General features: G+C 58.4%; 5 protein-coding genes across 7 annotated transcripts in view; all 5 read left to right on the top strand.

Moving 5' to 3' along the window:
* CBLC (Cbl proto-oncogene C) overlaps window positions 1-1,915 on the top strand; it is an 11,715-nt gene extending 9,800 nt beyond the window's left edge. The window contains exons 10-12 of the mRNA XM_015539523.2: window positions 1,424-1,539; window positions 1,661-1,734; window positions 1,843-1,915. Coding sequence (XP_015395009.2) covers window positions 1,424-1,539; window positions 1,661-1,670 — 126 coding nt within the window. The 3' untranslated portion in view covers window positions 1,671-1,734; window positions 1,843-1,915. The remainder of the gene's footprint in view (window positions 1-1,423; window positions 1,540-1,660; window positions 1,735-1,842) is intronic.
* A 5,619-nt stretch (window positions 1,916-7,534) lies between these two features.
* On the top strand, window positions 7,535-16,766 carry BCAM (basal cell adhesion molecule (Lutheran blood group)). The gene is made up of 15 exons (XM_042969727.1): window positions 7,535-7,676; window positions 9,471-9,592; window positions 10,195-10,423; window positions 10,516-10,586; window positions 10,781-10,877; window positions 10,982-11,164; window positions 11,635-11,771; window positions 12,140-12,296; window positions 14,301-14,416; window positions 14,526-14,667; window positions 14,859-14,995; window positions 15,183-15,327; window positions 15,434-15,578; window positions 16,054-16,171; window positions 16,289-16,766. The coding sequence occupies exons 1-15, from the start codon at window positions 7,595-7,597 to the stop codon at window positions 16,292-16,294; spliced, it is 1,887 nt and encodes a 628-aa protein (XP_042825661.1). The 5' UTR covers window positions 7,535-7,594; the 3' UTR covers window positions 16,295-16,766.
* A 6,182-nt stretch (window positions 16,767-22,948) lies between these two features.
* NECTIN2 (nectin cell adhesion molecule 2) lies at window positions 22,949-52,966 on the top strand. 2 transcript variants are annotated; one of them, XM_042969249.1, is made up of 9 exons: window positions 22,949-23,327; window positions 35,008-35,403; window positions 38,932-39,228; window positions 40,363-40,480; window positions 41,351-41,499; window positions 48,772-48,925; window positions 51,101-51,164; window positions 51,312-51,398; window positions 51,958-52,966. In XM_042969249.1, exons 1-9 carry the CDS (start codon window positions 23,234-23,236, stop codon window positions 52,222-52,224), a joined length of 1,626 nt encoding a protein of 541 aa, XP_042825183.1. In that variant the 5' UTR covers window positions 22,949-23,233; the 3' UTR covers window positions 52,225-52,966. The 2 variants fall into 2 exon arrangements, with proteins under 2 accessions (XP_042825183.1, XP_042825184.1); XM_042969250.1 differs by lacking the exons at window positions 48,772-48,925; window positions 51,101-51,164; window positions 51,312-51,398; window positions 51,958-52,966 and adding an exon at window positions 45,920-46,640.
* A 1,413-nt stretch (window positions 52,967-54,379) lies between these two features.
* TOMM40 (translocase of outer mitochondrial membrane 40) lies at window positions 54,380-64,930 on the top strand. Of its 2 annotated transcripts, none has more exons than XM_042969550.1 (10): window positions 54,380-54,397; window positions 54,686-54,965; window positions 55,721-55,788; window positions 56,255-56,347; window positions 57,409-57,510; window positions 57,591-57,696; window positions 62,724-62,846; window positions 62,988-63,064; window positions 63,187-63,289; window positions 64,266-64,930. In XM_042969550.1, the coding sequence occupies exons 2-10, from the start codon at window positions 54,692-54,694 to the stop codon at window positions 64,403-64,405; spliced, it is 1,086 nt and encodes a 361-aa protein (XP_042825484.1). In that variant the 5' UTR covers window positions 54,380-54,397; window positions 54,686-54,691; the 3' UTR covers window positions 64,406-64,930. The 2 variants fall into 2 exon arrangements, with proteins under 2 accessions (XP_042825484.1, XP_042825483.1); XM_042969549.1 differs by lacking the exon at window positions 54,380-54,397 and adding an exon at window positions 54,504-54,590.
* Window positions 64,931-66,719: 1,789 nt separating this feature from the next.
* Window positions 66,720-67,076, top strand: part of APOE (apolipoprotein E) — a 2,692-nt gene continuing 2,335 nt past the window's right edge. Inside the window, exon 1 of the mRNA XM_042969552.1 lies at window positions 66,720-66,786. The gene's annotated coding sequence lies outside the window, so the exon portion shown is untranslated. The remainder of the gene's footprint in view (window positions 66,787-67,076) is intronic.

The following is a 67,076-nucleotide window of genomic DNA, read 5'->3' as shown; positions in this document are numbered from 1 at the left end:
CCTCTCCTCTTCTCCCCAAACCCTGCCTGATTCAAATTCCAGTCAACTCCTACCCCCTTGGTTCTTCAAAACATGCTGTAAGAGGGATGGCCCCCGGGGGGTCCTGCCTCCCAGCAAAGTGACGGCCGTAATGAGCATAGTTAACGTGTTAACGTGTGTCTGAATTGTTGGGCACCCTGCCCTGTGTTTCGTGTATTAATTTTGACGGTCATGACAGCCCCGTGAGGTGGGGACTGTTGTGATCCCTGCCGTAAAGCACGGGACACCGAGCCTCGGAGATGTGGAGGCCATCGGCTCAAAATGACAGGGTCAGGAATGGATCCCAGGCCCGCGGCTCGAGACTCTGTGGCTCCGTCCAACACTCCTGTGGGCCTCTCTTCCCTTGTCTGTGAAATGGGCATCATGGCAAAGGCCAGTGTCTATGTGGGTACGGTTTGCGTGTGCTGTTCTCCATCTGAGAAACCCACCCCTAGGCAGCAAGATCGTCATTCGGCAGGACCTGGCCCCTTGCTGGCCACTGGGGACCTCTCCCGTCCTCGCTGTCTCCACGTGGAGAATGGCAATCAGCCCGGCGTGGGTCCCACAGGTCCCGATGAAGTCAGCAAGCCTGGGTTACGTAACCTGGATCATACCCCTCCCTGACCTCTCAGAAGTCCCCACTAATTCCCCCAGGGCTCCAAGAAAAAGCCAACATACCCTCCACAGCTCACAGGGCCCGGAGACCTGACCCGTCTCCACCTCTCTGACCTCCTACCATCCCCCCCAATTCCTTTTCAGCAACAGGGGACTACTGCTGTCCTAACAGGCCATAAGCCCCCCACCCACCACAGGACCTCTGCTTACATCCTTGTCACACTCAGCCTTGTGTTCCATCGCCCTCCTTCTAAGAGGTCTTCCCCAGTCGCCCCCCACTCTCCCCAGGCCTATTCCAGTTCCCTGAAGGTCACTTAATACTCTGTGGATAGTTCCTTGTTCATGCATTGATTACTCATGGTAAGTCTTTTGCTCGGTAAATTTATCAGCGGCATGAGGACAGAGATTTTGTCTGCCTGGTTCATGGCTGTCTCTTCAGAGCCTAGAAGGTGCCTGGCCCTACACTGTAGACGCTCTGGGAATGCTTGTGAGATGGATGGATGGATGGATGGATGGATGGACGGGTGAGTGGAAAGGATGGAGGGAGGGAGGGAGGATGGATGGATGGATGGATGGATGGATGAATGGACGGACGGACAGACGGACAAACAGAACTTCCTACTCGAGCCAGAGGTGCTAGGGAAAAAAACAGCATGGACAAGGACGAGACTGTTGTGCTGTCCCTCCCTCCTCCTGGCCCCAGCCACCCATGTGTTACCACCATCTGGGCCTATGAAATGACCGTTCGCTGCAGCTCAGCTGTGACACTTCTTAATCTCCTCCCCTCCAGGTACCTCTGGCCCTCCCCAGACTTCAGGGCCCTCTATCCTTGCCAAGAATTAAGACTGTGGCCTTAGCCCCATGGGAAATCACCTCCAACCCTCAGGCCAGGGAGGGAGCCACAGGGTGAGTAGAGAGGCAGCTGGGATCCAGGGCTCCCAGGTCTGAAGGAAGATGGGATGGGGGGGCAGAAGGGAAAAACACTGGTTCCAGAAAATCAATAGCCCCTCTTCAAACTCCACTGCAGAAACTCCTGAAGGAAAAGTCACCCCTCTGGCTGCCCCCGTGGGGCCCGTGATCGCTGCCCAGGCATGGGGGCCGGTGAGTCGACCCCACCCCAGCGCTGGCCAGGTTCCCTCGGCCTGGCCCTGCCCTGTCCCCCAACCTGACTGGGATAGTATCTGACCCACCTCTCTTTCTGCCTTGCAGGGCACCACACGTGCTGCTAAAGGGAGCCCCAGGGGCTGCAAGGGGTTTGTGAATAATAAACTGCCAAGCCTGGTCTGTCGTCTGATGTGTGGAGAAAACTACAGCAGCCACCAGGGGCAGCTTGACATTGGGAACAGGTGGTCCTTGAGGCCTGATCGCCACCTGCTGAATCCAGGGGTCTGGAGGGGCAATGGTGGGGAACCCAGCTCTTCTGGATTCAGGAGTCCAGTCCTCCAGCCTCCTCCCTCAGACCCAACAGTCCCGGCCGCCAGCCCCCTCCCTCAGACCCAGGAGCCCGGAGTCCCAAGTTTTCAGAGAATCAGGCAACCAACCCCCTTACCCCATTAATGAAAAAATAATACTAATTCCTGAACCCAGACCCAGATATCGAAGTCCCGAGCCCCTACTCCAAAAGATCTCTCCTTTCTTTAAGAGGTACACACCTGGTCTTGCCCAGCGTTCCTAACCTTCTCTTTCTTCCATCCCTCCCTGGGATCTTCTCCCAGAGTAACAGTGATTTCCAGTCCAAATCAAACTGAAGAAGTGTCTCGGTACCTCATCACTCATCTCGGAGGTTCAAGCCTCCCTCCACTTCGGTTTAAACCGTGAGCCCTGCCCTGCGCTGTGCCCAGCCCAGGCTGGATGAGGCTGGCACGGAGCAGTAATCGCTACCCGCCCCCCCCCCCCCCATCTCTGGTGGCTCACAGTCCAGTGGAGGACAGATAGTGACGACCCAGCGCGGGCAGGGCTGGGATGGGGGAAACCGGGACGCTACAGGGGCCCAGAGCGGGCAGCTGACCCAGCCTGGGAGGTCAGGGAGGGCCTCCAGGAGGAGACATCCGAGCTGGGACTGAAAAGATGTGGGGAAGGTATCCCAGGGCAGAGGGGAACGATTTTAGAGAACCAGGATGGGAAAGGGAGCCGTGAAAGGGAACAGAATCTCTCATGGGCCAGGATTTGGGGAAGGGCTCGGCCCTGTGGTTCTGGGCAGGGTGCAATCGCACCTCTCCGGGTGGTGGCCAAGCTTCGAGTTTAGGCGCCGCCCCGCCCCACAGCCTGGTCCCCTGAGGCAGTCTGGCTGCTTACGTGGTGGCTGAAGGCTTGATGGAGAGGTTTCTAGTGACCCAGGCAGAGGCTACCTAATCTTGGGAGTCCTGCAGCATCACCCCTGCCCCGTTCTCATCTTTACACGTGAGTCCCCAAAGGGCACAGATGTAAGAGGAAGGGACCTAGACCCCCCCCCCCCACTCAGTGGAGCGTCAAGGTGGGGTTGTAGCATATGGAACGAGAGATACCGTCGCAGGCATCTTAGGAAAATAGAACGTGTCCCAGAGAAACCAGTCCCCGCTTTTTGGCATTGTTAGTTCCTGATTCAAAGCATAGCAGGACGGGGGCAGCTGGGTGGCTCCGTCAGTTGAGCATCCCACCCTTGGTCTCAGCCCAGGTCATGATCTCACGGTTCGTGAGTTCGAGCCCCACGTCGGGCTCGGTGCTGACAGCTCAGAGCGGGGAGCCCGCTTCGGATTCTGCGTCTCCCTCGCTCTCTGCCCCTCCCCCGCTCACGTTCCGTTTCTCTCAAAGATGAATACATGTTGAACACTTTTCGGAAGAGCGTGTGACTCTCGACCTCAGGACTCTGAGCTCAGCCTCCACATTGGGTGCAGAGATTACTTGAAGATAAATAAATAGAAAACGTTTTTTTTTTTTTTTTAAAGTTCTTATCTAAACTTTCCCTGCACAGCTAACTCTTGTTGTCCAACCCAAAATGCACACACAGTGACCTCCAAGACAACACAGACTCCCGATGGTTCCATCTTCCAGACGCAAATCTGGAATGACGGGAGAATCACCATTCCCCTCCAGACGTATCCTGATCCCGTGTTGCCCAAGCTGCGAACTAGTTTCAAGTGGACCATCACACAGTGTGTGTAAAATAATGGACACACTCGTCCCCCTTATCCACGAGGGGGACGGTTCCAAGACCCCTACTGGATGCCTGAAACCACAGAGGGTATCGAACGCCAGCCATACTTTGTTTTCGACTAGCGACTTAGTGCGTGGATGTCTGGACAAACCTACGATACAGTTTAATTCACAAGCTAGGTACACTGAGATATAAGCAACACCTAACGACGAAAAAGAACAGTTCAAACAATCTACGGTGATCAAAGTTACGTGACTGTGGTCTCTCCCTGGGAATGCCTTCTGTACTGTACTCGCCCTTCTTGTGATGACGGGAGACGATGAAAGGCCCGCGGAATAAGCTGAAGCGAGGGGAATGACTTAAGCATGAGGACATAAACTTGGGCTACACCTGCCCTTCCTAAATGGACTTCAAAAGGAGAATCATCTGCTTCCAGGGCCACTGTTGAGGGCAAGCAACCTGGAAAGGGAAACTGAGGATGGGGGAGGGGGGGAGGGGCTGTAGAGGAAAAATGAGGCTTGTTAATGACAACGCGTAAGTGGTGACACCAGGGGCACCTGGGAGACTCAGTCCATTGCACGTCAGACTCCTTCTCGATTTCGGCTCAGGTCATGAACCCAAGGTCACGGGAGGGAGCCCTCGTGTCGGGCTCCCTCTGCACCGCCCCCGCCCTCCCCCCACTGCTCCTGCTCTCTCCCTAAAACAAAATGAAATGAATAAAATGTGGGGGCGCCTGGGTAGCTCAGTCGGTTAAGCGGCCAACTCTCCCATTTCGGCTCAGGTCATGATCGCAACAGTTTGTGAGTTCGAGCCCGGCATCAGGCTCTGCACTCACAGCACAGAGCCTGCTTGGGATTTCTCTCTCTCTCTCTCTCTTTCTCTCAAAAATAAATAAACATTTAAAAAATTAAATATGCCACTGAATTTCCAAAGTGTACCAATTTTTTTTTTACTGGGCTTCAAATAAATAGAAAAAAATAGTTATAAAAAATAAATAAATAAATATGAAATGTGTACTATATACACATGAGACAGGAAGGATGGGACTGGGAAATTCGTTTATTCCATTCGTATTTACTCTGTTCCTCCTGCCAAGCACTGTTCTAGGCGCTGGAGATTCAGTGGTAAACAAAACAAAGTTTCGGTTCTCTTAGGGCTTATGTTCTACGCAAGACAATAAAACATAAGCATGTTGCATCAGTGCTATGGAGGGAAAATGTAGTAAGATAAGGGAAATAAGGAATGGCTGGGATAGCAGGAATTGCTATTTGAAATAAGATGGTCAAGGGAAACTGATGAGGGTGATGTTGGAGAAGAGCTCTGAAGCCAGTAAAGGAGGGAGCTGTGTGGACAAGAATGTCCCGGCAGAGGGAGGAGCAAGTGCAAAGGTCCTGAGGCCAGCACACGGCTGGCATTGGAGGAATGGCACGGAAGCAAAGTGGCCAGCGCGGCAAGAGCAGAGCTAGCAAAGGGGAAGAGAAAGAACGATGGGGTCAGGGAGGTACCAAGGACTGAGGACCTGGTGAGCCATGGAGTAGACTTTAGCTTTTACTTTGGGAGGAACCCTGGAATGATTCTGAGCAGAAGAGTGACGTGGGTTGACTCCCATTTTAACGGGATCCCTCCGGCTGTTTTGTGGGAAGAAATGGTAGGGGATGAGGGCAGATGACGTTAGGGTACCCGTTTCTGCAGGTCTGTGAGGGACTGTGGCTGGTATTTATGCCTTCCCTCCCTCATTCACATTCCACACCAGTCCTTCTCTTCACCTAGACCCTTGGCCGGTTGGATTCTTGAGGAAGATGGACTGATGAGAGGGTGCCTACTAGGTCCAGCCCAAGCAACAGGGGCACGAGCGGGAGCCAGAAGAGCTGGGGAGTGGGTGTCGGGGGTCGCAGTGTGTGAGCTGGTCCCAGGGAGCCCTTGAAGGTGTATTTGTCCAGGAGTGAGTGTGAATATTTTTTTAATGTTTATTTATTTTTGAGAAAGAGAGAGACAGAGCACGAACAGGGGAAGAGCAGAGAAGAGACGGAAACACAGAACCTGAAGCAGGCTCCAGGCTGTCAGCACAGAGCTCAACACGGGGCTCAACACGGGGCTCAACACGGGGCTCGGCACGGGGCTCGGCACGGGGCTCGGCACGGGGCTCGAACCCACAAACCGCAAGATCTTGACCTGAGCCAAAGTCAGATGCTTAACCGACTGAGCCACCCAGGCACCCCATGTCCATGAGTGACTTTGTATCATGTGTCCTGCGGTGCTCCAGTGAGCCCGTGTGCTCCTGACTTTTGAGCCCTGCAAACCTTCCCTGAGCACCTGCTCTGTGTCTGGCCTTATGCTGGGGACACAGCAGTGACCAACAGAGACCGCCCCGGCCCTGCCCTCATGGATTTACAGTCCAGTGAGGGGACAGCTTAATCCCCAGAGTGGTGGTCATCTCCAGGATGACCCAGAGTGTGCAGGACCGGGGTGGGGGAGCCCAGGGGGTTGGGGGAGCCCTTGATCCAGCCAGGGAGCAGGGAGGGCATCCCGGAGGAGGCATTGGTGTGACTAATACTAAAGGGTCTCTTCTGCCGGTGTAACGGTTGCTCTCCTGTGTCACCAAAGAATAAAGTAGCACCTTGACCAGTCTGACCAACAACTCCCAAGCTGACCTGTAATTGAAGCCTTCCTTCCGTGTCTGATGGGCAAAGGCATCTTACCAGTGACCCCCCCCCCCCCATTCTGACCAGTGTCCAGGGCTAGCTACTCCCTATATAACCAGTGACATTTCTCCCGCCCCCCCCAACCCCCACCCCCAGAGGATTTTGCCCCAGTCAGACCTGGCTTGTGAGAAGCTTCGGACAGTCTGATCTGTGACCCCCCAACTGACCTGTGACCCTTCCAACCCACAGCTCTGCTCTTCCCTCCTCCCCTCAGGCGCCCTAGCCTGCTCCCCTCCCCCTCTCACCTGCTCCCTCCAGCCTAATTCTCCTGCCCTGCCCCCCAAGGTTGTGAGGGAGTGAAGGGGAGAGGAAGGGAGGAAGGAGGGTGGCATTCCTGGGATTCCCTGGATGGGGAGAAGAGAGGGAGGGCCCTACGGAGTGGAGGAGAGCCCAGGAAAGAGCACCCCACAGCACTCGCTCTCCCCACCCCTCCCCCCATCATCACAGAGACCCGGGCTGAACTGAGGTTTGAAGGCCGTGAAATTTAAGAGATTGAACTGATGGGTTCCAGGCCACTGGTCACACAGGAAAGCAGCCCCTAGCACGGGCTCCAGGGAAGAGCCTCACCAGGCACCCTGGAGGAAGCTGCTCTAGGCCACCGATCAGGCGGGGCACCGCTGGTTGTACTGGGAGAGGGGAGTGCAAGCCCCCGGTCATGCTGGGAACCACCGGTTATCCTGGGAGAGGCCAGCGCAGGCCACTCACTGGTTGTGCGGGGTCGGCTGGGTAAAATCAACTGGGCAAGCCCCGGTCACCTGCCGTGATGACCCCTGGTCCGAATTAGGGGGGATGGCGGCCGCAGCGGGGTGGTGAGGTCACAGCCCAGGACACTGGTTAGACTGGTCGGTCAGGCCACCGCCGCGGGCACCGGTCAGCCCGAGCCAGGCAGCCCAGAGCTTGGGGGCAGAGGGAGCCCCGCTCCGGGCCCGGGCCGGGCGCTGGGAGGTCCGCTCCGGGCAGTGGGAGGTCTTGGCGGGGCGCCCGGGTTTGGGGGGGGGCACCCAAGGGGGGGCTCGGGAGGGCGGGGCGGGGCGGGGCTGCCAGGGGCGGGGCCTGATCGCTCCCAGCCCCGCGGCCGCCGGAGCCGCAGCCCGGGCAATCGCCGCCCGCTGCCGCCGCCGCGAACATGGAGCCCCCGGACGCCCTGGCCGGGGCGCGCAGGGCCCCCAGGCTGCTGGTGCTCGCGCTCCTGCTGGGGGCGCACCCAGGTACGGCCGGGGCAGAGAGCAGGGAGCCGCTGGGGGCGGCCCCTGGGGACCCCGGGAAAGGGAAGGGGGAAGGGGATCTCCTCGACCCCAGGAAGCCAAACGTGGGAGCCCCGGGGAGGAGGGATACGGGAGCACGGGGGATACCCTTCCCAACGAGCGAGCTGGGGACGGCCCGGCAGAGGGGCTGGGCAGACGCCGGCAGGCAGCGGGTTAGTCACCACCTGAGAAGCCAGCCCCCTCCGCGCTCGGGACCAAGGAGCGAAGGGGCCCTCAGCCCCTGGAATCGGAGTCCCGGGACTCCTGCTTCCTCAGACCCAAAGGTCCAGGCCTCCAGTGGCCGGAGTGGCTTCCCCAGGACACAGGAGACCAAGACCCCGGGGCTTCCCTCTGAAAGGTTCTCAAGTTTTGCGAGGGTCGGGGACCTTCCAGCTAGATCGCAGGGAACCACATGCGTTTGAGGCTTCCCCCGATCTGGACTCAGAGCCAGGCTCTAAAGAACTCCCCTCCCTCGCGGAAGGGCTGGAGCGCTGGCCCTGGGCAGTGACGGCAGAACAGTGTTTCCGAGTGACCGTGCCCTCTTCCTGGGGCCCAGATAAATCCACACACCTGCGTGGTGGTGGGATGGGGAGGAGGCCTTGAGGGGCCGGCAGCCAGGGACAGAGGGATGGGAGAGATTAGGGAAGAGAGATCTCTCCATCCTCCTCCTGTCTGTTGCTCAGACTAGCCCCAGGCACCAGCCTGGCCCCACACCCCTCCCCTGGGCCAGGCCTGGGCCAGAGGTGGGTGCCTGGGAATCCAGGCCCGTGGCACAAGCATGGCAAATAGTGGGTCCCCAGGGGCAGGGCTGGGTCAAGCTGGGCGGGGAAGGAAAGGGAGGTTCTCAGAAGTGAGAGCTGATGCCAGGATGCCAGCCCAGGGGGTGAGAGAGCATGGTTTCTCCAATGGGAACAGCTCTGTCTGCCAGGATCCTGGGACAGGAGTCCAGCCGCCCCCACTCCCGCTCCCTTCTCCCTGAGGACCCGCCATCCTGGGCCTCACCGCTCGCCTAATCGGAGGGGACACACCTTATCCCCTTCCCTGCTCGGCAAAGAGGCAGAGGGGCCAAGGGGTGGGTAGGGGGATCTGGTGCCAGGCCGGGCAGGTCTGGGCCAGCCTGTCCCTCCCACATTCCTGAAACCTGCCCAGCCCTGTCCCCCCTGACCGCCCCCACACACCCATTCTGCCTCAGCTGCAGCCCCAGCCCCCGACTCCTGACAGAGACCCAGGGGCTGAGAGAGACGGAGACAGACTGTCAGGCTGACAGAGAGGCAGGGACTGTGGGACTAGAGATGGAGACCCAGAGTGAGAGACACAGATCCCTGGCGACGTGCCAGGCCCTGCGCAGGGTGCTGGAGGCCAAGGGATGAGCCAGAGCTGGCCCTGCCCTTGGGGGGGGGCGGCTGGTCTAGTGGAAAGCACAAGGACAGGTGCGGTCTTACCCCAGGAGGATTGGACAGAAGCAGCCAGGGCCCTGTGTGGCCCGGGGGAGGAGCCCGTAGTCCTGTGGAGAGAGATGGAGACAAATGCTGATGGGAGGGAGGAGGGGCTGGGGTCCTGGACCCTGGGTCTGAGGGAGGAGGGCACTGGGAGCCAGGACTCCTGAGTCTGAGGGAGGAGGGCACCGGGAGCCAGGACTCCTGAGTCTGAGGGAGGAGGGCACTGGGAGCCAGGACTCCTGGGACCTGGGGGAGGAGGGGCTCTGTCTGGAGGGCTGTCCCCAACAGAGGCAGAAAGAGCTCAGTGGCTCTCCTGTAGGTGCCCAGGCCGAGGTCCACTTATCCGTGCCTTCCCTGGTGGAGGTGATGAAAGGGGAGGCCGTCGCCCTGAACTGCACCCCCCTGGGGGCCCACGACCATTTTGTGCTGGAATGGTTCCTGGTGAGTGCTGCAGGCTGGGGGCCAGAGGGTGGCCAAGGGGCCTGGGGGTCAGGGCACCACAGGGCTGCGAACGTGCATTCCCTCCTCCGAGCCCAAAGGACCTAAGGGCTCCGTCCAGCTGCCTTTCCATTTTACAGATGGGGAAATTGAGACCCCGCCAGGGGAAGGACACTCCAAGGTCCCCTGGTGTCTGGGCACAGCTGAGACTAGAAAGAAGACGCCCCGTTCAGAGCGCGGGCTCCAGAGAGAGACCATTCAGAGACAGACAAGGAGATAGCGGGAGACCCCAGGGGTGCAGGACTAGAAGGAGAGAGGAAAAAAGAGGAGATAAGAGGCAGAGACACAGGGCTGGAGGGGGAGACAGAGAGAGGAAGAGAGATAAGAACAGAGTGTGATGGAGAACAAGGGACCTGGACCTGGGGAGAGGAAACTGACACACAGGCCAGGGAACAGGGGACCGGAGGGAGGTGACAAGAGGAGGCAGGTGACCCAGAGAGCAGCAGATGGAAAAGGTCGCGGAGAGAGATAAAGAGACACTGGGGGAGGCAGGCCAGGCGGCCTGGAGCTGAGCCCCGCCCCCGCCCCACATCCCCCCGCCACAGGCAGACCGCTCTGGGGTCCGCCACCGCCTGGCCTCGGCCGAGCTGCAGGGCTCCGAGCTGCAGGGCACGGTGCACGACTCTCGGGGCCGCAGCCCCCCGTACCAGCTGGACGCCCGGGGGCGCCTGGTGCTGACCGAGGCCCAGGTGGGCGACGAGCAGAACTATGTGTGCGTGGTGAAGGCGGGCGCGGCGGGCAGCGCTGAGGCCACCACACGGCTGCACATGTTCGGTGAGTGTCTGCGGGCCCCCCCCCCCCCACGGAAGAGGCGGGTGGGCGAGAGCCCAGGAGAGGGGCTCCTGACCCGACCGTCTCCCCCACAGCAAAACCAGAGGCCACCGAGGTCTCGCCCAACAAAGGGATCCTGTCTGTGGTGGAGGACTTTGCCCAGGAGGTACCTCGGGCTGGACCTGGATTCCAGGGGCGGGGGGGGGGGGGGGGGGCTGGGAGGTGGGGGGGGGTTTGCACTCCTGCATCCTGGGGGAGGAGAGGGCTGGGGAACCCAGACTCCTGTATCCTGAGCGAGGAGAAGTCGCGTCCCCCCCGCCCCGACCTCAGGGCCCAGGGCCACGCCTGTGTCTGCCTTAGATCGCCACCTGCAACAGCCGGAACGGGAACCCGGCCCCCCAGATCACGTGGTACCGGAACGGGCAGCGGCTGGAGGTGCCCATGGAGGTGAACTCAGGTGAGCGGGCGCGGGAGCCCAGCTGGACGCGGGACGGCGCCGGGTGGTGGCGAGGGGGGGGGGGGGAGGGCTGGCTGACCCGCCGCCTCCTCCCTCTCTGCCAGACGGCTACATGACCAGCCGCACGGTGCGGGAGGCCTCAGGCCTGCAGTCTCTCACCAGCACCCTGTACCTGCGGCTCCACAAGGCCGACCGGGAAGCCAGCTTCCTTTGCTCCGTGCGCTACCACCTGCCCGCGGGCCGGCACGGCCGCCTGGACAGCCCTGCCTTCCGCCTCACCCTGCACTGTGAGTCCAGGCTGGTCCCCACCTCCCCGGCCGCGGCCCCCCTCACCTGCCTGAGGCCTGGCCCCGCAAGCCCTCCGGGGCCTACCCCCACCCCATCCTGACCTTTGACCGCCTCCAGCACCCGGAGGCCCATGGAGCCTCGCACCCGAACCACGCCCCGCCCTCTCACACCAGCTCGGGGGCCCGGAATCCCTCGCGGACCTGTCGCCCACGCCGACCTCTGACCCTTGACCTGCACTCTTAGCTCAGCTCCACCTGTGACCTCTCTGGTCACTGATCTCAGAATGAGCGGGAACCTGAGCTGTGACAGATGTGACCTCTACCCTTTGACCGACCGCAGCCTTCCCCTTGGCTGGGGCCTGACCTCTCTGCCCTGAGCCAGCCCTGGCCTTTTACCCTTGACCTGACCTACCCTCGACCCTGACCATGAGTCTGCCCTGACCCGTCTTCCCCTTTGCCCTTTCTCTTAGATCCCACGGAACACGTGAATTTCTGGGTGGACAGCCCCTCCACCACCGAGGGCTGGGTACGCGAGGGGGACTCCGTCCAGCTGTTTTGCCGGGGGGACGGCAGCCCCAACCCCGAATACACATTCTTCCGCCTTCAGGTGACTCACCCCGTCGTTCCTTTGGAAGTCCTGGCCCCTGACCTCTGTGACATATTGGCCCCCGCCGCCTTCTGACCTTTCACCTGGGTGGCCCCCGGCTCAGCGAGGCGCCTGCCTGTTGACCCAGGAGCTCACAGGACCTCTGAGCCCTGACTTGAGAGAGTCCGAACTCAGCTCGATACCCAGCCGGGGTGGCCCCTGGCCTGGCAGGGCCTCTGCCCCCTTGCTTGAGTGGGCTCTGATCTAGCACGATGCTAACCCGGTGACCCCTGACTCTGACCCGGTTGACCCCGACCCAGCATGACCCCCGCCCCCACCCCCGGACCAGGGCGGCTCCTGAGCCGGGTTCCTCATCCCTGGTCACCCAGGACAAGCAGGAGGACGTGCTGAAAACAAATCTTGAGGGGAACTTGACCCTGGAGGGGGTTCAGCGGGGCCAGAGCGGGACCTACGGCTGCAGGGTGGAGGACTACGACGCTGCTGAGGACGCGGAGCTCTCCAAAACCCTGGAGCTGCGCGTGGCCTGTGAGCGTCCCGGGGGGATGGGCAGGGGGACCCCGGCACCAGCGGCCTCCTCGCCCTCACCCCCACACAGCCCCGCCGGCAACCCTTTCCACTTCTGGGGTCCTCGTCCTCGTCTGGATGGTCCCCTCTGCCCCCTGGGTGCCTGCCCCAGCCCCCTCCAGTCTCCCATACGAAGCAGCCAGAGAGCTCCCTCCAAAGCACACACCTGATATCCCCCCACTCTGAACCTGCCGTGGCTCCCAAGTGCCCCGATCCACCCCGGCCTTCAAGGCCCACCTGGCTGGCCGCGCCTTTGGCTGACCCATCTCCCCACCAAGGCAGTCTCCTCATCCCAGCCGAGCGCCTCTCGCCGTTTCCAGGTTAACACCCCTGCTTTCCACCATCCACTTTCCAGCCTTCTGAGTCTGCTTGCACCTGAGCACTGTGCAAAGGCCCTGCTCCTCCTTGGCCCTCCTTCTGCCTCCTTCCCTGGGGCTAGACCCCGTGACCAGGGCTGGGGAGACATCTATGAACAAGACAGCCCAGCCCCCCCCCCCTTCACAGAGATCTCGGTCAAGTAGGGGAGACAGGTGGTGAATGCTGAACAAGGTGCTTTGAGTAGCGATGGAGCCCCTATAGGGACTGACGCAGAGTGAGGGGATGAGGGACTGGCCAGGCGAGCGGGGACTGTTCTAGATGGAGGGTGGTGCAGGCTCCGTCTGTCTCCGTCCCCAGGAAGCAGATTTGGATTCAGAGAGCTGCAGGCAGGAGGTTTATGGGAAGCGCCTTGGGATCCCCACCGATGGAGGCTGGAGTGGAGGCTGGGGAGGGCACGGAAGCAGGACCGGGCAGAGGCAGAAGATTGGTCTCAGTTGTAGTCTAAAGGTCTCAGTCGGCCCCGCAGGGTGCTGGGGAAGCTGGGATGGCCCCACTTGGGGGTAAGGGAGCTGGGCCTTTATAACCCCACACCAACCGGGCATTGCACGTGGCCTGCCCGAGGAAGGGGGCATGACCTTGAGCGAGGGGCTCTCCGCAGCTGAGGCAGTTCCCAGAGAGGGCTGACAGCTGAGGGCTGACAGCTGACATCCTTCTCAACAGCTGGGGGAGAACAAATCCTTCAGCGCTAGAGGGGAAATCTCAGTGTCCGCCACGGGGGGACAGAGAGGCCTCCCTGAGAAGGGGCCGTTTGGGAAAACCAAAGAATGGGATCAGAAACGCGAAGAGCCAGAAGAGGAGCTCCCAGGCCGGGGGAACAGCAGGTGCGAAGGCCCCGAGGCAGGACCCAACATGGCGTACTGGAGAGAAACCAAGAGAGTAGGGTAGCTGGTGTTTGGGACAAAGGTTGGGGGTGGGGGTGGGGGCGTGCGGTGAGAAGTGAGGTTGAGGAGGTAGGTAGAGGTCAGACCAAGCAGGATCCTGGGGGCTTTATCAAAGAATTTGGCCTCTGTATACTGGGCAACCACTGCGAGGTTTCACACGGAGGGCAGGGCTGACGGGTGTGTGGTTCGAAAAGATCCGTCTGGCAGCTCAGGGGAGGAAGCCTGGCCAGCGGGGACACCGGCGAGGAGGTGGCTGCAAGGTGGTCCGGGCAGTCGGACCCGGACGTCAGAGACGGAGAGAAGTGGGAAGGTCCATTTCGAAGGCGGGGCAGACAGGGGCTCGATGAAAAGATGGGTAGAGGGGTTTGGGTGGTCAATCCGAGAAGGAACACCTTGCCACCATCACACCCCCCCCCTCCCCCCACCGGTCATGCATTAACTGTGGGCCCAGTCATCGGCTCTGGAAGAAGGTGGCTGAGATGGGGCCTGTGTTTTGGAGTTAGATGTGGGCTCAAGGCTTGGCCTGGATGGGAGCGTGGAAAGTCCGTGGAGAGAGAGAGAGAAAACAAGGAGAAACACCTGACAAGCTCTTCTTCTGGTTGTGCACTCACATCTGCGCCCCCCACCCCCACCCAGTCACCCTAGAGAGCCCCTAAGCCGAGTGGGTGAGGGTCTGGGGAAGGTGACAGTCTGTCCCCCCCTCCAGACCTGGACCCCCTTGAGCTCAGCACCAGGGAGGAACTTTCCTTACCCTTGGGCAACAGCACAGCCGTGAACTGCTCCGTGCAAGGTCTGCCCACGCCTGCCCTGCGCTGGACCAAGGTGAGAGAGAAAGGAGCCCCGCAGCCTGGGGACCCTCAGCCTGCACCCTCTCCCGTCTCTCGACCCCCTCCCTCACACTCGCCTGGCCGCCTCCTCCTCTCCCTGCCAGGACTCAATCCCCCTGGGGAACGGCCCCACACTCTCTCTGAGCTCCATCACCTTCGATTCTGCGGGCACCTACATCTGTGAGGCCTCCATGCCCACCGTCCCCCTCCTCAGCCGCTCCCAGAGCTTCAAGCTGCTGGTCCAAGGTTCGGGATGGGGCAGGTTTGGTTGGGGACAGCGGGCGGGCAGCTGTGGGGGTGGGGGAGCAGGACAAATGAGACGGGTCCACGGCTGGTGCCTCTGTCTTCGGTTCCTGTCCCCTCTGTCCTTCTCTTTCTCTCCTCCTCCTTCCCCTTCTCCGATGGGCTTCCCACTCTCCCCCCACCACCACCCACAGGGCCACCAGAATTAAGGGCAGAAGAGACCCAGCCCAGGAGTGAGGGCAGCTGGAGGGAAGGAGATGAAGTCAGGCTGGTCTGCTCTGCCCGTGGCTACCCGGAGCCCAAACTCAGCTGGAGCCAACTGGGGGGCAGTGTAAGGGACCTTCCCCCCCATCCCGAGCCCTGCGGGACCCAGGCGCCCTCCCCCAAGCCCCTTGGGGAATCCTGCCCTCTCCCCGATCGATCGTGGCCAGCCACTCCCCGGGGGACTGGCCGTCTTCACCTCTGCCCTCACCCGAGCCCTTGAGCCCACGGGCCGGGGCTGACCCAAGCCTCCACAGCCAGCAGAGCCGGCCCCCGGAGGGCAGGGCTGGGTGAGCAGCTCCCTGACCCTGAAGGTGACCAGTGCCCTGAGCAGAGACGGGGTCTCCTGTGAGGCCTCCAACCCCCACGGGAACGTCCTGCACGTGTTTCACTTCGGCTCTGGTGAGGAACTTGGTGGGGGGGGGGGGCGGTTGTGCACAGGACCCTGGCGGGGGGACAGACAGAGCACCGCTGGCTGACCCCCTCCTCCTCCGTCCTGTCCCTGCAGTGGTGCCCCAGACTTCCCAGGCCGGAGTGGCTGTCATGGCCGTGGCCGTCAGCGTGGGCCTCCTGCTCCTCGTCGTTGCTGCCTTCTATTGCATGAGACGCAAGGGTCGCCCCGGCTGCTGCCGGCAGGGGGAAAAGGGGGCTCCGTGAGTGGCCTGCAACCCTGGAATTGACCCGACCCCACCCCTGCACCCGACTCTGACTTCGCCTCCAACCTGAACCCCGAACCCAGCCCACGTGGCCAACCTCAGCTCCCTCCCGTCCTCAACCCCAGACCCAAACACATCCCCGGCCCTGACCCCAACCCCGACCCGCATCTTATATTCAACCCCAGACCCCGAACACATGCCCAGACAGCTCCAGCCCCAAACCCGGTTTGTAGCCAACCTCAACCTCTCCAACCCTCTGAGCTCACGGCCACCCTCCGCTCCAATGCTCCAATCCGTAGCCACCTCCAGACCCATCTCCAACTCCTACATCGTCCTGCCCACCCATCCCTAACCCCAAAGCCTTTACCACCCCCCCCCCATCCCCCAAGGCCATCCCAACCGGAAGAGCCCCATCCTCAGTCCTTCCCCCCAGGCATGACCGCCGCCTCCAACGTGCCCTCCTCTCTCCCAGGCCACCTGGGGAGCCAGAGCTGAGCCACTCAGGGTCCGAGCGGCCTGAGCAGACAGGTCTTCTCACAGGGGGCGCCTCTGGAGGAGCCAGGCATGGCAGCGGGGGCTTCAGAGATGAGGTGGGTGAGGGCCTGGGCACCCTGATGGTGGGGGGGGGGGAGCTGCGGGGAGGCGGGGAGGGGTGGAACGGCCCTCGTAAGCACAAGCGCAGGCTGACCTCTCTACCTCGTCCCCAGTGCTGAGCCCAAGGGCCTCCGGGAGGCTGCACTAGACCAGACATCAGAGAATCAGCGTCAGAGAACCAGGCCTGCTCACGCCTCCGCCCGCCCCCACCTTCCCACTTCTCCCCGGCCCTCCCTTCCCTTCCTTCCTCTGCAGGCTGGGCAGGGACCTACAGCAGCCACTGCTGCGGGGAGGGAGGGAGGGGCGGTGGGGAGGAGGGGACCTTCCTCCAGGGAATGTGACTCTCAGGCCCCAGAATAGCTCCTGGACCCAAGCCCGGGACCTGGCCCGGGACAGGACGAGGCTCCGAGGCTCCAAGGCTCTGAGGGTCGGCCGGCGCGGGCGACTTTTACCTCCCGCCCCGTTACTGGTCCCCCACCCCACCTGACGTCCTACTGCATAGTCCGACACTGGATCCGGGCCCCTGCCCCCACCCCAGCTCCCATCATCTGTGGACACTGGAGTCCGGAATAAATGCTGTCTGTCACATCACGCCAGGCTGTGGGCAGAGCCTCCTGTGGGGGACGAGACGGGAAGGGGGCGCAGGTGACACTCCCTGCCCCCACCCTCCTTGCAAGACCTGGGAGAAGTCAGATGTCACGGAGAAAGAATAAGAAAGAGGGTGGAAGAGTGAGGCGCCAAGGGTCCAGAGGGTGCTGAGAACCGGCGCCCTCTTGGAGGATGGGGTGCTCTTCCCATAAGGAAAATTCTCAAATCTGTCTTGCAGAGCCCAAGGGAATTGAAGCTGCAGGATGGGGGGAAGCTTTCTCTCTCTCTCTCTCTCTCTCTCTCTCTCTCTCTCTCTCTCTCTCTCGGAGCTGTGGAGGGGATGGAATTAGGGTGGAGCCGCGCCCTCCGGGGGAGGCATGGTGTTTGCAACGGAGGGTTCCCTAGGGAAGGAGGGGTGGCTTAGAGGAACCCACAGAAGGGTTTCCGGGGCAGAGAAGAGAGATAGCAAAAACAGTGAGGCCGGTTAGACTCCCTGAGGCTAAGGAAGAGCGATTTGAGAGAGAGATGGAAAGAAGGGGAGGTGGGGAAGGGGGTGGACCGCAGAAGCTCAGAGGAGATAAGAGCGAGACAGAGATCTGGGGAGAGAGAGGCAGAGACGGACAAACAGGGACAAGGAGAGCCAGACAACTGGAACTCAAAGACAAGTACCGTCAGAAAGGGAAAGAAAATAAGGCCGAAAGGAGCAGCTGAGAAGCAGCGGGAGGGGGGTGGGAGATGGGCATGTGTGACCTTGGCCGAGGGGCCACCTCCCGGAGCCCATCAAATGGAGATCAGTCACATCTGGCCAGTGGAGGGCCACCATAAGGCATGCGCATGCCGGGAGGTCTCTGCCCTCTGGCCTCCAGTCTCGGGCAAGTGGTTCTGCTTCTCTGTCCTCAGTTTGCTCATCCACAAAATGGACAAAGTGGGGTCCATCGCCCTGGGAAACTGGCGAGCTGCTATGGGAGTCTCCTGGTAGGCGACCGAGCAGCACGCCGGGGTCCCCCGGTACAGAAGAGCTCACCGGCCTGATTAAGATGCTCAGATCCCACTGTTTATTGAATCAGCTTAAAACAAATGAGAGAAGCTGGAGAGAAGAGGTGGGTTAACCCGCTTAGATCAGGGCACGAGTGATCACAGGTCCCCACCGCCTGAGTTCTGGGACACACACAGCTCTAAAATCGTGTCTCACGGCATGGCTCTGATGCTCACGGTGGAGGGTGAACCAGGGGGTTCTGCACCCAAAAGGGTGTCAGGGCCACGTGGGGGCAAACGCCCCCAGCCACGACTGTAGCTGTTTGAAAACCTGCTTGCCAGCCATGGCTTTTACCTCCATGGCTTGGGCACAGGCGTCAGGGAACAAAGCTGGGGGTCACCAACAAGAAACGCCTATGGACACACAGACACTTGGGGCTGCCTCGACCCGTCCATCCTTCCCATCTATATGGAAATCATTTTTGTGCAGGTTTCTTTTTTCTTTAAGTAGGCTCCCACGCCCACGGTGGGGCTTGAACTCACCACCCTGAGACCAAGAGTTGCGAGTTCTACCAACTGAGCCAGCCAGACGCCCCTATGTTCAATCCACACTGTCACTGCAGAGCTTGATAACAGGGCTTGAACTCACCAACCGTGAGATTAGGACTTGAGCCGAAATCAAGAGTGGACGCTCAACTGACTGAGCCATCCCCCCTGGCGCCCCTGTGAGTCGCTTCTTCAGTTCCATCCTTTGATTCATCACCTATCTGTCTCCTTATTTGTGCGGTTTTCTTGTTTTCTATATGGCAGAAGTGAATATTTAAAAAAAAAAAATACAGCAGAAACATATAGAGGGTCATAGACTAGTTGAGAGAATTTGATAACCATGCAAAGCGTTTCTACAAAGCCTGTCACAGAGTATGTTTTCGGTATGTGTTTATTATTAGTATCATCATCCGAGGAAAATGGAGGGAAAGAGAGAAAAGCAAAATAGGGTCCTTTGGTCCAGGGAAGAGACCAGGTGGAGAGAGAGAGACCACTGTAAGAACAGACATTGGTCAGGAGGGATCTGGGGAGCTGGAGAGGGGGTGAGCAGATGGTTAGGGGGAAGGAAGAGAGGGGACCCCAGGGAGGAAGGGGGTGCTCAGCACCTGGTCCTTGAGTTAATGAGAGGAGGGTCCCAGCCCTCCTCCCTGGAAGATATACATTTGCAGAAGGTCCCTCATCTGTCTGGCATCCCAGGCAATTTGCATACAGATGGCAGCCTGTGCCCTCAGCCTGACCCCTCCCACCTTGGACAAGGGTCTGGGGGAAGGGGCAAGAGGGATCTCCTGCAGGATCTGGGGCTCCGGGAAGTAAAAGCAAGTTTGCAGTAAACTACCCTTGTTTACAACCTTCTGTGGCTCCCTATTGCTCTCAAGTGCATGAACCGCCCTTCACCTGGCATTTAGGACCTAAGATGTTGCCCCTCACACACAGCCCACCCCTCCCTCTCTCACACATGCCCCTGCCTTGTCTCTTCATGACTTTACTATTCCTGGAATGCCCTTCCCGGTTTCCCCCATTGTCATAAAGCTTGCCTGTCCTTCAAAGCCTGGGCATCTGGAAGGATTCTGAAAAGTTTTCACTCCCCTTTTCCTGCCCTGGCAACTTTACAGGAATCTGTGCCTTTTTTGGGCTCCCATAGCTTTTATTAGTAAGGATATGTTTGGCTGCAAACGACCAAAAAAAAAAAAAAAAAAAAAAAAGGAAGTAAAAAATTCGTGTAAATGAAAAGGGAAATTATTCACTCATATAACCAGGCTGACTATCTTCAGGCATAGCTGGATCCAGGGGCTCAAATAGTCTCATCAGAAAGCTGTCCTGGGGTGCTTGGGTGGCTCAGTCAGTTAAGCATCTGACTTTTTTTCTTTTTTCCCCCCAGTTTATTTATTTATTTTGAAAGAGAGAGAGAGAGTGGGAGGGGCAGAGAATCCCAAACTGGTTCTGAGCTCTCACTCTCAGCAAGGAACCCAATGTGGGGCTCGGTTTCATGAACTGAACCATGAGATCATGACCTGAACTGAAGTCAAGAGTCAGTCACTTAACTGACCGAGCCACCCAAGTACTCCAAGCATCTGACTCTTGATCTCAACTCAAGTCCTCTTGTCATCGGGGCCCTGAACTCAAGCCCTATGTCGGGGTGTGAAGCCTACTTTAAAAAAAATAAATAAAATAAATAAAATAAAATAAAATAAAATAAAATAAAATATAACAAAATAAAATATAACAAAATAAAATATAACAAAATAAAATATAACAAAATAAAATAAAAGTCTTATCAAAAAAATTGTGTTCCTTTACTATTAATTCAAGAGGAAGTCTCAGGGCTAATTCCCATTGGACAGGAATGGGCCCCACCCCCACCCTTGAACCAATCCTAGTGGCCAAGGGATCAAATGCACTGATTGGCCAGGACAGGATCAGACTCCCTCTGAACCAAAAGGACTGAGTGTAGGGGATGCCCATAGGAAAACTTGGTAGTAGGGTAGTAGACTGTTGGAAGAAGAAAAAGAGGTTACAGGTTGCCAGGCAGGTAAATACTCGGCACCAACTTCAAAGCTCTATCAGAAAGACGTTGGCCTTGTGCCTATACCTCCCGGAGGCTATGGCTCTTCAGCGAAGTGCCATGGGACTTCTCGACACTGAAAGTTGACTCCTCAGGCATGAGACCCACCCAGGCATTTGTCAATAAACATGGCAGTGCGCAGCCTCATGTATGTCCCCTTCCGCCTGTGAAGGGGCGTTCAAGTCCAGCTTACCTTCCTGGGGCTTCCCTCCTGGGCTCAAACATACCCAACAAAGAACAGCCAGAAAGAAAAGCTGAGCTCACTCACTGACAGGGCCAGAAAAGAGCAGGTGCTGCGGGCCCTTCCTGGAAGAAATCTCCCTGGGGACTGGGTATTTCGTTGAAGGGAGAGAGGGGAGTGGGGACAGAGGCAAGGATATTACAGAGCAAATTAGTGGCAAAGCCCTCACTAAAAGCCAGAGATCCTGACCCTCTAGGCTGGCTCCAGACTGGGGAGAGGCCAGAGAGATCACATTTACTACCCACATTTGTCCAGCTGGGCTAATACCAGGCTTGTGCCAAGCCTGAGATACACGCTATCTGAAAGACATGTAGGGTAGAGAGGATAAGAGCACGGACTGCCTGGGTTCAAACCCCTGCTTGCTACTTCCTTGCTGGGTGGCTTGGGGCCAATGGCCACCCTGTGCTCAGTGCACTTTTCAGTCGGATGGGGATCACGACAGTGTCTCCTCCGTGGGATTCTTGCGAGGAATTAACTAAGATATGTCAGATCTGGATTTGCCATTAAAATATATATATTTAATTTAGAGAGAGAGAGAGAGACAGAGTGAAAGCAGGGGAGGGGCAGAGAGAGGGAGACAGAATCTGAAGCAGGCTCCCGGCTCTGAGCTGTCAGCACAGAGCGCAACGTGGGGCTCCAGCTCGGGAACCGCATGTTCACGACCTGAGCGGAAGTCGCTTAACGACTGAGCCACCCAGGCGCCCCTGGATTTGCCATTTTGTAACTTTGTTGGGCCATGTCACTTTCATCTCTCTGTGCCTCAGTTTCCTTATCACATAGGGTCAGGTGTGGGTTATTTGAGATAATATACTGCACTTAAATGTGTACATGGCACACAGTAAGTGCTAAATACGGTTATTAATAGTATCATTACCAAGAGAAGGCAGGTCAGTCAGAGTCTCCCCTACTCGAGACCTCGCCCTTTGGGGAGGAAAGCTGGGGCGTGTGCTGTGGGTCAGGAGGGCAAGTCTAGGGGCTCCTCTTGGTGGGGACAAGAAGGTCTCAAGCATCTGCGCCCAGCTGATCGGCGACACCCTCACCCTAGAGGAAATGGAAAGGAGGGATTTCTGGGGCTCAGTGGCATCCCCTCCCTCAGCCTCCCGCTTCCCGCCCTCACCCTGCCACACTGGGTGGCCTCACCAGCTCCCCCGGTCAGCCCTAGGAATGTGAAGAGGTAGGTGGGGGTGGGGAGGAGCGGGAGCCGCCGGGGAGAGACAAAGGGGCCGAGTCAGAGCGAGAGACACAAAGAGGCGAGGAGGCTGGGAAGATAGAAGTGGGACAAGGACAAGGGGAGGGACCGGCGGAATCTGGAGGCCCGACCCTAGCCCAGCCCCGCAGGGCTAGCAGAGCGCGGGGGGCCGGTCTGTGCTGCCCCCTGGCGGGAGGCCGCCGTCACGGGGAGGTAGGGACCGAAGACAGGAGAGGACAGGGGGTTGGCGGGGAGCGAGAGCCACAGAGAACAGAGGCAGGAACAGAGACGTTGAGAGAGACAGAAACAAGAAGGCACATCGAGACACAGGGACAGAGTCAAAGGGATGGAAAGAGACGCGGGGACCAAGTGACACAGGAACGGTGTTAGAAAGACAAAGAGCAGAAACACCAGAAACACAAAGCGACTCCGACACGTGCGGACTCCAGAGGCAGAGAAATAAAGGGACGAAGGCGATCCAAAGATTGTGAGAGACATAAAGCCAGAGGCACAGAGAGGCAAAGAGAAATCTGGAAAGGAATGGCGCAGCGACGCCCAGAGTCCGGGGCAGAGCTTAGAAAGACACAGGATAAACCGAGACGCCCCCAGTAGCGAGACAGGCACTGGGCGAGGGGCAAGAACTAGGAAAGTCTCCTGGCGGGCATGGTGGGTGGGTGGGTGGGGTGGTTTCAGCTTGGGGGCGGGGCTCCAGGAGGGGGCGGGCCTATGAGAACCCACGTGCCTCACGCAGGTGTGACGACGCTTCAGCTACAGCTGAAGAGGCGGGGACAGAACTTCGCGCGGGGCTGAGACCAGGCGGGACCGAGTTCCCGGGCAGAGGCTGGACCCACTGCCAGTAGAGCGGGTGGGCGGGGCCGTCGCGGAGGCGTGGCTTCTGGGGGGCGGAGACCGCTGTAAACTCCGGAGAGGGCGTGACAGAATCTCAACCAGCCGCCCGGAGACGGGGGCGGGGCGCGAGCGGTCTCCTGGAGGGCAAAAGGGGTGGGGTTTGAGCTCCGGGGGAGGCGGAGATTGAATTCTGGGGGAGGGGCAACATCGAATTCTGGGGAGAGGCAGGTGTAAAACCCTGGGAGGGGGCGGGCGCAGAATGCTGGGCGGGGCGGGAATAAAATCCCGGGGAGGACCGGCGTGGAATCTCAGAGAGGGCGGGACAGCGTGAGCGAGTGCGGCCAGAGCCCAAGGTCGGCTCCGCGGGGGGGGAGGGAAGGGGTGGGTCCTGTGACGTCAGCGAGTCCGAGCTGCCAGAGAGAAGCCTGGGGCCGGGGGCGCCGAGCGGGGAGAGCCCGGCCCCGAGAGCAGAGCCGCGGGAGCAGAGCGGGCGGCAACCGGCCGGGAGCCGGAGCCCCTCAGGCACCTGCTCGACCGCCCAGCCGATCGGCGCTCACGGAGTGGCCCGCAGGCCCCCGCCCGGGCCCAGTCCCACCCCGGGCCCCCCCATGGCCCGGGCCGCAGCCCTCTCGCCGTCGAGATCGTCGCCGACGCTGCCACTCCTGCCGCTGCTGCTGCTGCTGCTGCTGCTCCGGGAAACCGGTGAGAAACCGCAGACGCCCACCCCCCGCGCGGACCCAACCCCTTCCCCACCTTCCGAGTGGGGAAAGACCGAGCACCCTCCCCGCTCTACCCCTAGTTCACCGAGCCCCCTCCCTCGAGCCCCCTTCCCGGCCGGCCGCACCGACTGCGACCCTTATCTCTCTGCAGCCCTCTCCCCCCGCCCACCACCACCCTTCTTAATCCCAACTCTCCATCCATCCTACACCGGACTTCTCGGTTATCCCCTCCCCCTTCCTCAGACTCTAACACCAAAAGGGTTAAATCTGAGCCTTCGCGCCCCCCGCCCCACCCCGCACTGAGCTGTCAACCCGGATCTGAGGTTCCATCTCCGCTTCCCCGCTCAGGCATGTGGGGAATTTCTCCCCCCGCTCCCCAGCAGGAGGGTCGCGACGAGGAGACAAGACCATCCCCCATTTTCCTTCTCCCAGGGTTGGGCGTTTGAGGCCTTGGGAGAACTGAGGGCAGGGGGCCAGATGTCCAGGTTCTCCAGAGGGGCTGGAGGGCTGGAACTTCGTGTTCCTTGGAGGGCCAAGGATGAGAGTTCCGGCGACCTGGGGAAGGGCCTGAGGACTCCAACCTGGGGCCTCAGGGAGCTGTCGGTTCTTGGGACCCAGAAAACAAGGGGCTGGGGCCTGGCTCCTGGGACCCAGACAAATTAGGGGCTCGGGGTCTGAGTCCCAAGTGGAATGAAGGCTAGGGGCTATGTGTCCTGGGGTCCTGGTCGAATTGGGGGCAGGAAGGGCTCAAACCTGGGTTCCAGATTGTGAGCAGGGGGCTGTGGCTCCTGGGTCCCAGGTAAAACAGGGGGTGAGGGGGGAGGCGGAAGAGGCCCTATCTCCTGGGTTTCAGATTTAATTGTAGGCATTGGAATGTCTCCTGAGATCCAGATGTAAATGCGGGCGGGGCACCCGGTTCTTGGCTTCTAGATGTAATCAAGGGCAGGAGGCTCTCTCTAGAAGCTGGCGCTCGGTCGGCTGTGTCCCCTGAAGAAAGAAGACGCTTCCCTTTCCTTGTGAGCCGTCGGCTGGGACGTCCCTGGGGAAGTTTTACCGGTTTCACTTTAGCTGAACCCCGGCAGGGAGGGGCAGGAGCTCTCCCCGGCTCCCGGTTCCGGACTCCCAGGTTTCGGGACCTTATCTTTCCTCCGGTCGCGCCCTTGGAGCCGCCGCGGGGGGGGGGGGGGGACGCGAGGAGCCGCCGCCCTAATCCCCCGCCCCTCCCTCTGCTCTGCCCACCGACTCCCTCCCAGTCCCCTCAACCCCTCTGAGGGAGGGCGCAGCTCTCAGAGGAGGGAGAGGCTGGGACGAACAGGTGAAGAAGGTTCTGGCCCCGCCCCCTTGCAGGTGACTGGGCTCTTTATTCCCAGCTAGAAACTCTGGACACTGGAGTTTCCCAAGGGTTTGCCCAGGAAGTGTAGGCGGGAGCGGGGGGTGGGGGTGTGTGGGGGGGTGTCTTGGGAGAACCCTGAACCCTGGCTATCCCTCTGACCTCATTTGCCCCAGCTTGTCGCTGACTTGTATCCCAAGCCTTGACTCCGAGTTGGATACTGGCTCTCCCTTGGTGTCAGAGATAGGGAGATGAGGTCAGGACCTGCCGCTTGGGAGAAACGCTCAGAACCCACCTGACCTTGAGCCAGGCTTTGACTTGACTCGTGATCTCATGGAGAATTCTAGATCGCCCTAGGAGACAGGTCCTCTGTTCCTATTTCCATTTTGCAGATGGGGACACGGAGGCTTCGAAAGGGCAAGCCACATTCCCGGGGTCCACAGCCAGTCCCCAGGAAGCCAGGTGTCAGACTTCAGAGCCTTCTTGGGCCCCGCTCCATCAGGTGCCCCTGAGGCTCCATTTCCTCCTTTGTAAAACAGAGACAGTAACCCTTTCCCTCTAGGGCCAGTGGGAGGGTTCAGAGGCCTCACTGAGCCCGTGTGAAAGCTCTTAGCACCTGGGGAGGGGGCCTTCCGCCCTCCTGACCCCTCATCTTTGTGCCTTTGCTTCCCACCTTTTCTCCCTCCCCCCTTTTCTCTCTCCCTCTGTCTCTCCCTCCTTCCCTCACTTTCTCTCCACCTCCTCCCCTCTTCATTTCTCGCCTCTCTCTGCTTCTCTGGCTCTCTCCTCTCACAGAGCTCCTTCTTTCTGTCTTTCCTTGCCATCCATCCCTCTCTTTACCTGTCTCTGGCTCCTCTGTCTCCCCCTTTCTTGGCTCTTCCCTGTCAGTCAGCCCGTAGTGGAGGGGGATGGGAGGAGAGGGCCTGCTGTCTCTTCTCATTAGGGAAGGGGGACTGGGCAGCGAGGTGGGGAGGGGAGCAGGGAAGGGATTCACAGACAGGGAGGGAGATACAGGGCTGGGGACGGAAGGCAACGGAGAATGCGTCAGAAACAAATTTAGGGATGGGGTCAGGGACAAACCCTAGATTGGAACCGAGAGAGATGGCAGGGGGCGGGGGGAGGATGAGATGTGGCCCACAAGGGTGGGACAGAAAGATGCTGAGATGGGGCCCGAAAGGTGGAGGAGGGGGAGGGAGCTGGACAGACGCACCAGGATAAAGGCAGGAACAGCCTAAGGAGAGAGATTTAGAGCCTTGGTGACGGACTGAGAGCCCAGAAGCCCCCAGCCATCAGTGACGAGATGCCAGGACCCAGGGAGGTCAGGGCACAGGCCAGTCTCAAGGCCAGCAGTATGTGGGGGGCGCAGGGAGTGGTGGACGCAGAAAGGACAGGGAGTTAAGGCACACCGGCCAGCTCCCCCGCCCCGCCAGGGACACTGTTACATTTTTAATGTCCCAACCATGCTGAGAAATGGAGGAGGAGGGGGAGGAGAAGAGAGACCCAGGGAGATGGCCCAGGCATAGACAAAGGGTATCCGAGATGCGGAGAGGCAGGCAGAGATGGGGAGACCCAGGAGGCAGGGAGGTCCCAGGGTCAGAGACATACAGCCCGTGAGAGATAGACACCAGAGACATAGACCGTGAGAGACAGACACCAGAAACCCCGAGAGTTTAGAGACCCCAGGAGATAAAGCAGGGAGCCGAACTCCAGAGACTAGGAGACCCACACCCAGAAAGACGGGCCTCTCAGGTGTCAGACATAGAAGAAAGAGAATATGAGAACAGCTAAGGATGTGGCCCGTCTTCTTGGGCCAGTGAAAATGTTCCGGGATGGACTGCCATGAGGGAGGCACAGGTCTGGGAATATACTAACGCCACTGAACTGTGCGCTTTGGGTGGGCAGATTGGATGCTATGGGAATTATATCTCAATAAAGCCGTTAGAGGGGCACCTGGGTGGCTCAGTCGGTTACGCATCCAACTCTTGATTTCAGCTCAGGTCGTGATCTCACAGTTCGTGGGATCAATCCCCGCATTAGGCTTTGTGCTGACAGCAAGGAGCCTGCTTGGGATTCTCTCTCTCTCTCTCTCTCTCTCTCTCTCTCTCTCTGCCCCTCCCCTGCTCGTGCAAGCGCTCTCGCTCACTCTCTCTCTCTCTTTCAAAATAAATAAATCAACTTAAAAAAAAAATAAAGCTGTTAGAGAGAGAAATGACGGACGCAGAAAGCAGAAAGTCTGAGAGAGACAAAGGCAGAAACCAGAGAGCCGGGGAGTTGAAGACATGTAGGGACAGACTCAGGGCCCAGGAACCAGATGCAGAGAGAGATCAAGGCCTGCGGGGGTGGGGGGGGGGTGTGGGCGGGCAGAGTCTAGGGGATGGAAACATTTTGGGGTAAATGTGGACTGGGCAGAGCGGTGAGAGCTTCTGTCTGAGGGGCTCGGCCAGGGAGGGCAGTCCTAGAGATCCAGCACCAGAAACATCAGACCCCACAGCGGGGGTCCTGGGTCCTTCCGGGGTGGGGGGGGGTGTGGCCGCTGCAGAAAGGCAGGGAGGTCTCAGCCTGGGGAGGGAGTGATAACCACCCTCTGAGAGATGGTTGGGGAAGACAGGGAGGCAGGTGCAGAAAGCCAGGCACAGAGAGCCCCATCTCCAGGCCACCGCTGCTGTGGCTCGCCTCTCCCCACCCCAGACCGGCTCCCGGATGTCCGCTGCGGGGGTGGGCACTGTGATTAATGCAATTAATTAATTAGCAAGGTGGCTGAGGCAGCAGCCGAGGCCAGCGCTCATAGCACGCGGGCCTTCAAGGGCCTGCTCGAGTCCTGCCGCACCCGACAGGGCAGGTCACGGTGTTTATGGGTCTCAGGAGCCAGCCAGGCAGGAGCCCGGGAGTCAGGGCTCCCAGCCCCCTACTGGAAGTCACCATGGCACCCTCCTCTCTGCCTGGATCTTCCAACCCCGGATCTCAGGGTCTCAGGCTGTGTGTCTCTGTCTCTCTCAGTTTTCTCCCGGGCTCATGCGATGCCCCGGGCAGCCCCCACTCCGCCACCAGAAAGCCTACAGGCCCAGGCCATAGGGACAGGAAGCGTGTCTGGGGACCCAGCTGATGCCTCATGAAGCTGTCACCAGTCTGCCTTGCTGAGGGAAGCTGAGGGAGGCCCGTGTTCCCATGGCCAGACTCTCCCCCACCGTGGTGCCAGCCACGTCCCAGCCAAGGTCAGGGCACAGGCACGCTCCCAACAGCGTGCTGGACACCAGGGTCCTAATTTCAGGCCAGCCGTCCTCCTGGCTTCGGTTCCCCAGCCTCCATCTAAGACGCAGAATGTCTGGGCACCAGCCCACCCCTGTGCCCCTGACTCTCAGAGCCTGTGGGCCTCACGTCCCAGCCATTCCCTGCTGAACTTGCCGCCACGTCTGGTTGATCCTTCTTCCTCACAGCCCAGCCCCCGCGTCCCTGCCCCATCCCATTCCGAGGGTTCTTCCAGAAGGCACAAACCTAACCCTTTTCCTCCCTCTGGGTACAACTCTCCGTGGCTTCCCAGCACCCTCAGGCAAAAGCCCAAACTTTTTTTTTCTTTTATTTTTAAATTTAATTAATTTTTAAAAAATTTACATCCAGGTTCATTAGCATAGAGTGCGACAACGATTTCAGGAGTAGATTCCTTAATGCCCCTTCCCCATTTAGCCCATCCCCCCTCCCACAACCCCTCCAGTAACCCTCAGTTTGTTCTCCATATTTAAGTCTCGTATGTTTTGTCCCCTCCCTGTTTTTATATTATTTTTGTTTCCCTTCCCTTATGTTCATCTGTTTTGTCTCTTCAAGTCCTCATAGGAGTGACGTCATATGATTTGTGTCTTTCTCTGACTGACTAATTTCACTTAGCATAATACCCTCCAGTTCCATCCACGTAGTTGCAAATGGCAAGATTTCGTTCTTTTTGATTGCCGAGTAATACTCCCTTGTATATATATAGACCACATCTTCTTTATCCGTTCATCCATCGATGGGCATTTGGGCTCTTTCCATACTTTGGCTATTGTCGATAGTGCTGCTATAAACATGGGGGTGCATGTGTCCCTTCAAAACAGCATCCCTGTACCCCGCGGATAAATGCCTAGTCGTGCAATTGCTGGGTCGTAGGGTAGTTCTATTTTTAATTTTTTGAGGAACCTCCATACTGCTTTCCAGAGTGGCTGCACCAGTTTGCATTCCCACCAAACATCTTTTTTAATGTTTATTTTTGAGAGAGAGAGACAGAGAGAGAGACAGAGAGAGAGAGAGAACAAGCCGGGAAGGGGCAGAGACAGAGAATCCCAAGCAGGCTCTGTGTGGAGCCCGATGCGGGGCTCGAACCCACAAACCATGGGATTATGACCGGAACGGAAACCGAGAGTCAGATATTTAGCCGACCGAGCCACCCAGGGGTCCCCAAAGCACAAACTCTTAATGGAGCCTCTGCCCGTGGATCTAGTGCACAGCTGATTCCCCGGCTTCACCTCATTCGTTCATCCATCATGTTTCTGGAGCTCCTACAGTGTGCCAGGCACCATTGTAGGCTCTGGCGACACATTAGTCAGCAAAGACCCCTCCCCCTGGGCACTGATGTTCTAGTGGGGGAGATACATCAGGTGCTTTGAGGGAAATGAAGCGGGGTCGAGGCAGTTTTTATTACCATTACGGTGCTCAGGGGGTCTTTGCCTAGCTGAGCAAAGACCTGAACGAAACAAGGGAGGGAGCCATGGGGACATGTGGGGAAGAAGCATTTCAGGATGCCGGAACCAGTGCAAAGGCCCTGAGGTCGTCTGGGGAACAGTGGGGAAGCCAGTGTGGTCAGAGCAGGGTGAGCCAAGGGGAGAGGGTGGGGGGTGAGGCTAGAAAGAAGGTGGGTGCAGATCGTGCGGGGCCTTGAGAGTTTCTTTTCTGAGTGAGGAGGGCCGCCGGAGGGCGGGCTCTGAGCCGGGAGGAGGGACCTATTGGCTGTGTTTGGGAACTGACCGTGCGGGCAGGTACCGGTGAATTAGACGAGATGAGGCACTGCGGGGCTCACACGTGGTCTGTTGGTGGGTATATTTTGTAGATGGAGCCGACAGGGTTTCCTGATGGACCGCGTGGGGGTAGAGGACGAGGGGCGACGTTTAGGTGGAAACACCCCTAACCCCACAGGGGCTGAACCATCCTGTTCATTCAGAATTAGAAACAGATTGGGGGAACTTCCAGAGGCCCCTGGGTGGCTCCGTCGGTTAAACGTCCGACTGTTGGTCTCGGCTCAGGTCGTGATCTCGAGGTTCGTGAGTTCGAGCCCCGCGCCGGGCTCTGGGCTGACAGTGTGGAGCCTGCTTGGGATTCTCTGTCTCCCTCTCTCTCTGTCTCTCAAAATAAATAAACATTAAAAAAAAAAAAAAAAACAGAATGGGGAACTTCAGGCCATGGGATTTTAGAACCTCATTCATTCGGAGAATATTGAGTGTCCACCAGGAGCCGATTGCTGTCGCAGATACTGAGGGCATAGCTTGTGGGCCTAACTGGGCAAAGAAGTCACGAAAGTCCAGGCTGGAAGAGGGGGAGGAGTGCTCTGCAGAGGAACTGGGGGGGCAGGGGGAGGCGCGTATGGCCCTCTGGGGCAGAGTGTTGGGGATGAAAACCCTGCCTGGGGAGCCTGCCCCACAAGAAGCCAAGAGTGGGGTCTTTTTTAAACCTCCGAAGCGGACAATGCTGAGACACCCCCCCTAGATACAGGAGGGCAGCCCTCCCTCAGAAGATCCAGTTGTCATGCGGCCACAAGGACCTCCCCAGCATGTGAAATCTGGCTCAGCGAAGGGTCCCAGGGACCCAGAGGTAGGGGTGGGGCTCCGCGAGCCTGAGCTCTGCTTCCCTTGAAAAGGAATGCCTTCTCCTTCAGGAAGCCCTCCGGGCCTCCCTCAGGAGAGTCAGGCCTCTGGCTCTGGGATCTTACGTGCACACCTCACCCCCTTCAGTCTCCCGGCCCACCTTGACAATGACTCTTGGGGCAACGTGGGTCTCCCCGCCTCATTGTCTACCCTCACCTGATACACGTGTCCCTGTCTCTTCTGAGGCACCTGCACCCCACACAGAGCCAGATACTCATTTGGTTGTATTTATTGAGCGCTTACTGCATGCCATGCCTTGGTATCGCCTCCGGGGATACAGCAGGGAACGAGAGACAGACATTCCATCCCCAGGGGCCAACCCTCTAGCACCCAGGACCTGTTTGCTGAGTCACCGCCCCACGAACTTGCCTGGGATGGGAGCAGATTCCAATCCCTCCTTCCCCCACCACGCAATCCCTTTAAGTTCTAAGTCCCCCTCCAGGAGCCAGCCTCCAGCCCTGCACCCAGTCTCCATCGTAACCTCTGGGTCTTCCAGTGACCCCTCTGCAGGACTTCTTGCTGTCTGGTGAGGCATTTCTGCCCGGCTCCACCTGCCCCTCGGGTTCCCTGGGTTCAAGCCTAGTCATTCTCCAGCTGCGGGACCCTCCGTAGCTCCCACTTGCCTCAAAGGGGAAAACCTCCGTTCCTGGCCCGACCCTACTTTGCTCTCTCCAGAGCCCACAAGGGCCGGCTGATTTTTCCTGACAGAGGGCCCGTCCCTCCCCACCCAGCTGGAAAGAGGCAGGCCCTTGGAGGACCCTTGTCCCACATTCCGCGCCTTTGGAGGCCGAGTGGGTGAAGGATCCTGGCACCGGAGGGAAGGGACAGCCTTTCCTCAGCTCCACCCAGTTGGTGACCCCCAGGAACCCCATATCCTGATTTTGGTCTGGATTTTGAGCTTTAATCTCCAGACCCTTCTGTGGGTCAGTAGATGGGTGAGTGCTGGTTGGTGTTGGAAACAATGCTGTGTGGGCCAAGAGTGAATACACGCGAAGCCGGATTTGGCCTGCGGCGGGCTGGCAGCTAACGGCCTCTGGCCTCTGTTTGACTCACCCGTCCGGGGCCCCTCAAAGGCCTCCTGGCAGGAAGTCGTCTCATGGAATCGTCACGAGGGATCCTGCTTGAACATCCCCATTTTACAGATGGAGGGATTTAGCCTCAGAAATAAGGTCACCACCCCCCCCCCCCCACCCCGGAAAAGGACTGAGCCAGCAGGACACCACCCATGGCACCCTGCTCAGGGGTCCCACACTCTTGACATTCTATAGTGTGGCCTGTCTGAAGGGAAGGAGGCCCCCTTCCCAACATGTCACTCTTGGGTTATTTTGGGGACATGCGTGGGGATTCCATGAGATAACAGATCTTTTTTTTTTTGAAAATATTTTTCAAAAACTTTTTTTTTTTCATGTTTATTTCTTTTTGAGAGAAAGAGAGAGTGTGGACGGGGGAGGGGCAGAGAGAGAGGGAGACACAAGACTCCGAAGCAGGCTCCAGACTCTGAGCTGTCAGCACAGAGCCCAATGCGGGGCTCAAACCCACGAACATGAGATCATGACCTGAGCCGAAGTTGGACACTTAACCAGCTGAGCCACTCAAGTGCCCCTTACGTATCTTTTTAAGTTTATTTATTTATTCTGAGAGAGAGAGAGAGAGAGAGCACGCGTGCACACGAGCAAGTGGGGGAAGGGCACAGAGAGAGTCTTGTGGGGCTCGAACTCACAAACCGTGAGATCATGACCTGAGCCAAAGTCGGACACTTAACCAATGGTGCCACTCAGGTGCCCGGAGGCGACAGATCTGTTACACAGTGGTCTTGGCTGGGGGCTTCTTTCCAAAAGTTTCTGGGACCGGCCCCGCTGATGCAACTGCCTTCTGCGGGGACCCTCTCATTAGGGTCTCCTATTAATGTGCCCTGGGTTTCTGTATGAGGGCAGTGCTCCCCACCCCCATCTCTGTCAAAGACAGCTGGACAGCCTTTGCCCCTTGAGCAAGGGCATGTGCCCTCGGCCTTGCCTCAAGGCTGAGTATCAAGGGCCACTCGTAATTATACTTACCTGGCTGTGTTTATTTAACAAGCACTGATCTCCTGTTTCCTGTGGCCCTGTGCTGAGTGCTCCACAAATATTCTTTAATCTTTATAACAGCCCCTATAGGGGGCGGAGCCCTCTGATTACCCTCATTTTACAACCGGAGGAAACCAAGGCCCAGAGAAGTTCAACGACTTGCCCAAAGTCACACAGCCAGCACGTGGCAGCACCAGGATGCGAACCCAGGCGGCCTGGGCCCGCGGTCGCCGTGCTGTATTGCCTCGCACCACAGAGCAACATCCTTCCTTATTCCGTGTTTTTATTAAACGCGAGAAAACAAAAGAGAAGGGAAAAGAGACGTTCACGCAAAAACCCGTTTGCTCATATTCCGTCCTGTTCACAATCAACACAAAGTGGAGACGACCCGAGTGTCGATCAACTGATGAGCCGATAAATGACACAGAATGCACCCACACAATGGCAGATTATTCAGCCGCGAAAAGGAACCAAGCGCCGAAACTTGAAAACAGGATGCCAGGTGAAGGAAGCCAGTCACAGCGCCACCTAGTGTATGATTCCATTTATATGAAATGTCTCAAAGCGGCAGATGTGTGGAGGCCAAGGAAGTGAGTGAGGGGTTTCCAGGGGCTGGGGGCACGGGGAGCGACTGCCAGTGGGTACCGAGTTTCTTTGGGGAATTATAAAAATTCCCTAAAATTGATTGCAGTGACAGACACCATATGTAACAAGTCTTGTGAATGAATATACAATATATACTCACCTGCTTTCAGTGGGTGGGAATTATATCTCAATAAAGTTGTTTCAAAAGAAAAAAAAAGTGGGGCACCTACGTGTTTCAGTCGGTTGGGCGTCCGACTTTGGCTCAGGTTCATGGGTTGGAGGCCCCCACCCCCCCGCCCCGCGTTGGGCTCCGTGCTGCCCATGCAGAGCCTGGTTGGGATTCTGGATCTCTCCTCTCTCTCTGCCCCTCCCCCACTTGTGCTTTCTCTCTCTCTCAAAACAAACAAACAAAAAGGTGGCTAAGAGGGCTGTTGGTTTTCTAGAAAGGTGAAACTATAACTGAGACAGACAGAGTGCAAGCAGGGGAGGGGCAGAGAGAGAGGGAGACTCTGAATCCGAGGCGGGCTCAGGCTCCAGCCCTGACGCGGGGCTCAAACTCACGAACCCCAAGATCATGCCCTGAGCTGAAGTTGACGTTTAACCGAGTGAGCCACCCAAGTGCCCCTGTCCTCACATTTTAAATATTTAAAATTTTATGTTGTGAGACAGGACACAGTCGGTTGAGCTCAGTCGGTTGAGCATCCACCTCTTGATTTCGGCTGAGGTCACGATCTCACCGTGTGTGAGTTGGAGCCCTCGTGTCCCGGAAGGTCAGCACAGAGCCTGCCTGGGATTCTCTCTCTCCCTTTCTCTCTGCCCCTGCCCGCCCTGCGCTCACACGCTCTCTCTCAAAACAAACAAACGGTTGGGGCACCTGGGTGGCTCAGTGGGTTAAGCATCCGACTTTGGCTCAGGTAATGATCTTGCGGTCCGTGAGTTCGAGCCCCGCGTCGTGCTCCGGGCTGACAGCTCAGAGCCTGGAGCCTGCTTCCGATTCTGTGTCTCTCTCTCTCTCTCTCTCTGACCCTCCCTCATTCATGCTGTCTCTCCCTGTCTCAAAAATAAATAAATATTAAAATAAACAAACAGGGGGCGCCTGGGTGGCTCAGTCGGTTAAGCGGCCGACTTCAGCTCGGGTCATGATCTCGCGGTCCGTGAGTTCGAGCCCCGCGTCGGGCTCTGTGCTGACTGCTCAGAGCCTGGAGCCTGTTTCAGATTCTGTGTCTCCCTCTCTCTCTGACCCTCCCTCATTCATGCTGTCTCTCCCTGTCTCAAGAATAAATAAATATTAAAATAAACAAACGGTTTTTTTTTTTTTTTAATTTTTTTTTTTTTACGTTTTATTTATTTTTTTTTTGAGACAGAGAGAGAGACAGAGCATGAATGGGGGAGGGGCAGAGAGAGAGGGAGACACAGAATCGGAAGCAGGCTCCAGGCTCTGAGCCATCAGCCCAGAGCCCGATGCGGGGCTCAAACTCACGGACCGCGAGATCGTGACCTGAGCTGAAGTCGGCCGCTTAACCGACTGAGCCACCCAGGCGCCCCTAAACAAACGGTTTTTAAAAGGATATTAACAGTAATTCCACACCAGCACGTAATCTAGTCGAGATTCCTATGTCCCCAGTGTTTCTGTGAAACGTGCTCTCTGGAAGAATCGGGAATCGGGACCTCACAAAGGCTCCTGTGTCGCATCTGGGGCTTGCATTTCCCAGTGGGGCCCCTCAGCGATGGCCCTGCCTGGCCTGGAGGTGTCTGGCTCCTTCCCCCACCCACCTCCCTCTCTCTCTCTTTTCTCTCCAGGAGCCCAGGATGTGCAAGTTCGAGTGCCGCCCGAGGTGCGGGGCAACCTGGGGGGCACCGTGCAGCTACCGTGTCACCTGCTGCCGTCGGGACCGGACGTCAGAGTCTCGCAGGTGACGTGGCTGCACGTGGACGCAACCGGCACCAGCAGGAGCGTGGCCGCCTTCCACCCTTCGTACGGGCCCAGCTTCCGCAGCCCAAAGCCCGGCGAAGAGCGGCTGTCCTTCGTCACCGCCGGGCAGAGCAGTGGGACCAGGCAGGGCACGGAGACGGAGCTGCGGGATGCCACGCTGGCCCTCCGGGGACTGACGGTGGAGGATGAGGGCAACTATACCTGCGAATTTGCCACGTTCCCCAGTGGCACCAGCCGGGGGACGACCTGGCTCCGGGCCATAGGTGAGCAGGGTCGGGCGGGAGAGCCCTCTCGCAGATCTGTCTCTCCCTCTGCTCCAGCGGTAATATCGGCTTTCTCCGTGGTCTTCGGTCAGTTGGCAAATATCCATTAAGCGCCTGCCGTTGCCAGACTCTGTTCTGCGGGTTGAGGTTACAGCAGGCACAAGGCATTCGCCAAAGACGTACTGAGCACCTACTATGTGCTGGGCCCTGTTTGGGGCTCTAGCAACAAAGCAGTAAGACAGCTCCCTGCCCTCCTGGGGCTTCTAGTTCAATAAGGGAGGGTCAGACAGTAACTAACGTTAGTAAGAAAAACAGGAGTGAGTCGGGTGGCTCTAGGTGCCATGGAAGCTGGTGGGGGGCAGATTATAATTTTGGCTGTAGAGTCCGGGTGAAATCTGAAGAAAAACTCGAAGGAGGCAAGGGAGCCCCGTAGGTTCTCTAAGGGAACAGCATTTCAGACAGAGAGAATGGCAGGTGCAAAGGCCCTGAGGCAGGGCCCACCTGGAACATTTGCCGTAGAGCAAGGAAGTGAGTGTAACCGGAGGCTTGCGGCTAAAGGGAAAGGAGGAGGGGACAAGGTCAAGAAGATAGTGGGAGCCACGGGATCACAGACAGCCCATGAGCCACATGAGGACTTTGAATTTTGCCCTGAGAGAACCAGAACTGTGGGAGGTTCTGAGCAGGGGATAGGTGTGATCTGGCTTCAGTTTTCACAGGCTCCTCTAGCTGCAGGTCGGGGACAAGGGTGGCAGCTCAGGGGCCACAGGGGAGCAGGGGAGCGCGCGAGTCCCGGCAGGAGGTAATGGCAGCAAGGCGGAGGCAGTTGGGGCAGCAAGAAGAGATCAGATTCGGGAAACAGGTAGTGCTGGGGAATGATCCAATTAGCCAACAAACAAAGGGGACACACCAGGATGATGTGATACTCACTCCGAGTAAGCGACCCCGGTGGTCCCTTTTAGACGGAATGGGCAGGGAAAGAAAGCCTCTTAGTCAGGTCCTGATGCGTAAGGAGTCACGCGGGGACGTGTGCCCTCGGGCAGGGGAATAGATGCACCCGTAAGAGGGAACCCCGTACCAAAAAGCTGGGAACCGCGTACCAAAAAGCTGGGACGCAGGAGTGCACTTGGCATGTACCAGGAACAGAAAGGAGGCTGGTGGCCAGGGCTCGCGTGACCCCTCACCGAAGCAGGAAAACCAGCAGAGCCAGATCGCATGGGCCTCCTGGGCGAAGGATTCCATGGGGGCAGATGCAGCGGGGGTGGGGAGGAGTGGGTGGGATAAAGCCTCCAGCTCCAGCCGGGGAGGGGGCAGGGGACGGGGGGTGACCAGCACAGCCACTTAAGAAAATGGGGGAGACTTTGAGAAGGGCTTTTTTTTGAAGGATGCTCTTTCTTGTTCCATCTTGGGCACCCGCCTGGGATCCCACCTTCCCCCGGCAAAGTCCCGCAAGCCACCTCGCTCGGGACTCTCATTTTCGCTCTCTCAGCCCCAGAGGGTTTGAGAAGTCCACCCTGTACCGTCCCTGGGCAAAGGCTTTCCTTTCAGAGGCGCCCGAAACCCCGGTTGTTTTGCAGAATTCAAAACACAAGACTTTCACCACACCACCCCTGGCAAAGGTCTCTTCCCATCACTTGTTCTGTTCGAGAAATATACGCGGAGAGCACCTGTCTCACCCCAGGTGCCTCCTGGGGCAGGTGCACAGAACAGACCAGCCAGACCTCTGCTTTTCGTGGAGGAGCAGGTGCCGTGAGTCCCCCCCCCAAAGGAGAGTCAGATGTCAGGGAAGTTCCCTTGAGGAAGTGAGGCTGGGATCTGCAGGAGCAGGGTCTGAGGGCGGCGTGGGGCAGGTGCCCAGGACGGTCAGAGGACAGAGATAGCAGGGTGACCGGGGAGGATGTGAGGAGGCCCCTCGGAGGCTCTGGCAGTCCGGGGAAAGGAGAGGAGAGCCCTACCGCATGGATGAGCTCAGGGGAATCCCAGACAGAGATTTCCACAAGCCAGCTGGAGAGCTGAGGCACCCCCCGGGACAGTCTGGTGATAGCCGCGGGTTGCTTATTCCTCATGGCGGTTTTATTGTTTTCCCTCCCCATATCTTTCCATGTTTTCCAGGAAGGTAGGTGAAAAGGGCAAAAAAATTCCAGCTTTGGGAATCTCCGTAACCTTTATCCCACTTCTGGCCCCGCAATTTGCTGGTGATTTCAGGAAAGAAGTAGAAGGCCTTTTGAGCTGGACCTTTGAACTACATTATTCTGCTTTGGCTTAAAAAAAACAAAACAAAACAAAACAAAACAAAACACTTAGCCTCTTCCAGACAGAATTCTATCATGGCACACGGTGCAGCGAGTGCTATACATAGAAATTTATTTAATCTGCACAACAATCCTACGGGGTGGGCATTTTTTTAATTAATTTTTGTTTGAAGTTTATGTTGTTGTTTGTATTTATTTTTTTTTTAATTTTTTTTTAACGTTTATTTACATTTGAGACAGAGAGAGACAGAGCATGAACAGGGGAGGGGCAGAGAGAGAGGGAGACACAGAATCTGAAACAGGCTGCAGGCTCTGAGCTGTCAGCACAGAGCCCGACGCAGGGCTCAAACTCACGGACCGCGAGATCATGACCTGAGCTGAAGTCAGACGCTTAACCGACCAAGCCACCCAGGCTCCCCTTTGTTGTTGTTGTTAATGTTTATTCTTTGAGAGAGAGAGAGAGAGAGAGAGAGAACGAGCAGAGGAGGGGCAGAGAGAGGGAGACACAGAATCCAAAGCAGGCTCCAGGCTCCGAACTGTCAGCACAGAGTCCAACGTGGGCTCGAACTCACAAACCGCGAGATCATGACCTGAGCCGAAGTCGGACACTTAACCAACTGAGCCACCCAGGCACCCCCAAGTTTATTTATTTTGGGAGAGAGAGTGAACAGGGGAGGGGCAGAGTGAGAGAGAGAGAGTCCCAAGCAGGCTCTGTGCTGACAGCATGGAGCCTGATGTGGGGCTCGAACTCACGAACCGTGAGATCGTGACCTGAGCTGAAATCCAGAGTTGGACGCTTAACTGACCGAGCCACCCAGGCGCCCTGGGCATTTATTTTAAGTTTATTTATTTATTTTTGAGAGAAAGAGAGAGCGGGAGAGGGGTGGGGGGGTGGGGGGGGGGGGGAGAGAGAGAGAGAGAGAGAGAGAGAGAGAGAGAGAGAGAGAGAATCCCAAGCAGGCTCTGCACTGTCAGCCCAGAGCCCAGTGTGGGGCTCGATCCCACAAACTGTGAGATCATGATCTGAACCAAAGTCCAGAATTGGACAGTCAACCAACTGAGCCACCCAGGCCCCCTGGGGTGGGAATTTTTATTATCCCGACTTTACAGAAGAGGAAACTGAGATCCGGAGCTGGGAAATGACTGGCCGAAAGCCGTGCAGCTGCTGAACGGAACTGGGATTGGATAAGCCCAGGCAGTTGGGGCTTAACTTAGGCTGAGGTGTTTGTTGAGTGACTGTGGGTGAGGAGTGACGTCACCCCTCTGTTGCTCTCCCCAGCACAGCCCCAGAACCACGCTGAAACACAGGAGGTCACCCTGAGCCTGGAACCTGTGCCCGTGGCCCGCTGTGTCTCCGAGGGGGGCCGGCCACCCGCCCGAATCTCCTGGTTCTCGCCCCTGGACGGGGAGACCAGAGAGAGCCAGGTGTCCGGACCTGTGCCCGGCACAGTCACCGTCACCAGCCGCTTCACCTTGGTGCCCCTGAGTCGAGTGGATGGTGTCAAGGTCACCTGCAAAGTGGAGCACGAGAGCTTTGAGGAGCCCATCTTGCTGCCTGTTACCCTCTCCGTGCGCTGTGAGTGTTTCAGGATGTGACCGCGTCCCCCGTGTGGTCTACGCTGGCTTCTCTAGGGCACTGTCTACACTACCGCCGAGTGCTGGCTGCATTAGCCCACCCCGGGCCAGATTCTGCCCTGCCTTCCTGCCGGTTGTCTATACTGGCTCTCGTGGGCAACGTCTACACCCTGGGTCCTCGTTGTCTCTACTGCCTTCTCTAGGCTCTCTCCTTGCCGCCCCCATCGGTGGTAAAGCAAGGTTTGCAGGGGCCAGTTGTATACATTTCTTCCCAGTCCCACATCCAGCGAGGTCACACTGATAGCTTGATGTTGATCGCTGAGGGCTATTCACACCAAGGAAATCGGCAAACACTGCAAATCAGTCCTGTTCTTCTTTTTTTTTTATTTTTTTTTTTTTAACGTTTATTTATTTTTGAGACAGAGAGAGACAGAGCATGAACGGGGGAGGGTCAGAGAGAGAGGGAGACACAGAATCGGAAACAGGCTCCAGGCTCTGAGCCGTCAGCCCAGAGCCCGACGCGGGGCTCGAACTCACGGACCGTGAGATCGTGACCCGAGCCGAAGGCGGACGCTTAACCGACTGAGCCACCCAGGCGCCCATCCATCCCCCTTTTCAAAAAGCCGGTTTACCAGCCCCCACCGGCCCCCCAACAATATCTTTTGTGGCTCCCGCGGGGGCCCCGGTTGATATTTGCTTTACCGTGTGCATCGACTACTGTGGGTTTGTAGCAACCAACCCAACGTTGTCTATACCCCCCCCACCCCCATTCACACCATCTAAACTGACTCTGCTGGGGTCGCCATACCAGCTCCTGACCCCCTCCCCCTCCCGTATGATTCGCGCTGGCCCCTGTGGGCCCCGTCGTGGCAGCAATAACACGATCTCTGTGGCACCCTCAGACGCTGCCGCCATTGAACGATACCTTCCTCGAAATGATCCAGGTGGCATTCCGGGACAGCAGGTGCGCTGGCCTCAGCAGACATAGCCCAAACTGACCTGCCCCAGTTTCCACGGGTCCACGTCCTGCCAACCCACCTCATCTCTTTAGGATTCCCGTCTATCTGCTCACCTATCCGCTCTCTGGGGACTCCGCCCGTCTCTGAGCCAGCCCCCCCCCCCCCATTTCCTCCAGACCCCCCTGAGGTCTCCATTTCCGGCTATGATGACAACTGGTACCTCGGCCGCAGCGAGGCCACCCTGAACTGTGATGTCCGCAGCAAACCAGAGCCCACAGGCTACGACTGGAGCACGTGAGTCCTGGGTGGGTCTGGGCCCGTGGGTCTGAGGGAGGAGGGGGCTGGGGGCTGGACCCGTGGGTCTGAGGGAGGAGGGGGCTGGGGGCTAGATTCCTGGGACTGAGGGAAGAGGGGCTGGGGGCCTAGACTCCTGGGTCTGACGGAGGAGGGGCTGGGGGTCTGGACTCCTATGTCTGAGGGAGGAGGGGGCTGGGGTCTGGACTCCTATATCTGAGGGCTTGGGGCCTGGACTCCAGTGTCTGAGGGAGGAGGGGCTGGGGGGACTGGGTCCCTGGGTCTGAAAGGGGAGGGGCTGGGGGCCTGAACCCCTGGGTCTGAGGGAGGAGGGGCTGGAGGCCTAGACTCCTGGGTGTGAGGGAGGAGGGGCTGGGGACAGGACTCCTGGGCCTGAGGGAGGAGGGGGCTGGGGGCTGGATTCCTGGGTCTGAGGGAGGAGGGGCTGGGGGCTGGATTCCTGGGTCTGAGGGAGGAGGGGCTGGGGGCAGGACTCCTGGGTCTGAGGGAGGAGGGGCTGGGGGCTGGATTCCTGGGTCTGAGGGAGGAGGGGCTGGGGGCCGAGACTCCTGGGTCTGAGGGAGGAGGGGCTGGGGGCCGAGACTCCTGGGTCTGAGGGAGGAGGGGCTGGGGCTGGATTCCTGGGTCTGAGGGAGGAGGAGGCTGGGGGATGGACTCCTGGGTCTGAGGGAGCAGCACCAGGGATCTGAACCCATGAGTCCTCCAGGAGATGGCTGGCAGTGTCGGGTCTTAAGTATTAAGTTTTATGTCCCTGGAGCTTGGGTGTTAAAGGCTGCGTCATCAGGGACCAGGCCTGTGCCCCGCTATGGGCCCTGATGTTCCCCTCCGGTGACCCCTCACGCCTTCCAGGACCGCAGGCGTCTTCCCCGCTTCCGCAGTAGCCCAGGGCCCCCAGCTGATCATCCACTCGGTGGACAAACTCGTCAACACCACGTTCATCTGCACCGTCACCAACGCCGTGGGCACGGGCCGTGCTGAGCAGGTGGTCCTCGTCCGAGGTGAGCGGGTCTTGGAGGTGGCGGGCGAAGATCGGGTCAACCCCCCAAGTGCTCCTCCTTCCTGGGTTCCGGGGCCGCGTTGCGGGGAGGCTGTGCCGCCGGCCTGGGGAGGGATCCAGACCCGCCTCGCCGATGAGAAAGGAGGGCAGTGGGGCTTTTCTGTCTCGCACACCCCCCCCCCCCCAGTTGGATCTGGATCAGGACGATAGAGTAGGCACTGGCAGGAGAATCGGGAGGATGAGGCCTCTGCTAGGGGCTTGCTCGAGACTAGAGGCTCGGAAAGGGTCTTCAGGAAGAGACCCGGGGATATTGCCCTGGGCTCCAGTTGGAGAGACGCATGTCAGACAGCTAGGCAAACAGAAACACACTCAAACACTGATTTCTTACAGGGAGTGCCGGTCAAGTAACATTAGGAAATCAGTTTGTTTGTTTGTTTTAATTTTCATTCATTTATTATTTTTTTTTAATGTTTATTTTTGAGGAAGAGACAGACAGAGCGTGAGCGGGGGAGGAGCAGAGAGAGGGAGACCCAGAATCCGAAGCAGGCTCCAGGCTCCGAGCTGTCAGCACAGAGCCTGACGCGGGGCTCAAACTCACGGACTGTGAGATCATGACCTGAGCCAAAGTTGGACGCCTAACCGTCTGAGCCACCCAGGAGCCCCTTATGAGAGAGAGAGAGAGAGAGAGAGAGAGAGAGAGAGAGAGGAAGCACGCTCCAGCGAGCGAGTGGGGGAGGGACAGAGAGAGAGGGAGACAGAGGATCTGAAGCAGGCTCTATGCTGACCGCAGGGAGCCCGATGCAGGGCTCGAACTCACAAATCGGGAGATCATGACCCGAGCTGAAACCAAGAGTCGGACGCTCCACCGCCTGAACCACCCAGGCGCCCCAGGAACTCAGCTTTCGTGTGTGTTGGAACATTTGTGTTTCTAGGGGGCGTATTTTGGGAATGGCAGCTGATGTGTCTGTGGGTCAAAAGTTCTCTGAGTCCCCCCCCCCCCCCCATACTGAACTCAAACTCCGGACAGGCCGTAAGACAGGAGAGGAAAAGAACGAAGCCAGGCCGGGCCTGTGGCCCAGGCTGACGGAGGCGGGGTCGAGGTCACGGCTGTGGAGCCACCCACCTAGCGGGAGGCAGGAACTGTTACAAGGCGGCGTGCCCCGAGACCCAGACATGTGAACCCCAGGGCTGAGAACGGAGCCAGCAGCCCGCGGGGCCCACGTCTACAGAGACGGGCTCTGTGCTCCGTCCGAGATGGCATCGTAACCGAAACAGAAACTCACCCACCGCAACCCACACTCTCAGACTCACCGTCACCCAGACACACCCCCCAAGAGAACAGGGCCACACAACGAACAGAGCCACCGAGATGCCATGTGTACCTGGAGGAAAAAACAAAAAAAAACATTCTAGGAAACACCCTCCCAGCTCGACACTCTACACAACACGCCTGTGCAAACACACAACACCGGGCATAGTGGGGAGGAGGAGAGGCCCCCTCAGAAACAGGACTGCAGACAAAGGCACAGAGGCGTGAGGACAGGCACACCCACACCTAGAGACAGGCAGACAGGCGCCATGGCCAGAAACAAAAACAGATCCCCTTACCAAGACATAATCTTTTTTTTTTTTAATTTTTTTAACCTTTATTTATTTTTGAGACGGAGAGAGACAGAGCATGAACGAGGGAGGGTCAGAAAGAGGGAGACACAGAATCTGAAACAGGCTCCAGGCTCTGAGCTGTCAGCACAGAGCCCGACGCGGGGCTCGAACTCACGGTCTGTGAGATCATGACCCGAGCCGAAGTTGGCCACTTAACCGACTGAGCCACCCAGGCGCCCCATCTTTTTTTTTTTTTTTTTAACGTTTATTTATTTTTGAGACAGAGAGAGACAGAGCATGAACGAGGGAGGGCAGAGAGAGAGGGAGACACAGAATCGGAAGCAGGCTCCAGGCTCTGAGCTGTCAGCACAGAGCCCGACGCGGGGCTCGAACCCACAAACCATGAGATCATGACCTGAGCCGAAGTCGGCCACTTTAACCTACTGAGCCACCCAGGCGCCCTGAGACATAATCTTACAACACACACACACACACACACACACCCCTAGAGAAACAAACGGAAACAGACCCCTCTCAGGAATTCCCTCGCCCTGGAGATACGACACGCGTGGTCCGGGTCACGGTCACGGCCAACGCACCCATAGAGACAGGCGGCCTGCCCTCAGCAAGGCTGACACTCACACGCACAAACGCACACCCCTGGAGGGAGACCCAGATGTGCCGGCAGTGGGGAGAGCCCTGCGGACGGCAACAGTTTCCACACGCGGAAACCATCCCTCACACAGAGCTAAGGGAGAAACTCAAAGACGGTCTCAGAGGTGCACGCCCTCAGACAGTCCCCAGAAACCCCGTTGCTTTCAACACATCGTCATCTGACAAATATTTGTCGAGGGCTCCTCTTTGCCAAGCCGCCTCCTTGATGTCGGGAACACGGTGGCGAGCAGAGAGGCCAGTCCCTGCCGTCGAAGGCACACCCCGGGGAGGGAGGGTCAGCTCCACCTGCTACCCAGCAAGATGCCCAACTGGAAATACATCCCCTGAACCCGTGCCCCAGGTACACACCCTCTTGGGCGTCCGCCCTCCGTCAGTAGGCACCCCCAAGGGGTAGAGCCCCGCAAAGCACAAGTGCAGTCCTGCCTGAGGGTCGTCCAAGGGATCCACAACCACGAAAACACGGACACCCCCTAAAACTCCTGAAACACACAGAAACGGGCGGGCCCACAGGCCGTGCCACAGGCTAGACCTCGCCTCAGGGCGACTGGAGAACTTTTGACCCGCCGACTTCACGAACACGCCCGCCGTCTCCAAAATACCACCTCCAGGAGCACAGATAAACATTCCAGCATGCGCTAAAGCAGGTTCCCAGACATTAACTGATAAGCATCCGCAGCAAGAAAACTGTTCCACGCCTCTAACCCGTGCGCAGGTACAGACACACATTCCAGAAAAACTGTTTCACAAAATACCGCTTGACCTTCACACTGCGGACACACTTTTTCTGGTCTGCTTTTTATTATTATTATTACTGTTCCTTGCGAGTCACTAAAGTGAGGTGACAGCCCTCTGGGTCATGGCTCTATTTGAAAATGCCACTCTGAAAAGAGACACCCGGAGAAGCAGGTGCCCTCAGGAGCGTGGGTCCCAGCCTCTCCTGTGTGCAGGGTGTGGGGAGGAGGGGCTCAGGTGTAAGTGGATCCCCCTCCCCCTGGTTTCTCCCCATCAGGCCTGGCATGCAGGGGTGGGGCAAGGGGTGTGTAGAAAATGGTTCCTGGTTCCAGCTGCATCAATGTCTCTCCCTGATGTGGGGCCCAGGGTCCCCTCCCTCATCTCTCCCGCCCCCACCCTTAGCACTCCCTGGCTTCCTTCTCCACCTCCCTCAGACCCCTCCCCTCCCAGCTGCTGGGCCACTGATGGGGACAGGGGGCTTCATGGCTCCATTTTCCACACATGGCCAGACAGGAGGCAGGCCATGTCGCCCGGACCAGGTGCCCCCCAGCCACTTCCAAGGGGAGGGAACTATCAGGAGAACCCTCACCCTTCTCGTCCCCTTCTGTCCAGCCCAGAGAGCTCTGGAATCTGTGACAGTCTCGAACCCAAATCCAGCTCTGCCTCTTGATGGCTGGATCCACCCAAGGTTCTGTGACTCGAACATCAGAGCCTTTGTGAGGACCCCACGGCCTGTCCCAAGCGGGTCACAAACTCGGATACCTACAGGGTCCTCGCAAGCGACCGGCTGGCCAGATGCGGAACCCTGTTCCGATACGAGCAGCCAGCCTTCACTCAGCCACTGCCCATCACCAGGGGCAGATGAGAGATTGGTGTCGCCATCAGTTTGATTTTCTTTTTCCCTAAAAGAAATCGGGATTTGTGGTGAGATAGCCTGGTTTTGAAATGTTAGCGAGTTTAATTTTTTTTTTTCAGTTTATTTATTTATTTTGAGAGGGTGGGGGCTGCTGAAGGGGCAGAGAGGCAGAGACAGAACCCCAAGCCCTGACGTGGGGCTCGAACCCACGAACTGTGAGATCACGACCTGGGCGAAGTCAAGAGTCGGGAAACTCAACCGGCTGAGCCACCCAGGCGCCCCCAGCAAGTGTTAAGTTTTGAAAAACCCTGTGCAGGTATAAGGAACCACATCTGGCCACCCGTTGGCCACCCCCCGCCCCCACTCTGTCCAGGGTGCCCACCGCGTAGCGCGGTCTCCCTTCCCTCCGCCTCCCCCACCTTCTGCCCACACCCCGAATCACATCCCGGATTTTCCCATCACTGTCCCTGTCGTGTCCTGTGCCCCGTCCCCCAGATGTGTCCTCTTGACCTCTTGTCTCCCTTTCTGTCTCTCGCCCCTCCTTCTCTCTCCTCAGACACACCCCGGGCCTCGCCCCGAGACGTGGGTCCAGTGGTGTGGGGGGCCGTGGGGGGGACACTGCTGGTGCTGCTGCTTCTGGCTGGGGGGTCCTTGGCCTTCATCTTGCTGAGGGTGAGGAGGAGGAGGAAGAGCCCTGGAGGAGGAGGAGGAGGAGGAGGAGGAGGCGACAATGGAGGAGGATCCTACGATCCAAAAACTCAGGTGTTTGGGAACGGGGGCCCTGTCTTCCGGACACCAGCCGCCCCTGGTCCCCTGAAGCCAGGTGGCAAGGATGAGGAGGAAGAGGAGGAAGAGGAGGAGAAGGCAGAGGAAGGTCTCATGTTGCCTCCACCCAAGTCTCTCGAGGACGACATGGAGTCCCAGCTGGACGGCTCCCTCATTTCCCGGCGGGCAATTTACGTGTGACCCCGAGACAGACAGAGACAGAGACAGAGACAGCCGCCCCAGCCAAGGGTTCCAGACTGGTTGGACTCGTTTTTCTGGACGACACTGGAGCTCAAGGGCTCCCTCCCACTTCCCTGGGATTGGGAGGGGACAGGAATCACACACTGGACTTCTGTCGCCAGGGCTGCGCGGGGGGGGGAAGGAGAGGCCCCTGCGGAGCTCAGTAGTGGGGACCCAGAGAGGAACCCCCACCCCCACCCCACCCCCAGAGACTTGTTTTTGGCTCTGACCCGCCCCACCCTGCCCCGCGACACTCAGGAGTTAATAAACGCCTTGGAGGAAAACAGCGGGGGTGTCTTGTAATACATCAGACCCCCTCCCTGGGGGGTGGGACAGGGACTGCTAGGTCCCGGGGGCGGGATGGGGGAGGGGCTGTGTTCTGACTCTTTGGATCCATCAATGACGCACCGGATGCCTGAGACCCCTGAGGCCAGTATAACTGGGGGGAGCCGGTTGCTGGGTTCTGGGCTTAGAGGCTGGGAAGGTTGGACTTGGGGGGTGGGGGTGGGGGGCGGTCCCAGGACTTGCAGGTGCCTTTCGGGTGGATTAGCCAGACTGGTGAGAACCCTGAGCTCCCCAGAACAGGACTGGGAACCTGGACTCCTTGGCTGGGGGGGCGGGGGGGGGGGGCGGGAGGGGCGCGAAGCTCAAACCTGACCTTCTTGAGGTTGTTGAGGATCTTGGGAGGGAGAGCACTGCCCGCTGTGTTCTCTGGGCCCTGATGATCCTGGGCAGGTGCTGGGGGACTAAGGAACCAGGAAAACCCCACCTTGACACCGATGACACCCGGGCCTTTTTCAGCCTCCTTCCTCTTTCCTTGCCCTGGGCCCAAGGGGCTTTTCGGTGATTCAGGGGAGGGTCTGCAGGTCTGTATCCCTCTTTCCCCTCCCCCCACCCCCAGCTAGAAAAGCCCCCAAACCCAGGCTGGGGAATGAGGGGGGTGGGGGGGACAGGGTCCTGCCCCAGTCACCTCTGCTCTCCCAGTGGCCCCTGGCCATCCCTCTGAGACACAGGTAGAGCTGTGTGGGCCCCCGCAGCTGTCGTGGGGCAGGGTGTAATAAGCCTGTGCCAGGAACAACCGGCACTGAGCAGCTAAGTGGGGCTCGGGGAGTTCATTTCCCACCAGTATTGACTTCCACTTATTCTGCCAGGGGCACAGAGGTGACTCAGACAGCCCCCTCCCCCTGGGCGTGCAGTCAAAAAAAAAACAAAAAAACCCAGGAATCCCAGCACTCTTAGGATGGCTATGTGTGGCTTGAGCGAGCGGTGATTACAATTGTCCCCCCGAGCCCCAAGCCCTGAAGCCCTCCGGAGGATGCCAGGCTGGGGTGCGGGAAGTAGTGGAAACCGGGGACCCAGCCATTATTCCTCCGGGCAACTTGATCTCCGCATCTGTGCAATGGGGTTCACAGAGGGTGGGGCTCTTGCGTGTGCGTGGTTTCCTCTGGTTGTTTACGGTCCTGTCACCCACTCTGGTCCCCGCCCCCTCCTCCCCAACATGGGAGGCTAGCGCCAGCAGGCAGGGGCGGGAGTTTTGCCGACCTGGCACACGGGCCCCTCCTCCTACATCTGGCAAACGCCAGCTGTGTGCCAGAGCCTGCCCCTTGGAGCTCACAGTGCAGTGTGGAAATTGGCAAGCAAACAGGTGACATCAGGGGGTGAGAAGTGCTACAATCGAGAAGCCCAGGGGGCCACAGCTCCTCTCAATTCCCTTTCCTGTTAGGTTGGCGGAGCTACATCCTCTGCCCCCGATGACTCGATGACTCCGTTCCCTGTAATGAGTGAAGGGTTCCCATCCGGATTCCAGAATCCCCTAGGTTCCGCGCCTCTTAGCGCTGCCCCATCACCTCCCTTCCCTCATCTCCCCTGTCTCCCCCTCTTTTCTGGCCGCACGGTCTCCTTGCTGTTTCTCAAAGGGAACACGAGGCTTCCTCCTCAGGGCTTTTGCACTGGCTGTTTCCTCTGCCTGCAATGCTCTCATTTCCTCACGGTTCACCCCCTGCGGCTCCTTCAGGTCTTTGCTCAAATGTCACCTCCTATTAAGTCTCTCTCTGGCGACCCCTGCCCCCCCCCCCCCGTCACTTCCTTGTCACCTTCCCCTATGTTTTCACCCCGTATCACTCACTGCCGCTTGGCAGATGAGCTATTGTATTTGTTTCTGTGCTGTTGGTCTCTCTGCCCAGCTAGGACGTGTGTCCCGCGGGAGCAGGGACTCCTGTATGTTTTGTTCACCACTGCGACCCAACAAATGCTGAGTAAGGACTAGGCAAAGGAACGAACGCCCTCTGCCTTTGGGAGAAGAGGTGGGCAGGTGGGCGATGACTTAGGGAAGAGGGTGCCTGGGAGTAAGGAGCTGTGGCTTCCTCTCCTGGGGATCCCCTTACACTGTCCCTCTTCTTGCAGAGACCCCCAACACAGCAGGCGCAGGGGCCACGGGTGGCATCATTGGGGGCATCATCGCTGCCATCATTGCCACCGCTGTGGCCGCCACAGGCATCCTCATCTGCCGGCAGCAGCGGAAAGAGCAGAGGCTGCAGGGGGCAGAGGAGGATGATGAGTGAGTGACGGGCCCTGAGAAGTGGGTGGAGGAGGGGGTCCCAGAATTGGGGAGCCCAAGGGGGGGGGGAGGGGAAACATCTGTGATGGCCGTGGGAGACAGAGCGACCCAAAATAACTGTGACTTAAATGGGAGGGAGGCCTTATTTCTGTCTCCCACAAAGCACGGGTATGACAGCTATGCTCCGCGAAGCCATCAGAGCCCAGGCTCCTGCTACCTTATTACTCAGCCTTCCCTTCCCTCCCGTTCCATGATAGCTCCCCGCTCTATCACCGTCTACATACTGGACAACCAGATACGGCCATCCTGGTCTCAAAACAGGCATTCCTGCCAGGGGGAAAGATAAACAGAAGGCAGTGAGCTGCCTTATAAGGGAACCCGTCACTCCCCCTCACTTCCCATTGGCCAGAATCTAGTCACATGGTGCACCGGCCGCAAGGGACGCTGGGAAATGTAGTCTTTATTCTGGGTGATCATATGTCCAGCTAAAATCTCTCTTACTCTCTTTTCTATGTTTATTTCTTTATTTTGAAAGAGAGAGAGCAGGAGAGGGGCAGAGAGAGAGGGAGACAGAGAATCCCAAGCAGGCTCTGCACCATCAGTGCAGAGCCCAATGTAGGGCCTGAACTCACAACCCGTGAGATCATGATCTGCGCTGAAATTAAGAGTCCGATGCTGTTCAATATTCTTTGTCCAAATTTTAGATTCTCGGAATAAATACTTTTTACAGATGCAAAAAGCAAATAAACAAACAAAAGAGTCCGATGCTTAACCAACTGAGCCACCCAGGCACCCCCAACTAAAATCTCTTAATATGAGAAAGAAGGAGCCTGGATATGGGGGCCAGGAGGGAACCAGCTACACGTCTCTGTGTAGAACATTTGTTATGTGCCAGGCTTGGCGAGATGCATTTTTACATGTGTGACCTTGATGAAGCCTCACATCCATTCGTTGACTCAACAAGCGTTCAGAAAGTATCCACTAGGGCCAGGCCCTGGAGGTTAGTGACGCACTGATGAGACATTTTTAAAGTGTTCACACACATAAATACATAATGGAAACATAAATTCTCACAGGGAGCCAATGGTACCCACTTTATCAGAAAGGAAACAGGTTCAGAGGGGGCTGAGATCACTTGCTGAAATTCGCCAAGCAAGGAAGCATTTGGGGGGCAAAATGGTTCTGAAGTAACACTACCCAGTGTGTGTGTGTGTGTGTGTGTGTGTGTGTGTGGGGCGCGCGCACGGCAGGGGTGGAACACTTGTTGACAATGTAGATTCCCGAGCTTATACGAAACCTACTACATCAGAACTTTTACAGGAAGGGCTCGGAATCTGTATTTATAACAAGTTCCCTGAGTTATTCTGATGCACAAGAAATTTTCTGAACCACTGCCTTAATCATCTAGTCAGTTCAAACCAACAACTTGCCATCGATCTCCTCTGTCCAACCCAGGGCTGAGACCCTGTGGTGCCTGAGATGGCCCTGCCCTCCTGGGGCTCACAGTCTGGAGGAAACAGACCCATCCCTAGAGAGTGGCAGTCCAGCATGGCCGGCGATGGGCTAGAAAAGCTGAGAGAGCTGTGAGAGGCCAGAGGGGGCCCCTGACCCAGCGTGGAGGGTCAGGGAGGGCTTCCTGGGGGAGGCAACATCCGAGCTGGGGATTGAAGGCACAGTAGGCACTCATTATGCATGCAGGATGCTCTGGTCTGCGGGTATGTATGATGAGGGAATTGTATCCTAGGTTGGAGGCCAGGAAAGCATTTCGTTTATTCATTCATTCTATTAACAAATACTTCCTGACTTCCTCATGGCGAGTTCTGAGAACACTGTTGAAGACCCAGATTTCATTTTTTCCTTCACATTGCTTCACAGTGGGATATGGTTATTGGATGATATCAGAAATAATATTTCAAACACAAACTCAGTAAATGCTCTGAGAGGGAAGAAAAGCTAGATGTAACCATATGTCCAGAATTCCTGACCCTCCTGGAGAATCAGGCAGGCTTCCTGGAAGAAGAGAAATTGATGGGGGTGATTAGGCATTAGCTGGGCAAGGGGGCACATGGGCGGTGGAAAGGGAGATCAGTTAGAGGGGAGAGCAGGTGCGGTGACCTGGGATAGGAGGGCTCTTCCTGTCTGAGCCTCCACCTTGACCTACCTCCTACCCCACAGTCTGGAGGGGCCTCCCTCGTACAAGCCACCAACACCCAAGGCGAAGCTCGAGGAGCCAGAGATGGTGAGCACTTCCCCCGGTACCCGGCTGCACCCACACCCATACCCACCTTACCCCACTGAGGCGGGGGCTAGGAGGGGGAGCTGGTTGGGAGAGGCCAGCCATGGGGGGCGGGGGTTGTCCTGACCCGCCCCTCTTCCTTCCCTGCAGCCCTCCCAGCTCTTCACTCTTGGGGCCTCGGAGCACAGCCCGCTCAAGACTCCCTACTTTGATGCTGGCGTCTCATGTGCTGAGCAGGTAGGAGCTCAGGGCAGGTCAGGGGTGGGTTTAGGGCCAGGGTCAGCTCCTGACATTAAAGGTCACAATTCAAGGTCAGGGCCATGTCTCTGGTCAGAGCTTAGAGAATCAAGATGTGTTTAGGATTCAGTGGGGGAGATCTTGGTTGAAAAAGCGCAAGAACATGAGGTTAGAGCTCAAGGTCACTCAGTCAGTGAAAGCGGTCTGCTGGATGTCAGGGGTCCTATCAAAGTTGAGACAAACCGAGGTTCAAGGAGCTGTTTCGGCCTTAAGGTTAAGTAGTTGAGGGTAAGATTGAAGATTGAAGTCAAAGGTTCGTGGAGAAAGACTTGTGGTCAGGGATCAAAAGACAAAGGAGAGGCCCAGGAGCGATGGGGTCTGGGCTTTGAGTTCTGGATAAGCCGTATGACTGCCCCAGAGCAATTTCAGCCCTGGCCGCAAGGGGTAAGGTTAGGTCTGGTTGGCATAAGGAGATGGTCGAGATTTGGGGGTCAAGGGGCGGATTGGGATTCTGTGTGCTCAGGAGATGACCTTGGGCTTTTTCCCTCCCTGCCCCCAGGATATGCCTCGATATCATGAGCTGCCCACCTTGGAAGAGAGGTCAGGGCCCCTGCTCCTGGGGGCTACAGGCCTGGGGTCACCCATCCTGGTGCCTCCAGGGCCACCTGCTGTGGAGAGGGTTTCCCTGGACTTAGAGGAGGAGGAGGAGGAGGAGGAAGACTATTTGGACAAGATCAACCCCATCTATGACGCCCTGTCCTACTCTAGCCCCGCTGATTCCTACCGGAGCAAAGGCTTTGTCATGTCCCGAGCCATGTATGTGTGAGCTGCCGTGGCCCTGGCCTCTTGCCTCTCACTTTTTGATCCCTCAACTTTCTGCCAGGCCAGGCCACTGTCAGTTAACACACAAAAATGCATCTCATCTGTGACTTCTACTTCGGTGGCTCCACAATGACCTCTAATCCATGATCTCTGACCCAGAGAAACCAGTCATGACAACAGAAACCTGGCAACCTTATCTCAGGTCGGGGTGGGGAAGCACATTCCTGCACAGCCTCTGACCCGAGGACTCCTAAGACTGTGACTTTAGATCATACCTCTCACGTCCCGTCATCTCCAGACTCCCTCAAAACCCCAAAGAAGAACCCCAGACCTCTGATGTGTCCTCAGGAAGTAAACTCCCAATAGCTCTCCTGGGGTAGTTGGTGGGGGCACCCTGCTGCTCAGACCTGAGCCCTCCAGGCAGCAGAGCCCCACTCTCCCCCTCCCCACCCTGTCTGTTCCCCAAAGGCAAGAGGGAGGGGATTCCCCAGCCCAAAGCGGAACTTCCTCATCTCCCTCCTGCAGGCAGGAGTCTCAGGGGTCCAGACCCTTCCCTGAGCCCCCACTACCCCAATTCCTGTCTAGAGGGAATTAAGCCCCAGCCCGGGGTTAGGATGAGGTAAGCCTCATGCAGTGTGCCTTGCCAGTCCCAGCCTTAGGAGAAGAATTTGCTGTTACGCTGAAGACTACTGAGTCCTTTTACTCCTGCCCAGTGGGGATGGAACCCAAACGTCTCCTGGCAGGGGGTGGGGGTTGGAGGGGGTGGGTGGGGATATAATACAGTTTTGTAATACAGCATTTCCTACAAAATCTGAGTTTATACTTTGACCGGGTGTCAAATTGTGTTTTCTGCGGGATGTGAAGGGGATGGGAGTGGAACATGATGGGAAATGAAGAGGGCGCCTAGAGCTCGAAGGAATCAGTAGGATAGACGTCAAGATGGGTTACAGGCAAAAAATAAAAGGGCCAAAGATATCTAAAAAAAAAAAAAAAAAAAAAAAAAATATATATATATATATATATATATATATATATATATATGAGCGGATAATGAGCAAAAACGCGTAAGCCAAAAACATAATGGTGGATAATGGAAGGAAAGGGGGAGGAGTCCAGGGAACGGTGGTTAATGACAGGGAACGACAATCTATGGGTAATGGACAGGAATAAACGGAACAAAGATAGAAATGGCAGTAATTCAGTTTGAGGGACTCAGGTTTAAAGGATAAATGGCAAGTAAGAATAGGCCAAAGGCAAAATTACGAACAATGCAATAGGAGCTCAGGGCATTATGGTTAATAGAACTGAATGAATGAGCCAGAGGCAGAGGAATAATAGAGAAACAGGGCCGGCAGGCATGATGGGTAATGGACCCAAAACATCATGGCTAATTAAAGAAGCGCTAGGATGATGGAAGTGAACAGGCAGAAACGAGCTATAGGTAGTTGAAGAAATGAGGCTGAAATGAATGGGACAGAGGCATGCTGGGTAATAGGACGGGAATGAATGGGCCAAAGATAGAAGCCGCAGTGACGCAAGTGGGGGCGGGGAACAGAAGGGATGATGGGTAACAAAAGGGGTGGGTCTACCGCAACTGTCTCGCGTTAAGTAGGTAAGGGGCATTGTGGGTAAGAAGCCGCAGGACAGGGTTCACATAAACCGGTTAGAGTTCTCCCGAGGCACTGTGGGAAGGGTCAGCACTTCCGGGTTTTGGTCGCCGACTCTGGACCTAGGGGCTGCCCGTCCGCCGCGGTGCCTGGTGGGACGAGAGGCCTGACCTTGCTGCCTAGCAGCTTCTGCCGCGCAACCCACCTTTACCCGCGTCCCTCGACCCTGGCACGTTAGCCAATGACCGTACCAGGCCGGATACGTCACCAGGGTCGGCCTCCTGTACCCGCGGAGCCAATCAGAATGCTTCAAGGGCCAAAGCAGACCAATTACAATGGCAACTTCGCCGCGGGGCGGAGTCGAAAGAGGGACGCCCTCTCGAGAGGGGCGGAGGCGACGAGTCAGTGGGCGTTTCAAAGTGCGCAGCGCAGACCAATGACGGACGAACACCGGAACCCGCGGCGTTGCGAGCCAATAGATGTGAGCACTGCGAGCCAATGGCAAAGGCGGGGAGGTGTGCCTTGACCTGCCTGTGAGTGGGAACCAATAGAAAAGGACGTCCCAAAGAGGTGGGTGGGACTCCCAGCCATGACTCCAATTGCAGGGCCAGGCCTTGGGGCTAGTAGGCGGATCCCAGGGCACGCTGAGCCAATGGGCTAGGCGGGGCGGGGCGACGGTGGCGGCGGCGGCGGCAGCGGGTTCGGTTGCGCGTGGCGCACGGGGTGGGAGCGGAGCCCAGGCCGGGTGCAGGCGCTGCCGCCAGTGAGAACCGGGGCCAGGGGCACAGCGGGTTTGGCTGGGACTGGACCTGGAGTGCGCGGGCCCTGACCTTCGCCCTCTGACCTTTCCCCTTGCAGGCGACCATGGGGAACGTCTTGGCCGCTAGCTCGCCTCCCGCAGGGCCGCCGCCGCCGCCCGCGCCCGCCCTCGTGGGACTGCCGCCGCCTCCGCCCTCTCCTCCGGGCTTCACGCTGCCGCCACTCGGGGGCGGTCTGGGCGCTGGGGCTGGTGCGGGTCGAGGTTCGGAAAGGACCCCCGGTGCTGCGGCCGGCAGCGCCGCAGGGACTGCGGACGATGGGGCCTGCGGCTGCCTGCCCAACCCGGGCACGTTCGAGGAGTGCCACCGGAAGTGCAAGGGTGAGGGGCGAGAGACCCGGCAGGGGTGTGAGGGCCCGGATCTCGGGGGAGTGGGGGAGGGAGAGCACTCTGAGGACCTTGGGAATTGGCACGGACCATTGGAAACTAACAGCGTTAGGAGTTGACGTTAGGATCGAGAGGTGGAACGTTGGACTTGGAGCACAGAACGAGGGGATCAAATGGTGGAACCTCAGGATGGAATGCCAGAGCAGTGGAGTAAAGCCTTAGGGATCTTAGGAGCCCCCGGGATCAGCCAAGCCAGCCTTCTTGTGTGATCGGGAAGGAAACTGAGGCCCAAGGTCACTGTGTCAGCAAGGGTCCGGTGGGGGTGGAATTCAAGGCTTCTGGCTCTTGGCTTGGAACAAGTATGATAGCAAAGGCGGTGATGGCTTCTTGAGCATTGTTTTGGCGTTCGGGGCATGTCACCCCACGAAATGTTTGCGGTGCCTCCACGTGGTGAGCTTACAGATGCCATAGGTGACAAGTTTGACAGAGAGAGTTAAAGCGACTTGTCTTGAGTCAAATGGGCAGTAGGTGGTTGCTTTGGGATTTGGATGCAGGCGGAGGCTCTGGTCCTGGCCCCATCTACTAGCCTAGACGGTCTCTTTCCTGGCCAGGGTACTTCGTGCAGTGCTCTGCTTCTGGGTCCCTGGAGAAGGGAGTGCGGGGATGGTAGGGCAGGAAGGGGTGAGATGTGTTTGCGTGGGGGTGTGCGTGTGTGGAGAGTGGAGAGTGACAGTGTTTGTCCTCTTCAGAGCTGTTTCCCATTCAGATGGAAGGTGTCAAGCTCACAGTCAACAAAGGGTTGAGTAACCATTTCCAGGTGAGCCCTCCTGGTGCCCTTTCCCTCCAGCGGTCACCCCAGCCGTCTCCCTGCGCCGACACATACAACCCCCTTGCTCCCCCTGAAGGGCTAGGCTCCTTGGTACCTGAAAAGACTCAGAGACACAGTGCCAGGCTGACTGCTCATTGGGTCCAGTGGAAGTGTTTAGGGACCCAGAATCCAGAGGTACCCCTCCCCCCCTTAACATCCAGGCAAAGTACCGGGTATGTAGCCACATCCCCAACTTATTGTTTCTTTGAGTACGTGGTCTGGTGGGGCCGAACCTCCCCGTCTTCATCCCCTGCCCAGCCCTTAGCCACGTGTCTTTTCCTCCCTGGTGGGGAAGCCCGACTGGCAAGCGTCCCCATCCTAGCCTGGAAGGGAGCTTTGCTGGGGGCAGGTTGAAGCTGGGTTTATCGGCGATTGGCCCACAGACTCGGCTCCACAGCCCGCCCTCTTCTCCCAGGTGAACCACACGGTAACCCTCAGCACAATCGGGGAGTCCAACTACCACTTCGGGGTCACGTACGTGGGGACAAAGCAGCTGAGTCCCACAGAGGTGAGGTTCCTCTTATCTGTAATGTATTGTGTCTGTCTTCTAACCAAGGCTCAGTGTCGCAGGAGGCGGGAGCTGTTGAGGGAGCGGAGGATGTTGGGAGGTGGGGATTGGCTTTCCGAGGTCATTGGAACATGGCCGGTCATTCCTTCATCCTGAAGCCCTGTCGTCTGCCCAGCCCTGTGCTGGGTCAGGGCCGGGGTCACCAAGCAGCGATGACCCAGAGTAGGGCAGGGCTGCACTGTAGATCGTGCAGGGCTTTGAATGCCAAACAAGGCATGTGGGCTTTCTCTAGGGGGCAGTGGAGAGCCACGGAAAGATCTGAACGACGAAGGTGGTCAAATTTGTGCTTTTAGAAGTACCCTTCAGGGGCGCCTGGGTGGCTCAGTCGGTTAAGCGGCCGACTTTGGCTCAGGTCATGATCTCTCGGTCAGTGAGTTCGAGCCCCGCGTCGGGCTCTGTGCTGACAGCTCAGAGCCTGGAGCCTGTTTCGGATTCTGTGTCTCCCTCTCTCTGACCCTCCCCCGTTCATGCTCTGTCTCTCTCTGTCTCAAAAACAAATAAATGTTAGAAAAAAAAAATTTTTTTTAGAAGTACCCTTCAGGCTGCCATGCAGAGGCTAAGGGAATGGGGGCAAAACGGGGGGCCTGGAAGGAGGCTGGGCAGGACACAGCTGGAGCCAGGGGATTGAATCGGGTCTCTGCTTATATCGACTATTTCCATTCAATAAATTCACGTGTTTGACAAACCTTCATCGTACCCCATTTTGTGCTCAGCCCTGTGCTGGGCAGTTTTGGAGACGGAGCGGTGACTGACACAGCCATGGGATTCGCAGCATAGTCGAGAAAGGGAACAGACCTTTCGGACTGTCCCCAGACAGTCCAGGGTAGCCAGGACTGAAATGGGGGAGGGGAGCCTGACTCAGCCTAGGCGGTCAGGGAGGGCTTCCTGGGGGAGGGGACTTCAGTGTGGGTTTTTGTGACGCTAGGCTTCTCACCTAGGCTCATCACTCGTGTATTTCTGTGTTAGACCTCTGACCTCTAACCTTGCCCTCTGTGCCACAGGCATTCCCCGTGCTGGTGGGTGACATGGACAATAGCGGCAGCCTCAATGCTCAGGTCATTCACCAGCTGGGCCCTGGCCTCAGGTCCAAGATGGCCATCCAGGTAAGTGAGAGACCGGTCGGCTGCTCCCCCGGCCACCCCGAGCACCAGGCTGCCCTCTACACCGTCCCTTCCGCCTGCAGACCCAGCAGTCCAAGTTCGTGAACTGGCAGGTGGATGGGGAGTACCGGGGTTCTGACTTCACGGCCGCCGTCACTCTGGGGAACCCGGACGTCCTGGTGGGTTCAGGTAAGAGACGCAGGGCTTGGAGGGTAGATCTCAGTCCCAGCTTTCCCAGCACGTCCAGTCCCTTGTCTGGACATCCTTTCCCACCGTCCGGAAATGGCCAGGGGCAGACGTGAGCTCGAAGCCTCCCGCAGTCTAGCATTTGAGCGCAAGCGAGCAGGTTCAAACCCCAGTTCTGCCACTGACTTCGCTGCGGTCGTGGGCGAGTTCCATCACCTCTGCGGGCCTCCGTTTCCTCATCTGCCCCACAGGCTGGTTAAGTTCGTTTAAGTTCATCCGTGTGAAAAAAAAACTTCAAGTGGCGTGGGACACGAAATGGGTCCCAGGGAAACGTGAGCTGCTCTGACTGCTTACGGGCTTGGATTGTTGGGCTGCATAGATAACGGGGAGGGTGAGTCCCCGTGCAGTTGTGGGGGCGGGGGGCCGGCAGTCTTGAGACAGAAGCGGCCGAGGAAAGTTCCCATTCGGGTTGGTGTGGGCAGGGACCGACCGACCTGTGTCTGTACGTCTGGTCTCTCCTTGGTTCCCCTTTTTTCTGGCTCTGCGTGTCTGATTTCTCAACATTCATAATGCGTGTTGCCTGGGCGTGTACCGTGCACGTTCCAGGCCCTGAGGAGAAGGGAGCAAAGGAGAGTTAAGTCTGCCCTCTGGGAGCTTCCATTCCAGAGGACGCAGATGCTGGCAAAGCATCGCGTAAAAGACAAGGTGTCCGTGTCAGGCGATAGGGGCTGGGAAAGACTAGGGCCTTCGAAAATGGGGTCCTCGGAGAAAGCCCCCTTCTGTAAGTGATACTTGAACAAAGACTAAGGGCGGGAGGGGAGGTACCCGGCAGAGAGGGGTGGGGGGAAGGAGGTCTTGAGCCTGAGGGGGCAACAGGCACAAAGGCCCTGGGGCCGGAGGCTTTATAACGGGTGGGGTAGGAGGGAGAGCTAGAAGCCCGAGGGGTGAGGGGTGAGGGGTGAGGGGTGAGGAGCCAAATCGCAGGAGGCTCTGTAGGACTTGAGCCTTCACTCTGCGTCAGGGGCCATTGTCAGCATGAGAGGGACAGGAGCTGGTGTAGCTTCTAACGGGCCCCGCCGGGGAGAGCAGACTACAGGGGGCTCCACTGCGGGAGCCGTTGGAGGGGTGAGCGGAGGTCAGGCCCGGACGGGCTGTGAGAGCAGAGCCCCTGGGGTTGGCCGGGGGGTTGGGGGTGGGAGCTGGGTGAGGGCGTGACTCTGTAGGTCCGGGTTTGAACACCTGGCAGGATGGGGGGGGGGGCGGGTTCCTGCACATGTGTCCGTCCCGCCGCCATTCCCTGAGTCCCCGAGAGCCAGGTGGGCGCTGCCAGCTTGCTCATCGTCCCGAGCCCCAGAGAGGGCAAGCGCTTTCCCCAGGACGCACAGCGGGTCAGACTCGTGAATCCATGCTGTGTGTCTCTGGCACCCAGTACCACCCCCCCCCGCCCCCGCCCTCGCACACGCTCACTGGATGGTCCCCCCGTGCCTCCCAACACTGGCCTCCATCCGGGTCCCTCTGCCCCGGAGCCCAAGGCCAGCAGTGACCCGTCCGCCCCTGAGTTCTCCCAGGGGTCTTTCCCTTTTCCCAGGGGTTCGTGTCCCTGAGACACGAACACTGCTGGCCCAGATGAGCGCTGAGCACGCGAGTAACTTTCCACGGACAGCTCGGCCTCAGGCCCCTGGTGGCTCCAACCGCATGGAGCCTCCCCTGTCACAAGGGCACAGAAACAGCGACCGCGTCTCGGTGAAGGATTTGGGGCGGGGGAGCCCGTCTTCAGCCCTGAGTGTGGGGCCAGCTGCGCAGCGAGGCTTCTCCCTGTGTGGGGTCTCCACATTGTCCCTCCACCGGCAGGGGCTGTCCCTGTTTTCATGGCCCCCATGTCACAGGTGGGGGAAGTGAGGCCCAGGGATCCCACAGAGAAGCTGGAATGTGAATCGTGGCCTGCCTCAAGGGCCCGTGTTCTTTCTTGGTTCCCTCTGCGTGGCCTCAACTCGTTCTCTAGAGCCTTTGCCTTCTCCTGACAACCCGGCATGTGCCCGGCCCCAGGCAGGGTGGTGCCGGGACCCAGCAGTGCCTGAGACGGCCCCTTCCTGCCCTCACAGGGCTCCCAGCCCAGTGCAGGAGACATCTGCTTTTGATTTTTTTTTTTTTATGTTTATTTTTGAGAGAGCACAAGCAGGGGAGGGGCAGAGAGGGGCTGGGGACACAGAATCCGAGGCAGGCTCCAGGCTCTGAGCTGTCAGCGCAGAGCCTGACGTGGGGCTCGAACTCACAAACTAAGGTCATGACCTGAGCCGAAGTCAGATGCTTAACCGACTGAGCCACCCGGGCACCCCGACATTTGCTTTTAAAACAAATAATCACACAGTGACTTCATTACTGTTGGGAAAAACTCAACACGGAAAAAGTTCAGGTTGCCACGAAAGCTTGTAACTACCACTCCCCCCTACACACATACACACTCCATTTCACCTAAAGTGACTGGAACAGCTTCTCTAAAATGGTGTTTAGTCAAAGGAGGGTGAGGAGGGCACTGCTTCTGAGGCCTACGGAGCACAGAGTGTGGGGAGCAGACTGGCTGGGGCCGAGAACTGCGTTCCTTCCGGGTGCTGCCCTTACCTGCCCATCTGCTCTGGGGTGTCTGCCCTTCCTGCCCCGTGGGGGACTTCGCCGAGGACTCCTGGTGTGCGTGGGTCCCAGGCAAGCAGGGGAAAGGCGGGGGCGGGGGGAGTCAGCCCAAGCCTTCTTCCTGCCCCGTCTGTCCCTGGCTCCCTGCCCAGCAGGTTGGGGAGGCAAAACTGGAGACCCGACTTTTGCCCAGGTTGGCCTGGCTCTGCCCATTGGCCAAGGCCACCTCTTTGCTCACAGGTCTAACTCAGTTTCTTTCCTTCTCATGGGGTTTTGGACTCCCAAGACCCTTCCCGGCCACTCCAGGCACTGCAGAGTGGCCCCTGGTTGAGAACCGCTCATTCTGGTGAAGCCCCTGCCTCAGGGCGCCCGGATGCCTTAGGGGAACTGGGTCTGGATGCAAGCGGGAGGCACAGGCCGGGTTTGGGAGACAGAGATGGGGGAAGGGGTGAAGCCGGTGAAGATCTGCAAGCCGGGCAGCCCCGGGACGAAGCAGCCCAGGGAAGGTGCTTGGGGAGCAGGGAGAATGGGGCGAAGTATGGAAACCAGCCAGGATCCGTTGGAGTGAGACGAGCAGTGGAGACCGTGTTCTGACCATAGTTCTCAGCGTATACCTGCCAACTGCAGGCGTGGGCCAAGGTGAAAGCAGGGAGGCCAGGACAGGGCGACTGCCACGGTCCTCTGGTGACCGTGACTCTGATCAGGGAGTGTGTTGGAGAGAAGTAACCTGCTCCAGGAAACACTTAGGTGCGAGTATGTAGTTGGCCAGACTCGTCAGGGGCAGTACGGGCAGGAAGGACAGCGTGTGCGTGGTCCTGAGGAAAGCGTGAGCTCTACGTATTCATTTGCTAGAGGGGCGTAGCTGACTGTGTCACAGGAAGAGGAAGGGGCCCGATTTTGAAGCTGGGGCTCAGCCATGCAGGGCCCTGCAGCCTGCTCTCCTGGGCACTGGGGAGCCATGGCAAATTCTGAGCAAGGCAGAGAACAGGTTTAGGTGTGTGCGTGAACAAGGTCCCTCTGTGCTGCCCATGAAGTTGCTTGGAGAGGGTGAGACTGGGACCAGCAGAGCAGGGGACGGGCAGGGAGATCGAGGGGATGTTGGGGGTCCCCCAGCCCCGAGTCTCAGTAGGTGCCAGAGCCGAGAGGCCAGAGACCCTTGAGTTTAAGTGCCAATCTGTCTGTGACCACAGACTGTTACTTTTCCCCTCTGGGCCATAGTTTGCTCCTCCTTGAATGGGGGGACAAGCCTGGCTGGATGGGTGCCCCAAGTCTCCTACTCTGGGGGGGAAGGAATGCGCACTGAGGCTCGCAAAAGCCCATAAGGGGGCCAGCTCGGCCCACCCTGGACCCCAGAAGACACAGCCCCAGAGCCGTGGCCATGAACCGTCAGCCTCCCTAGACCCAGTGGTTTTCTTGGTCTGGGAAGCCTCTCCGTGCCTCCTGCCCCTCACTCTGCTCTCCGCTCTCCCCGTGTCCTTCTGCGTCCGGCCTTCCCCTTTTCTCCGTCCTCTTCCTCACTGGGCCACCCTCTCAGCCTGTCTGTGTCTGCTCATTCTCTCCCCCCAGGGAATCTTCCGTTCCCTCTCCCTCCCTCCCTTTCTGACCCCGTTTCCATGTCTCCGACTCCGACTGTGTCCGTGTAGTCCGTGTACGGGCCCTGTTTGCTACGTCAGCGGCCCTCCCCCTGCTTCTTCTGTTTACCTGGTTTGCGCTGTCTACTCTCCCAGGCTCCAGTCCTCCAACTCCGAGAATTTCCGCCCACCAGGGGGCGGTCGCCTGCTGGCCAGCGCTCAATAGGGGTCTCAGGGCTGTCCCTACAGCCAGGGAGCAGAGGAAACCAGTCGTAAAGCTCACCGTGGCCAGTCCCAGCAATCACCAAGCGCGGGTCACACTACCCTGCGCCTCATTCGCTCCTCTAGGCCACAGCATAACCTCGAGAGACAGTCCCATTCACAGAGAGGTGACGCCAGTGGCCCGCCATTAACTCTGCCAGCAGGTGGTGGGGCTGGGATTTGAACCCAGGCTGTCTGGCCCCCAGAGGTGTGCTCTTACCAGCCCTACCCTCCTGCCTCTCCCAGCAGCATAGTGGTTCAGGACGCAGGCCTGGGAGGTAGAGGAGCCCAGATTCTGCCCCTCACATACCTTGTGACCACGGATCAGTGACTTACTTCCTTAGCCTCTGTGGTCTCCTCTGTAAATAGAGTGGCAGGTGAACGCCAGCCTCGTGGGGAGGTACAGACCTGATGAGGTCCCACGGGGCGCGGGAGGCCTGAGGGAAGGCCCTGCGCCTCCAGCAGGGGCGAACCTGGAAAGCTCCCTGGGGTGGGAGTCCGGCCTGGCACCTTGGCTGGGCGGAAGCTGACCACCAAGCCCAGGTGACCCCTCCCCCATCTCACCCGCAGGTATCCTCGTGGCCCACTACCTGCAGAGCATCACGCCGTGTCTGGCCCTGGGTGGAGAGCTGGTCTACCACCGGCGGCCCGGGGAGGAAGGCACGGTCATGTCTCTAGCTGGGAAATACACACGTGAGCCTGGGGCCCGAGGGCAGGGGTCAGGGCCGGGGGCCAGGGGCCCGGGGCCCGGGTCTGAGGGAGGAGAGAGGAGACGGGCCTGCCTTCCAAGCCCCCTTGGTGGTCCGCCCCACCCTCCACCCTGCTGTCTTACAGTGAACAACTGGTTGGCGACAGTGACGTTGGGCCAGGCGGGCATGCACGCGACGTACTACCACAAAGCCAGCGACCAGGTGAGCTGGTCCAGGGACCGGCTGCGAGGGCGCACTTTGCAGGTGCGGGCTGCCAGGGGCCCGCGTGCCCGGGAGTCCGTCCCGGGAGGCTGACTGTCTGCGTGTTGCCCTGGCCCCTCCAGCTGCAGGTGGGCGTGGAGTTCGAGGCCAGCACGAGGATGCAGGACACCAGTGTCTCCTTCGGGTACCAGCTGGACCTGCCCAAGGCCAACCTCCTCTTCAAAGGTACAGGCCTCAGTTTCCATACTTGGAAAACAGGTGACAGGTGACTGGGCCCGGGGCGGGTGTGTAGGCCAAAAGAGTTGGTGGAGGGCAGCGTGCTGGCACTTTGGGGAGGGGGCGGGGGAGGGGGCCTCCAAATTCCCTGGAGACTCTTGTTAAGCTGGTGGAGACCTGAGCTTGGCACTCCTGGTCCTCTTCTGTTTTCTCACAAGCGGGAGGCGACTCGGAGTGCATCGGGGCCACCCCGCTCCTCTGACGTGAGTGGGGACAGGTTCCCTCAGGTGCACGGTCACAGCCCCGTCCAGAGCCTCCTCCCGGGCTGACTCTGGTCCTGACGCTAAGTCTTAAGTCTTTCCCCTCGGACCTCAGTGGTTCTCAGGTTGGCGGGATGTGAAGACCACCCCGCAAAGCCGCTTCCTTCAGCCCCGGGCAGGGCTTTTCCGAGGCCCAGGGGTTTATTTGCCTCTGAAGCCTACCTTCTGTGCCTGCCCCTGGACCCCTCTCTCTGCAGTCAGCCTGCTCTCCGAGGCCGGGCTTGCGTTCCCACTGCGCTGCCCTCCGCTCCTGTGAGATGAGCGACTGGCCCTTCGCACGGTGTGGGGATGGCCCCACGCGCTTGCACACGCGTAGGGCTCAGTCTCTCGTTCAGCAGATGTGAGCACCTGCTCTGAGGCCAGCCTTTGTGCCAGGGTGCTGGGGACAGAGCGGTGGCCGGGCACCGTCCTCCCAAGGCTCACGGTTGGGGGTGGGGCAGAGGGCTGCCCGGAGTGGCGGGGGGAGCGTGGTACAGGACGACTAAGCCAGTTGTTCCTGGGCTTGGAGAACTTGGGGTTCGAGAAGAGGTCTCCGGGTGGTGGGAACAGTGTGGGCAGAGATCTAGAAGCGGGCAGTCCGGCTGGTGGTATCTGAGGTGGCCTGGAGCGCGACTCTTTGGGGACAGGATGGGAAGTTGGCTCTCAACCCAGCCGTCTACCTGCAGGCTCCATGGACAGCAACTGGATTGTGGGCGCCACGCTGGAGAAGAAGCTCCCGCCCCTGCCCCTGACGTTGGCCCTCGGGGCCTTCCTGAATCACCGAAAGAACAAGTTCCAGTGCGGCTTTGGCCTCACCATCGGCTGAGCCCCTGCTGGCCCCCCCGCCTTCCACCCTTCCTCCTTCAGATCCCACCTCCCCTCCCCCTGCCATGGAGGGGAGACCTGAGCCCTCCTACCCCTCCCTTCCCTCCCTCCTCGGGGGCCAGGGGGGCAGCGGAAAGGAGGGGACCCATCACCCCAGCAGCTGAGGGGGGATTCTAGAACCACGGGCGCTTCAGGATTCGGAGCACCAGAGGCAGGGTGCCCATGGGCCTGGAGTCCCAGGAGGGATTCCAGAATCGAGGGGCACGCCAGATTCTGAGCACCAGGGGCAGAGGTGGCCAGACAACCTCAGGGAGGTGTTGGGGCGTCCCAGTCCCCCAAAGGGCCCTGGGCCCGGCCCTGAGGGGGCAGCGAGAAGAGGAGCTTCCCCATCCCCTGTCAGTCTGCCCCCGCCCACTTCCCCACCCATCCCTCAGTATAAATCATGTTTATAAGTTATGGAAGAACCGGGACATTTTACAGAAAAAAAAAAAAAGCCAACAAAAAATATACATGAAAAAAAGTGGAATAGGAGGCCTCTGTTTTCCTCCGTGTAGCCCCTCTTGCCCAGTCCGCCCAGACGGACCTTACAGTGGCCAGCAGGGGGCGCCGTGGAGGCTGGAAGCCAGCGGACGGCGAGGGAGCCCCCGCCTGGCCTGAGATCACACATCCTCCCCGTGACTTGTGTGACTTCTGCCGGCACATCACAGGCCTTCCCTCCCCGGGAGGGCTCGCTCTTGTGGTCACTCACCCCGGCTTGGCCTGGCTAGAGTGGCCACAGAAGACCGTGCCTGCCAGCTGAAGCCACAGGGACGATGTGTCCGTGCAGGGATTGGGGCACAAGCTGGGACTCCGCGGGCCCTTCGGCTTCCAAAAGGGGCAGAGGATGGTCGGAAGGTCAGCGCTTTCAGAAGCCACGCCAAGATTCCAGCACCTCGAGAGACTTGAGAAGCAATCAGCTGTGCCTGAGGGGATGAAGGGCTTCTGGGCCTCTGGAGAGAGGCCGGAGTCTGGCTCTGGCCTGGGCAGAGTCGTCTCCAGCATAGGTGGGGAGGAGGTGAGGTGTCCGTTTAATTACCCAGGTCTCCAGTAAACTCCCACCCCACACCTCTCCAGACGGGAACTGAAACCCGCCACACCACACACGGGCTTTGGGGAGGGAGACGGTTGAGCAGAGATGACCCCTCGTTACCCAGAGAAGCCACCCACTAGTTCCCTGCCGGCGCCTTCTGAGGCCAAAGCAAACAGGCCTGGGCCCGGCTGGCACTGGGGTCACCTTCCTGGGACCAGGCTTTTGGCCTCCCCCGACCTCCTAGAACCCCGTGTTCCACACACTCTCCAGGGACCGGGAGGGAAACCCAGCCCCTTTACCCTGTGGCTTCATCCACGTCCACTCAGCTTGGGGTTCTCTGTGAAACAGGATTCAAGAACAGGCTGCTGGGAAGGTGACCGAGCTCGCTGTGGGTCACTGCGACGAGCCCTGCTGTGTACCAGGAACTCTCCGTATTTCATGCATGCCGTGGCTTGTTGCATCAACAGACGACGGCGTGGGTGCAACTATTTCCCCTGGTTTTGTGGACCAAGAAGTAGGGTGTTCAGAGAGGCTAGATCATTGGGCCAAGGTCAGACAGCTGGCAGCTGAGCGCGGGTTGGAGCCCAGGCCTTTTAGTTCCAGAGTCTGCGGTCCTAACCGGCAGCACAAATTCTTCCAGGAGCGAGTAGAGCGGGTGTAGGCGCTCCTGGGATCTACGAAGTTCGCGTCAGGGAGAAGGGCTGGATATTCATTCTGCACATGGAGAAGGGGGCTCAGAGAAGTGCCCATCTGTGCCCCAGATCACAAAGAAGGAGCTAAGATTAAAACCCGGGTTTCCCCTCTAAGAGCCTAGGCCTTAGGCAGATGGATTACCCTGCCCCACCCCTCTCATCCCATCTCTGTCCAGCCCCCTCCCCTCAGAGCCCAGGAATCCAAGCCCCCAGTCTTTTCCCTGACCCAGGATTTCCGCCCCGAGCCCCCTCCCCAAATGTTATTCATTCAACCGCAGAAAGAGACAAGGACAGGGGGTGGGTGCTCCGGGAAGATGCTGCTCTTTCCCCTTTCGTGCCTAGCCCCCCAGAATGGAGGAGGGTGCCTGAGTTACTGGGTAAGATGTCACCTCGCTTCTCGGGGGCCGGGCGTCACAGAGCCTCCAACCCCCACCTCCTTCCCCCTGCCGGCTGTGTGAAGGGGTGGGGGGGACAGCCCACCTCGTGACTGGGGGCTGGCCCAGCCGCCCTGGCCCTGGAGGAGTGGGCGGGGCAGGGGGAGCCTTATAATTGGACGAGTCTGGGATCCCTGAGTCCTAGTCAGCCCCAGCGGAGGCAAAGGAGGAGGTTTCCCAGGAGCCGGTGAGAAACAGTTGAGGGACCAGCTCAAGGCTTCTGTGAGGGATGGGCGGGGGCTAGGTGACTGTCCTACGCCAGGGTCAGGACCGAAGCAGGGGACGGATCGAGGGGAGGAGCGGGCCCCAGGGGCATTCCGTCTTGGCTGGAAGGGGGGGGGGGAAGGGGGGGGGAAGCTGGACCTGTAGGAAGACCCAGATGAGACATATCAGGAGCCCACGAATTGTCACTATCATCTGTTGAGCACTTACTCGGTGCCGCCTCAGATCTCCATTACTTGGAGGAGCCGGGGTGGG

Source organism: Panthera tigris, chromosome E2 (genome assembly GCF_018350195.1).
Source record: "Panthera tigris isolate Pti1 chromosome E2, P.tigris_Pti1_mat1.1, whole genome shotgun sequence".
In the NCBI taxonomy this organism is placed as follows: Eukaryota; Metazoa; Chordata; class Mammalia; order Carnivora; family Felidae; genus Panthera; species Panthera tigris.
The sequence above is the reverse complement of the archived record's forward strand: the minus strand, read 5'-3'. Positions and strand labels throughout refer to the sequence as shown.

Bases quoted from the DNA above. Each gene is read 5' to 3' on its own strand.
- TOMM40 (XM_042969550.1), top strand. From the start codon at position 54,692: ATGGGGAACGTCTTGGCCGCTAGCTCGCCTCCCGCAGGGCCGCCGCCG. The intron at 57,511-57,590 runs GTAAGTGAGAGA...TTCCGCCTGCAG, and splicing joins GGTCCAAGATGGCCATCCAG to ACCCAGCAGTCCAAGTTCGT. The intron at 57,697-62,723 runs GTAAGAGACGCA...TCTCACCCGCAG, and splicing joins GGACGTCCTGGTGGGTTCAG to GTATCCTCGTGGCCCACTAC.
- BCAM (XM_042969727.1), top strand. From the start codon at position 7,595: ATGGAGCCCCCGGACGCCCTGGCCGGGGCGCGCAGGGCCCCCAGGCTG. The intron at 7,677-9,470 runs GTACGGCCGGGG...GCTCTCCTGTAG, and splicing joins CCTGCTGGGGGCGCACCCAG to GTGCCCAGGCCGAGGTCCAC. The intron at 10,424-10,515 runs GTGAGTGTCTGC...TCTCCCCCACAG, and splicing joins CACACGGCTGCACATGTTCG to CAAAACCAGAGGCCACCGAG.
- NECTIN2 (XM_042969249.1), top strand. From the start codon at position 23,234: ATGGCCCGGGCCGCAGCCCTCTCGCCGTCGAGATCGTCGCCGACGCTG. The intron at 39,229-40,362 runs GTGAGTGTTTCA...CATTTCCTCCAG, and splicing joins TGTTACCCTCTCCGTGCGCT to ACCCCCCTGAGGTCTCCATT. The intron at 41,500-48,771 runs GTGAGCGGGTCT...CTCTTCTTGCAG, and splicing joins GCAGGTGGTCCTCGTCCGAG to AGACCCCCAACACAGCAGGC.